The following is a 72,089-nucleotide window of genomic DNA, read 5'->3' as shown; positions in this document are numbered from 1 at the left end:
AATGAGACCTAATGAAACTGAAGAGCATCTGTATGGGAAAGAACACTGTCATTCATACAGAGCCGCTGCATACAGAATATCTTTGTGCTACTAAAGGAAAATAGTGATAAAATGACTCCAAATAACATTCTCTAATACTCATAGAACAGTGTCTCAATCTGGCATTTTCAGAGAAGATTTCTCCTGCAGGGGAACTAACATAGCTCATAACTAGACAATGTACTGGGACTGAGATACATTGCACCACTAATTAATAATTGAGATATCTTAATCAAACTCTTCTCAACTTACAATAGCTGAAAGTTATGGATGATATCAAGTACACATTTCCTAGGCATAACATGATTGGCACACATATGAATTCAATTAGACTGTGTCAAGATCCATTGGGCCAGCATAGGTCCAGGGCAAGTGGGATCCAAAATAGTATATGGGATATGAATTCCCATCACTAACCAAGAAGTTATCTCCAATTGACAATGACTTTCACAGAATAAAATAGTTATCTACAATGGAGTCTTACTGAATATATAAATCACACTTAAGAAGGCTAACAGAAAAATAAATGTACTGGTATTTTTGTCCCATATTGTTTTGTTTGGACATATTTTTACCTTACTAGCTTTTATCGTATAATCTGCTTTCAATTTTGTACTTTTATGGATTCTATTTTTATGAGTATGACTCTTTGTGTACAAGTGTTTCTTATGCCTCTTCATCTTTTTACATTACTATTGGTATTTCCCTATTTGTTAAGAAGGCATGGAATTGGATGGCTGAAGAGACAGGGTGGATGTGGAGAAGAAATTATGACAGAATATAGTATATAAATGTTTTTAATAAATTAAATAAATAAACTTATTTTAAAAGCTGGAAGAAGAAAAAAGAATAGGAGGCTGTACAATATGCTCAGAACAGATTGTAAAGAGAGGTGTTAGCTGCCGTCAGTGACAGCTTGGACCTTCCAATCTGAGTCCAATCAAAAATAAGATGTTAAGTGCAATAAATAAATGATCAAACTTTTAAAAATATATAAATGATCAGATGAATCAGCTATAGAAAAAATAATTGAAGTGAAGACATGCAGTTAAAAGACTTATGGAAAGTCAAGGCCTAGCAATATGAACTGTCCAAGAAGAATAAAACATTGAATGTAAAGGTAAGCTTTATGAACTTGTGGGATGACATAACTGCTTTTTTTTTGAAGCTTCCTGTAGAATATCCAAGGAAACAAAAAAAAAAAAAAAAGAAACTTGTATCAGCAATTGTCAAAATATGCACTTTTCATAAAATAGAGAAGTAGAAAACAAATTAATATCTACCAATTGACCAAAGCATCACAAATTTAAAAATATGTAAGTATAAATTTAATAAAAATATGAGCAAAAACATAATGAACAATACTTAAAAAGAAACTCAAAGAAGTAAAAAAAAAATCAATGTGTATAATACATTCCATATTTGTAAAGTAGATGCCTCACATTCCTATAGTGGCCTAAAACAATAAAATCATTTTAGACAAGTTCTGACATTTTTATAACACTATGCAAAATTAAACTAAAAATTTTCTGTAAATTTTAGAAAATGGCCAAGTTTACTATGTGATAGAAGAAAAATGTCCATTAATTTATTTTACCTATATTTACAGCAATATATACATAAATATAATGAGACAGTGGCAAAAAGACAGGAATATTTTAAGAGAATATAATAGGCTATTTGGAAATAGATTTCTACATACATGGGCAATAGGAGTTTCATAAGGTTCAATTTTCTTCAATAATAAATAAAATATCTTTATAATTCTAGAATATTTTATGTTCATATATAGAACAAACAAAAAACACAACACACATGTAAAATCAACTGAAAATAAATATGAGAACTAAATTTTTTAAAATTGATAGAAAACATATAATAGGTTGTTTTTATAAATTTGAACTAGGCCAAGTAGGTTGTCTATAACACACACATACATACACATCACACATACATGTGCACACACACACACACACACACACACACACAGAGTTTATTGTTTAAAATAGTAGAAATGTGAAAAGACACAGCATTAAAAATATAAAGCACATATCAAATAAATACATAACGATGTTTTAAACTATTTTACTTTAGCTAAATATATCATAAAATGTTCAGTGTTACTAGGAATTAGAAAAATGCAAATTAATGCAACTTTAAGAATTCATATTCCTTTGACACCAGGCAGAATGTCAAGGAACAAATGAATAATTGACAAAAAAAATGATTGAAGTGATGGGATAGGAACCCTCCGTTTTGGTGGAATTGTAAACTTGTACAATCACTATAAAAATCATTGTGAACAATTTTCCAAAATCTAATGAGGAATCGAATTCATGGCCCAGATATACCACTATTAGGCCCATAGGATTCAATATTCTATGCATCAAACACCTGTTCAGCCATATTTATTGCTGTTCTATTCACAATGGCAAAAGTGAAGAAAGAAGTGAAATTCCTTCAGTCTATGAATGAATGAAGTATATGTTGTAGTATGTATTATATAGATGAGTTTACAATGCGTGTTCATCTTTCAGGTGATCTAAATTAGGATCATAGTACACACATTGAGCAGCATACATCCACATATAATTCCTGGGGAGCAGATTACATCTTTTGGCCTTCTCAGGCACTAGAGTAACACAGACACATATAAACATATAATTAACAGCAATTGTGATATGTAATGAGTTTTTACTGTCTTATCAAGGCATTTAAAAAAATACCTTAGACTTCCTTTTGCTATATGACTACAAAAATATACATAAACGTTTTCACATTGAGGAACAATACTGAAGGATCAAAGGTAATCCTTTGAGGTGAGGTTTTTTTTTGTTTGTTTGTTTGTTTGTTTGTATTTTTTTTGGACTGACAGATCAACTGTTTTCCCATTTTATGCACAATAGTTGTCTTAGTCTATGTTACATGGAAAAATTGGTGTGAGAAAGGGAAGTATTTATGTGACTTACTCTTCCACATTAGGGTTTAATATCAAAGAATCTAGGATAGGAAGTCAAGCTTGGCAAGAGGCAATGGAGAAGCCATGGACTAGTGCTTCCTACTGACTTGCTCATCCTATTTTCTTTCCTGTTTTATTTCTAACTATAAAAGAAATATTTATCGCTTATAAAATTAAATAAAAAACAAGACAAACTCATCTAGACTGGGAATATACAGTAGGTAGAATACATGCTTAGAAAGTCCTATGTTTGATCCCTAGCACCACACAAGCCAGGTCTAGTACTACACCCCTGAATCCTAAACCTGGGAGGTGGAGGCAGGAGAACCAGGCATTCAAGGTCATCCTTGGCTATGTAGAGAGATCAAGGCCAGTTTGAAACATGCAAAACTGCATTTCAAAATTTTAAAACTTAATTCGTACTTCTACCACTGTAGTTTATAATTGATCCGATTTTTTAAAATTCTTTTTACAAATTGAGCCATCTCTCCAGCCCTATTTTCTTACATCACAAAATACTACTAGCCCAAGTATAGCACCACCAACAGTGAGCCAGGTTTTTCCCTATTAATCACTAACAAAAAAAAAAAAAAAATACCCTACAGTAGGATCTTACACAGATGTTTTCTGAATTGTGGTTTTTCTTTTTCTTCTGTCATAAAGCCATCATTTGTGTTGAGCTGACATAAAACTAGCTAGCCCAGAAGTAAACACAAGTAAGTTTAAAAGTAAAAAAAAAAAAAAAAAAAAAAAAAAAAAAAAAAAAAAAAAAAAAAAACAGACAGGCATCATATTTATTCAGATATAACGTTTCTGAATGAGTGGCCCTGTTGGAAAACACTAAAGAATTAATGATAAAGCTTGATATTTGTTACATTAAGAACATGAGGGGATGAGAGAATACTAGTTTTTGAAAGAATTTAAATCCTCATAAGGTTTCAGGTCTAAACAATAAACTTTGTAATCTAGAAAGTTTTACTTGATCTTTGTAGTCTCAGTTTTATTAGCAGTCAAATGAAAATTATAACATTTAACTTGTCATATTTCTATTATGTGTGAAGTACTATAGTTCTTTGTGTAGAAATTTATTCTAACAATTTTAGTGTATTAAAGTAGTAATATGTTGATTTTGATTAGATAGGAATTTGATAATATTTTTACCATGCAACCATTTAATGTTACATTTCTAGTTTCTATCTCATATAATAAAGTAGATGCAAGTTTAATTTACCCCAAGCTTCTTATTATTCTACATGAATAAAATTAATAAATAGTACACCTGACTTAATAAAATATACATGTGGAAAATTGAATGCTGTCCCCACAAAAGAAACATAGTGAAACATTACCAAAATGAAAACTTTACCATGCTGAGACAAATACAAATACTTAGTAATAAGAAAAGCAGAAATTTTGGGGCTAGAAATTAATTATTGAGTCAAGTGTCACATCTTTAGAGATAGCCACTAGGCCATGGTAAATTAATCTTTCTCTCCATGAGAAGAAATGAATGCTGCTTCTATTCATTTTTATTTCCTGTCAACTTTTCTGTATGCCTAGGGGGTCACTGACCAATTTTTGCCACATTGCCAAGGGCATCCTAGTATTTATAATGAGATTTAGTATTGAATACAGCTTCTGAGTTCCTGAAAGCACATAATTAAACACTTTAGTAAAATAATCCCTGACACACACTGGAGTTCATTCTCTTACCACTTCTTCCGAAAGATCATAAAAACTACTTCTATCAACAGAGATTTCCTGCTTTCTTTTAAAAACGAAGCGATTAATGGAAGCTAAAGCTATCTTATCATTTTTTTTTCAAAATGAGAATCTGCATGTGCTCTGGGAGAGATCATTTTATTGACTGTGAAGAAGGTAGAAAAAAATTCAATAATTGGGAAACTCCAACTGTGTAGTTAAATACATAAACAAAAAAATCCATTTGAAATATAAGGACACACTATTACACAAAAACTCACTCAAATAGGCAACAATGTACCTTTTATGTTACCTTTGATATGAAAGCAACAAAATGGATACATTTTCTTTGTTTTTTTCTTTTTAAATGAAATTTTCTCATGCTGACAAATAAATGTTTCCCCTCTTCATGTTGTTTCTTTTCTCTTAACACTATAAGTTTAAAAAGAGAGATACATGTATAGATTTTTAAAGGCATTTTGGCATAACACTATATGAATATATTTTTGTCAGTACTTAATTATTGTAGAAGTTTAATAGTATGCATTGAAATCTACTGGTTACCATAAGCATAAAGTACATGTAGAACAGAACAGAACATGGAAACAGAGTTTTCTTGGTGTGTATAGATTAAACATAATGATCTTTGAATACCAAAAATTGCCACAAGGCTATATTCTTAGCTCTTGGATTATTAATGATTTAAGATACAGTAGTGCCACAATTTGAGAAGGTGCTATACACTTATTTATTTTTCCTCAAGAGGACTGAGCCTTTCACTTTTTGGCCTGTTTCTCTTGAGCTTCATAAGGCCTGTGAATTGTTTCTGGGGTATTCAGAGCTATCTGGGGCTAGTATCCAGTTATCATTACAGAATATTATGTCTGTTCTTTTGTGACTGGATTACCTCACTCAGGATGATATTCTCTAGATGCATATATTTTCCGATCTCATAAAGTCATTGCTTCTAATAGCTGAGTAGTACTCCATTGTGTAAATATACCACAATTTTTGTATCCATTCATCTACTGAAGGACATATGGGTTCATTCCAGCTTCTGGCTATTAAAAATAGAGCAGCTATAAACACTGTGGTGCATGTGTCTTTATTGTATGTTGGAGCTTCTCTGGGGTATATGCCCAGAGGTGGAATAACTGGAACTTCAGGTAGGAATATGTCCAATCTTGTGAGGAACTGCCAGACTGATTTCCAGAGTGGTTGTACCAGCTTACAACCCCCCCCCAACAGTGGAAGAGTGTTGCTCTTTCTCTGCACCCTCGTCGGCATCTGCTGTTATCTGAGTTTTTTGATCTTAGCCATTCTGACTGGTATGAGATTGTATATCAGGGTTGTTTTGAATTGAATTTCCCTGATGACTAGGGATATCAAAAACTTCCTTAGATGCTTCTCAGCCATTCGATATTCCTCAATTGAGAATTCTTTGTTTAGCTCTGTACCCAATATTTTAAATAGGATTGTTTGATTCTCTGGTGTCTAGCTTTTTGAGTTCTTTGTATACGTTGGATATTAGACCTCTATCTGATGTGGGGTTGGTAAAGATCTTTTCCCAATCTGTTGGCTGCACTTTTGTTTTCTTGACTATGTCCTTAGCCTTACAGAAACTTTGAAATCTCATTATGTCCCATTTCTTGATCCTTGGTCTTAGAGAACAAGCTTTTGGTGCTCTGTTCAGGAAATTTTCCTGTGCCTATGTCTATGTGTTCTAAGGTTTGCCCTACTTTCTCTTCTAATAGTTTCAGTGTACCTGGTTTAATGTGGAGAACTTTGATCCACTTGCACTTGAGTTTTGTACAAGAAGATAAGAAAGGGTCTATTTTCATTCTTCTGCATGCTGAGTGCCAGTTGAGCCAACACCATTTGTTGAAGAGGCTGTCCTTTTTCCATTGAAAGTTTTCAGCTCCTTTGTCAAAAATGAAGTGACCATATATGTGAGGGATCATTTCTGGATCTTCTATTCTATTCCATTGATCCACATGCCTATCTCTTGATCAGTACCATTCAGTTTTTAACACAATTGCCTTGTAATATATCATGAGGTCTGGGATGGTGATTCCCCCAGATATTTTCATATTGTTGAGGATGGATTTTGACATTCTAGGTTTTTATTATTCCAGATGAATATGCAATTTTTTCTTTCCAACTCTATGAAGAGTTGAGTTGTAATATTGAAGGGGATTAGATTGACTCTGTATATTGCTTTTGGTAAGATGGCCATTTTTACAATGTTGATCCTTCCAATCCATGAGCATGGGAAATCTTTCCATTTTCTGAGATTTTCTTCAATTTTCTTCTTCAGAGATTTGAAGTTCTTGTCATCCTGTTCATGTTCTTAATGTATTATTACTTTGAACTTCAAATCACTCTCTAGATCTTCTCTGTCTCTATCTTTGTCTTTCTTTATCATACCACTTCTCACATGAGGTCAAAGAGAGACATCAATAATTTTTGTCTATTGTTTGGATGTTGCTGCCTAAGAATTTGAAATATGTATATCAGCCTCAGTGAGGAAGAGTTTAAGAAATAACATCAATAACAGGGACATATAATAAATGTAGGCATAGTTCTCAAAATGAGGAAGTTTTATAAATAATAGAAAGCAATAGTTATATGAAAGCAGTAAATTTATATGTGTTGTTTTTAATGAAGTCTACACTTTATTTTGCTTTCTTAATGTTTTCTTTTCCTTTTCATTGTTTATTAATATGTTTAAATAACCTACTATGATTTGAATAATTACTCACTTACAACTAGTAACATTTAAAATCTAATCAATCTTTTATATTAATAAGTGGAGTCATTGTGGAGATTGTTTTATGAAAGCAGAATATAACTGGGAATTATATCATTGTAAAAAAAGCTAAGGTATCTTGTTGTGTTTCCACCCTGCTAATATTCATCATCAACCATAAAGAAAAACTTCATAAAATGCCAAATCTCCTGTCACTTTGGACTTTTTCAAATTTTTTATAACTGTAATGAGTAAAATTCTGTTGTGACTTTTCCACTGTAATATTTTATTGCCCTAATATTTGAGAAATAATAACACCAAAATTAATTAGAATGTCTTCTTTGTATTATCTTAAGAAATTTGTGATATTGTCATCCAGTCTATAATATTTGTAATAGAATCAACTAATGAAATTGAGGGTCTCTGCTTGCTTTCTGATTTCTTTTTTGCAGTGTTTCTATTTATAAATCTACTTTTTTCAAGATTAATTTTGTTTGTCTCTTTGTTTATTTGTTTGTTTGGGCTATACATGCTTCCATGATTTTTAGCAATATTATATACAATATATTTTCCTCCTAGAACTTTTCTCAGAACTTCCCTGTCTCAGATCTCATATTTGCACTGTGTCTGTCTGTCTGACTCTCTGTCTGTCTATCTATCTATTGGTCTATCTATCAATGTATGTTGGGTCTATCTATCTATCTATCTGTCTATCTATCTGTCTATCTATCTATCAATGTATGTTGGGTTTTTTTATTGCTATCTCAAAAAAGCCACAAAAAGTAAAACCAAAACAAACAAGAAAAAATAACAAAATAAGAGAAAACTTTTCAAATATGAACAACAAACTAAAATAAACAAAACTCCATAAAATCTATGTTTGGGGCCAGCCCTGTAGTATGGTTGATATACCAAGTGATATTCCATTGAAAAATATTGATTTATTTTACTTTTCCAATAACTATCAATTGCAAATAACTTCTTGAGTATAGGTGAGATATTGCTTTCACATTTTCTTCTTAATGCTTTTTTTCCTGGTTTGAACTTGTATAAGTCTTGTGTATGCTATTACAGTCTCTGTACGTTCACATGTATAGTCCTTTTGTGTCTGTAAGACACTATTTTGTTGGATTTATTCAACACCTTTGGCTCTTACATTTTTCCAATCTCTTCTTATCCATTGATCCCATTGCCCTGAGTAAAGGAATTTGGTGAAAAAGTCCCATGTGCTAGCTAGTTTTATGTCAACTTGATGGGCTCTATAGTCATCAGAGAGGAGGAAACTTTAATTCAGAAAATGCATCTATAAGGCCACACAGTAGGCAAACCTACAGAGCATTATTTTTCTTTTTAATTCAATTTGTTTTCTTATTTACTCACTTTATATCCTGCTCATTGTCTTCCTCCTGATCAATCTTTACCACAATCTTTCTCTCATATCCTTCTCATCTGACAGGGTAGAGAGGCCCCTGATTACCTCCCCATCTCAGCACTCCATAGTCTCTGTGAGGATAGGTACATGTAGACTAAGCTGTATATCTGCTACATATGTGTAGGAAGAACTAGGTCTAGCCAGTCTATGTACTGTGTTAGTGGTTCAGAATTTGAAAGCCCCAAGGAGCCAGATTAGTTGACTTTATTGTCTTATTGTGAAGTTTCTATCACCTCATGAGTCTGCAATCCTTTATTCTAGTTTCCCTAAGAGAACCCATGCTCCATCTACTGTTTGGCTGTGGATGTTAGTATCTGTCTTAGTTAACATCCATGTGGAGCAACTCAGAGTACACCATGCTCATACCTTCAGGTATAACAAAGTATCAGTGATGGTGTTAAAGTTTGGTGCTTGCCCATGGTATGGGTCTCATGTTGGGCTGGATATTGGTTACTCATTCCTTCTGCTCCATTTCCCATGCCTATATTTTTTGTAGTTGAAAATTATTTTGTAGTTATTTTAGGTTGAAAGTTGTGTGTGTGTGTGTGTGTGTGTGTATGTGTGTGTGTGTGTGTGTGTGTGTCTGTGTGTGTGTGTTTCTCTTTTGCAGCTATGCCTCACAATATTTGGGTGCTGAGAATACCACACACAGAACAATTGGAGGAATTTATCAGAAGCTGCTATAGAGACATATCCCTGTGAACTAGCTCTCATAATATTCAAAGAAGCTATAAAATATGTTAAATGAGAACAGCAAGAAATGTCATCACAAATGTGGCAAAATGAGAAAACTTATTTATTGTTGATGATCATGTATATATATGCAGACATTATCGAAGTCAATATGGAAATTCATTCAAAACTGTACAACTACTAGACATGTTCTCAAAGGACACTATATCTTACTTCAGAGGTACGTTTTCAGTCATGATAATTGCTGTAGTATTAACAACAGACCAGAAATAGAAATCATCTAGAGGTTACCTGATGAATGGATAATGAAAATGTGGCACATGGACATTATGGACTATTATTCACCTGTGAAATTTGAAATTTGTAAATAAATTAGTGTATTTGGAAATAATTACTCTGAGTAATGTAACCATCTTTTTAGTGCTGTATAATCTTTCACAATGTACATTGTTTATTCCACCTATTAGGCATATATTTTATCATGTTTGATAAAGTATGTTGCTGACTTTGTGCTTTCCTTTGTCATGCTTACTTCTACCTTTGCTTTTTAACAAATTTAAGTGAGCAGTTGGTGCCCTGTTACTTTTAAGTTTCTATTTTCAATTACAGGCAACATCTCCCACTCACTAGTATTGACCTAACAACATTTCAAGACCAAAAAAAAAAATAATAATTTGTGCTGACATAGCTTGAGAGAAAGACAAGCACAAATGAATGGAAGTAAGAGAATGTTAAAGTACAATATAGGATCAGCTTCTGTTTTGTTTCCTAGTAGATGATATAGAGATCTGTATCACCAATAGCACTTAATTTATCCAAATTTGAGGGAATAGACATATGGCAGGTATATTTTAATTACTTCTATGTATATTATTATATTCTATATTCCTATATTTTTATTTATTCCCATCATACAGGTTGTAACCTCATTTGTTTTTTTTTCACTGAGGATCAATATACAATCCAAAAGATTATATAGCACTAAGAGAGAATTTTGCCTAAATGCAAAATTTCCTTTCTCTGGGGCATTCTTTATCCCTTATGCATCAAATGGTAGACCATTAAAGATGAAAAACAATAGCAGATTCCTAATGAGGAACATTATCAAGATCTAAATAAATTTATTTCTCATTGAATTGCTTTAAGTAATGTACTTCAGCTGTTCATTGGTGTGATTGTGTGTGTCTACATGTGTGTGTCTATGTGTGTGTCTGTGTGTCTGCAACTAGGTGTGTGTATTTTTGTGTATATGTCTATATCTGTATCTCTCTGGAATTGCTTGACTCAAGGTAACAAAAGTTTTCTAACTGGAAAAATTACCTGAGGCATCCTTCCTAAAAATATAAACATCTGGAATTTAAGCATGTAGAAAAAACACATATATTTTTAAAGAATTAAATATTTCTTGCATTTTATATGATTAATACAGGAGTTATAATGCTGCAATTAGTGGTCATACAATGACCACTGAGTCAGTAATTTTGGATTCATATTTTGGGAATACATAGACCACCAGGAGGTTTATAAAATAATTCATTGTAGGTTCATAGATGGGATCAGAAAAGAAAGGAAGGAAGGAAGGAAAGAAGGAAGGAAGGAAGGAAGGAAGAAAGGAAGGAAGGAAGGAAGGATGGAAAGAAGGAAGGAAGAAGGAATAGAGAGAGCTACTTTGTATTGAGAGCTTGTCCCGTAGACAAGGTGCAAAAAGAAAGAAAGGAAGAAAGGAAGGGGGAAGGAAGAAAAAGATCTAGTATATCAAAATATTCTCCCAGAGATAAGGTAAAACAGAAGAGCCCCAGTTGTTTCTTAATATGGCACTTCTCGATTGAGGCATGGAGAAAGGCCAATCAGGTCTTGGATCAGTCATTCAAACTGGCTCATACAACAAACAAGTTGTCAGATACCTCAGTAAATCAACTTGAAATAGGAAGACTTATAAGGAGGAGCCACAAGGGACAACCAAAAAGTTCTAACTCCACATGAAAAACTTTAGGTGCCCTAAAACCAACTAGTTTGGAATACCGTTCAATCAGCCATCATAGTTCCATCATAGTTGCATTTGCCTGCCACTCTGAGAAGTCTGCCTGGGACTGGATGCATAAATGAGCAGTACGAAGATTTACCTGAGCACCCCTGTCCTCTCTATGATTGGCCTTGATGCTTGGTCTAGAAGAGCCTTTCAGGATCTCAAAAGTGACCTGCCTCCCTGTGGGAGCCTTCAGGGAACCCACAATTAACTGGCTTGGAAATCTATTCAACAATCCATCCTAGTTGAATCTTCCCACCACCATAAATGGGTTTTCTGGGACACAGACTGCATAGTAGTGGGCACATGCAATACATCCTGAAAGTGGGGGCAGTCTGCCTGAGGCACAGCCAACCAAGTAGCAAACTGCAATAACAATTGTCGGGCCTATGACTCACTACAACTTCCTGAGAAGTCCTGTTGCCATCATGATCATCCAGCAAACATCAGAGAAAACTAGAGCTATAAAAGACAGCAGAGGAACACAAGCAACAAGGCCCATGGCAATATGGCACCATCAGAGCCCTGCTATTCTGTTACAACAAACTGTAAATACCCTAATGAAACTGAATCACAAGAGGCCCTTAAGTCCAATCTTATAAAGATGATAGCTACCTTTATTAGATAAAGAGTTCATGAATAAATCTATTAAAATACATCCAAGCAGGTATAGTCATTAAAAAGGAAATAAATTTAAAGCATACAAGAAAATGCAAACAAACAGGTGAAGGATACTAATGAAATTATCTAAGTCCTAAAATAAAAAATGGAAGCAATTAAGCTAGCAAAAACCAAGACAATTCTGGAGATGAAAAACATTAGAAAAAGAACAGGAAATGGAGACATAAGCATCAACAACAGAATAAAGGAATGGAAGAGAAAATTTCAGATGCAGAAGATATGGTAGAAGAAATTATTGTAACAGTAAAATAAAATGTAAATGTAAGACATTCATTTAACAAAACATCCTTGAATTGTAACATATTATTAAAAGACAAAACGTAAGACTAATAAGAGAAGAAGAAGAAGGAGGGGAGGAGAAGGAGAAGGAGACCTCAACACCCACTCTCACCAACGGACATGTTATTGAGAAAAAAAAAAATCAAAAAACAATGGATCTACACAGATCACCATGGGTTGAATATGGACTTCAACAGTACAAAAAATAAAATGCCTACATATTTACTAACTTCAGATACATATATCATAAATAATATAGCATAATATGCTGAATTATCTAATAACTGCTGAGTTTTGGTATATTTTATATGTTATTTAAAAACAAATCCAGTTTTCAAAATTTTGCTAAATTATTTGTTCTATATTTTCCAAATTTTGGCTACAAACAAATAGAACAAGTATTTTTCTTTACTTTTAGAAGATTAATGGCCAATACAAGTAAAAATGTATAATTTTTATTTGTTATTAATTCGTTTATTTTGTCTCTTATGAAATAATTATGTTTGAAAGTGACAAATTATTATAAAACACAATATTTTTATACTTAAAGTAGAAAGAAAACTCGTCTTGTAAATCACTTAATAAAACTTCTAATGGGTAAATACAAGTATTTTTTTTATAAACTGTCTTTTACCTTTTTTTCATCAAAGAGTAGTCTCTATCTGCTTTCCTCCTCCTATGTTGTCTTGCAAACTAATAGAATGGCTTCCTTCCAGGTCCCTCCTGTAGAAACACTCTCAATTTTTGTAGGATGATTTATTCCTGTCTCCAGAACTCAAGAAAATGCACATTTTTACCTTGGTAAGAACTTGAAGAGGAACCCTCAGAGTGTTTCATTATCACTTGTCAGTGCAAAGGGATTATAAGAGATTGCACATAAAAGATATCTGCCTTTTTAGCTTGACAATATCTCTCACCATTATAGGAATACTGGAAATTGAACTGCATTTCTTTATTGCTGGTAACTTAAGCAACCAGACTAACTTTATACTATACTCCATCTCTAGTGTGTATGGTCTCATCAAATTTAGTGAAGCAAATTCCTCCTGAATTATTGATTTATTATCAAAGAGTCCTACCAGTTATATCCTCATCAAATAATCAAAAATTTCTTGAGTGGAAAGATTATTTAAAGATTTTCAAATTAACTTTTATAATAAATGAGATTAAATTCAAAAATTTAATAAAGGCTTCTTGTTGTAGAAACAGAAACAGCTATTTAATTGTTGCCAATATGAGCAGAGTTAAGGAATTTCATGACATAGATAATTGATTATTTGTATTTAAACATATTAGTGAAATTGATATCAATATTTATGTGTGTTGATCTTTTGCAGTCTACTGTTACTAGATTGCATTGAGTTAGAGAGAGTAATCTGAGAATAGTTTTACATCAATGAAAACACTGAGAATCCATGGTAATCACATCAACATCATTAGGACTATAGAACATTTGCTGCTAGAACACATTGACTTTTGTAGTTCTACAATACGATTTTGGTCTAATTTATATTTGTCATTATAAATTTTTAATGCCTTTGATTCAGATTTCTTTGGCAGCCTGGTGAAGACTATGAAACTTTTAAGATTAGCATTAGAGATGTATATAATACTGGCTACAGTAAATTATTATACTTAATGACTGAATAACTACTAAAAGAAAATTATCCACGTATTTCAATTTGTTCGTGAAAAGTAAGGTATGAAGACTCATATTAATTGCTGAAGTATATAATTAAGATATACAAGATTTATAAATTATAATTATTAGTATAATGTATCAAATAATACATTTTTCTACCACTTGCATTAGTTATTTATTGTTTCTGCTCAAGTTTCATATTGCAATTAAGATACCACCCAGGGCAAGACACAGAAAATGTTAAAGACAAACAAAAATAAATGCAGTGATAGGCACTTGTTTCCTAAACCTTATAGCCAGGAAATGCACACTAAATTTTGCCTTTAAGTATTCCCCTGTTTGACCTTTCCTTAAAACCCACAGCAGAAGTCCACATTCTTAACAAATGTTTCACTTGAACTTACCTATAACCTTGGCTTAATGGGGCCCTTAAATCTCAGTTATAAAGCTGACTTATAACTGACAGTACCAAGCACAGTGGTGGCTCACCTTTAGTCACAGAATTGCAGAGACAGAGGCAGGTGGATTCCTGAGTTCAGTGACAGGTTGGACTACATAACTGTCTCAACATACCAATTACAAGGTTAGTGGTTCCAGAGAAAACCTGCCAGAGATCAGTGTGTTTCTTATAGAGCACTGGGAAGAGGAAGTGACCAAAAATGCATTACAGTCTTGGAGAAACAGTCAAAGCCATGTAACATTCTGGGATATAAATCCTGTAGCTTACCAAGTTAAGTTAAGGGGCACTGTAGTGTTAGTAGTGCTTGCCAAACTATGTGATGCCCTGGATGAGCTGAGCTAAGACTTCCATTTCTGCCTTCCTCAGAATTTAAAGCAAGGTATATATGTTTTTAAGATTAAAAAGTTACCATTGTCAGCTTTGTAGAAATTTTTTTCTGCTTAAGTCCAGACTTTATCCCCATCCCAGTCTATCCTCTTACTGACCCACATTCCATACCTCCTCTCCCTATCTCCATAAGGATCCCACCCCCCTACCTCTACCCCACCACACCTCCCTACTCCCTGAGGTCTCCAGTCTCTTGAGAGTTAGGTGCATCTATTCTGATTGGGTCTAGACCTGGAAGTCCTCTGATGTATATGTGTTTGGGGCCTCATATTAGCTAGTGTATGCTGCTTGGTTGGTGGCTCAATGTCTGAGAGACCTCGGGGGGTTTATCCTAGATGGAAATCAAAAATTCTTCCAGATGATGGGTGATAGTTTTATATATGTCAGGATAACCCCTGTTTTCCTTGATTCAAATCATAGAGCAAAATGACCATCCTTATTTGATAGTATATAAACTAAAGTGATCAGAGAAGTTGATAGAGAAAACATAGTAAATGTAATTGGAATAGGGGAGCAAGACAAAGTGATGGAGTACAGTTATGATCAAAGTTAATTTTTTATTCACTTGGACAAAAGAAAATTAAAGATTATTTGGGACAGTGTTATGCAATAACATAAATGCTAAATAATAGAGGCAAGGTTCAAATTAATGTAATAATAAACAAATATTGGAATGTATTTAAATTATTTCAGCATATAAATTTCTGATTTCTATTTCACTTAAAGAAAAGTAAAGTTATTTTATTTATTAATATTTCAAACTGTATAGATGTTTATGCAGTCATAAAGATTTCTATTAAAGTCTGTCCTGTTCCTGCAGTTACTCAGAACTCAAATAATATAAACAGAGATGCAAATATTTCTAATATTTGAACAAATTATAGAATTATATATATATATAATTATATATATCCTTATATATATAATATAATATATATATATATCCTTAGCCATCAGGCAAATGCAAATCAAAACAACCCTGAGATTCCACCTCACACCAGTCAGATCGGCCAAGATCCAAAACTCAGATGACAGCAGATGCTGGCAAGGTTGGGGAGAAAGAGGAACACTTCTCCACTGTTGGTGGGGTTGTAAACTGATACAACCACTCTGGAAATTAGTCTGGCGATTCCTCAGAAAATTGGACATAGTACTACCTGAAGATCCAGCAATTCCACTTCTGGGCATATATTTCAGAGACACTCCAATATACAACAAAGATACATGCACCACAATGTTCATAGCAGCTCTATTTATAATAGCCAGAAGCTGGAAAGAACCCAGATGTCCTTCAGTAGATGAATGGATACAAAAATTGTGGTACATTTACACAATGGAATACTACTCAGCCATCAGAAACAATGACTTAACCAAATTCATAAGAAAATGGCTGCATCTAGAGAATATCATCCTGAGTGAGATAACCCAGTCACAAAAGAACAGACATAATATGCAGTCACTGATAGTGGGATGCTAACCCCAGAGGCTCAGACTGCCCAGAAAAACAAAACAAAACAAAACAACAACAACAAAAAAAGTCATGCTCAACTCTTACACACTAAGAACATGTTGACTAATTCCAGGTTACACCCTGTTTTAAATGTACTTTTTGCTCATTGTAACTAGTAAGACCTTAATGCAGAGTATCAAACCTTAAAAAAAAAAGAAAAATAAAGCCAAGCACTGACACAATTATATTTTTATACATTTATGCAAAAATGTTTAAATTTTTTTCTTTTATCTTTGTTTTTTAAAATAAAGTTTAAAAAAAGAGAAAGAATAACATAGTTGGTTGAGAAAACTTGAATATAATATTAATTTTTCCCAACCAAATATTTATATTAGAAGCTAATAAATAACCATTTGTGGAAAAACTAAGGTTATTGAATAAATGCCACAGTGACTATGAATCTTAAGTTTCATTGTTTTATTTGTAAAATAATTTTTTAAATACTCTGTTAGTGATGACTATTTTCTGAATTAGAAGCCAGTAAACCATGGCCCATACGATAAACCTACAATTATCTTTTTAGAATTGATGAGCTAAAAATGACTATTTTTTTATTTTAAAAATGTAAATAAAAGGAAGAATGTGATGGCTTGTAAATATTTTATGGAATTCAAATGTCATACTACATACATAAACATTTTGCAGACATGATTTGTTTCTGTGTGTTTTGTAGTTGTTTTATGCTATAAAGTCTGAGCTGAAGAGACATGACACACAAATGGTAACTGACAAAACTGAGAAGATAAATATTCTGATTTTATACGTACATATTTTCAACACGTGTTGTGTGTTTTCAAAATTTCTAATGCTTAAGTTTGCTATTTCTTATTAAGAATTTATTATTTCACACATAGCATATTTCTAAATGGAACCTGTCATTCTCTTTACCCCTCTGAATACTGTATTGATTTTCTTACCTTCCTAAATTGCATTATTAATTATGTATTTTATTAAATCATTATTTGTCAAATTATTATGAGTATATAGTATATTCTACCTAATCTTCTGTCACCCTCAACAAATTCTATTAAGAGTTTGAATGCCATTTTTATAAAGTTTTAATTTAGTATTTTTAGTACTGAATTTAGTCAAACTGATTTGGAGTTAACTATAGGCACTTTGCTGAGCTTCCTTGACCTTATATGGTCAATGAGACTTTAATTGCCCAATTATATTACCTAAAAAACATGCTCTCTCTCTCTCTCTCTCTCTCTCTATATATATATATATATATATATATATATATATATATGTGTGTGTGTGTGTGTGTGTGTGTGTGTGTATGTGTGTGTGTGTGTGTGTGTGTGTGTGCGTGCGTGTATGTTGAACAATGTAGTCCCAGGTCCCAATTTTTTTCTTTCTTGTGCCTTTCATCCATAGCTAGTATTTTTTAGGAAGGGGGGGCAGCAAATTGTCGATTTGGCTAACACTTTCACATTGCTGTTTATCACCAAAGGAAGTCAGGACTGGAACTGAAGCTGGCCAGGAAGCAGGAGCTGAAGCATAGTCCATGGAAGGATGTCACTTATTGGCTTGCTTCCCCTGGCTTGCTCAGCTTGCTTTCTTATAGAACCCAGGTCTATCTGCCCAGGCATGGCGCCACCCACAATGGGCTGGGCCCTCCCCCCTTGATCACTAGTTGAGAAAATGCCTGACAGCTGGATCTCATGGAGGCATTTCCTCAACTGAGGCTCCTTTCTCTGTGATAACTCCAGCTTGTGTCAAGGTGACACAAAACCAGCCAGTACAGGATCCATTCAGACAATATATTCTAAATACTGATGGCCTGTTTCCAGGAAATGAAACATTGTACCAAAGAATAAAACAAAGGAAAACAAAAAGCACAAAATTAAAACAAAACAAAACCACAAGAAATACTTTGTGACATTCATATTCTTATATCTTTCTTGTTTGTTACCAAAGGCTATATCTCCCTTTCTCTCCCTCTCTCTTTTTCTCTCTCTCTCTCCCTCTCCCCCTTTGCCTCCCCTCTTTCTCTGAGAATCTCCCTATATCTCAATCTTCTTTCCAACTCACTTTGGCATAATGATCCAGCTTATACCAGTACTGAGGTTCAAAGCCAGGGCTTTGGAAAGTCAAGGTAAGTGTTCTACCAACTAAGCCAACAACTGGCCCTGAAAAGTAGTTCTTGACTCTTCATTTTCTCAGATGAAAGTAATATCATCGTTACAGTTGCTTTCAGATTCCTATAGCTAGTCTTTCATAAAGCTTCTTCTACTGTTCTGAGGGTTGCTATTTAAGTCTCTGAGCATATGTTCCACAAATTCATAGTGAATATTGACTATAATATGCTAGATATTTTTCATTGCAGGATACAGGAAGTAGATAAAAACAGTGTGTGTAACGTTCAAATTCATTGTGGTCCTAGAATAACCCATATTATTTTTATCATTGTTATATCTCATTGATTTCCCCATCACTAACATTATTTCTTAATGTCCCAATTCCATGGTATACTAGAGTGCAGTACTGATGTAAATATGTAAATATATCACTTCTTGATTTCTTTCATTAGACCCATAAAAAGATGGTAGCACAAAGGATAAGCTGAAAAGTATTTTTCTCCTGTGATTGAAAATGATTTTGCTTAAAGTTATTTGTTAATATTCTTTCTATATTTTGTTTTCTTCAGATGTTTCTCATTCTTCAAATATGTCTACAATTTTATCAATATAAAGAAGATACACATACTCTAACATTGAAATCATTATGTTTACTTAAAATAAATCTCATGATACTCCTACTAAGGAACTTCTGGTATAATAATAACTGACACTTTCTTAATATGCTATGATTAATATAAATCTAATAAATATATTATAATCACATACAAACATGGTGTATAAATACCTTCATACATGCAGTTTCCTCACTCATGCAGTTAAGAAATTAATTTGGACACAAACACAAACAAACTCTCTTTTTATTGCTGAAGCTTTGTAAGCCTTAAAGGCAGAATGTATCTTTTACTAGAGAATCTACTATCTGGGTACATGGCATAGTAACATGTTATACCATGCCCTATCTGAGAATATGGATAGTTCTCTTATTTTCAAATGTATACTAAAACTATAAAACTTAAACAATATTGTAATATTTATCCTTAGCCACTTCTTAGAAATAATTTAGCGGAAATTTTTGGCAAAATTTCCAAGGATTTGGTAGATAGTCAATAAAAAATGTTTTGTGTTATTGTCAATATAAATGTTTGTTCATATCTAGCCAAAATTATTTTAGTGTGACAGAATTGTGAATAATCAAGATCATTTTAATAATATAATAAATATTCTATATGTATTTGTTTAATGAAGAGTTTGAAGTTTACTCAAATAAAACCAAATAATGATTAACAATATATCTATATTTTTACTATACAGACAATTTATGACATTTAAAGAGGTTTTCCTTGGTAAAAATTATATCAGACTTAGTGAGACAAAAATTTAAATTTACATAAACATTGCCTAATAGGTGTGTATCAGCATGTTTTCCGTAAATAGTAATTACTTTTATAGTAAATTAATACAGCTACAATTGACATGTCCTGATGTTAACCAAAATGAAATCAGTTTAATTTAGATAATTCTGTTTTAGTTATGCTTATATATTTTATCTAGTTTTCAGTAACTGTATTTCTTTCAGCTCTAATTTCCCTAGCCACTTATCAAACAACATGTATACTTCCTTAAAATTCTAATTAACGTTTACTAAGCAATACTGTTTCACTTCCCTGTGTTGACATTTGATGGAGTATAAATTATTTTAAGCACTGGCACTAAAATTTAAAATTCTGCAAGAAAGAAATATGGCAGGCATTTGTATTTTCTGTTGATAAATTCAGGTTTTTACATATGGAAAATTATTCTTCACAGGGACAATAAGGAGAGAAAAGTGTAAGGTGATAGTAGTCTCAGCTAAATTGTATAAAATAACAAAAAGTGACATTAGAGTGCTTCTGCCACTTGCTTCCTTACTAATGAAGGATCAATTCTAAAACCAATTAACTAAATTAATGAGTATGTAAATAAAATACAAAATCTTAAGTAACAGAAGGTTGGTTTTACAATGAAAAAAATTAAAACTCTATTAAAAACAGTTGGAAATTATATGCTGCAGACCAACCTGTGGATCCATCTCATATACAGACACCAAACCCAGACGCTATTGCTGATGCCAAGAAGTGCCTGCTGACAGAAGCTGTCTCTGAAAGGTTCTGCCAAATCATAACAAACACAGATGGGGATGCTCAGAGCCAACCACTGAACTGAACCCAGGGTCACCAGTGGAGGAGTTAGAGAAAGGACTGAAGAAGCTGAAGGGTTTTGCAGCCCCATAAGAACAATACCAAAAAAACAGAGCTCCCAAGGACTAAATCAACAACCAAAGAGTACCTATGGAGTATGACTCTAGCTGCATATGTAGCAGAGGATGGCCCTGTTGGATTTCAACTGGAGGAGAGGCCCTTGGTCCTGGAAAGGCTGGATGCCCCTGTGTAGGGAAATGCCAGGGCAGGGAAATAGGAGTGGGTGAGTGGGTTGGGGAGCACCCTCATAGAAGCAGGGGATGAAAAGATGGTATATGGTTTTTCCAGAGGAAAAACCCGAGAAAAGGGATAACATTTAGGATGTAAATAAATAAAATATCCAATAAAGAAAAAGAAATGCAAAAAAAAAGAAGATGCTGTAAAGTTTAAGGCTGTTATTCATAATGAATATGAAAACTTTGAATTGTTTAGAAAAGTGATGGTTAGAGCAGATGGTCTTTCAGTAGAGTCGAAAAATTCACTTTGAGAAAGTTTCTGAAGTGTGCTTCATTGGAACAAAAAATAAGTTTCTGAAAGTAAGGTTTTAGAGCAGACCTGATGCTATAATTTTGTCATTCTGGTAGTCAGCAGGTTGAGTTTGGAGAAATATATAGTGAAGCCCAGCTTGGTATACATAACAAATTTATTTCAGGCCAGTATGGGATAAAAAGTAAGTCTCTATCTCAAAACTAATCAACCGGCCACATACATACATACATACATACATGCATGCATACATATATACTACCTTGCTTTGAATTTTGGCAAAATTTTATGTATAGGCATGAAGGCAGTATAAATCTAGTGTATACTTGGCTTCTTAAAAATATGCAGACAGCATATTTATAAATATATATATATATATATATATATATATATATATATATATATATAATGAACTAAGATAATATGATAAAGTGGAAAATGTTGTATGTAGGAAATAGAAAGAGAAAGATAGATATAGTGACTATCCAGTCCACTGTGTAATGAGATGTACAAAGACCAATTTCATAATTTCTATGCATATACACAAACACACACACAAACATATACACACAGGGAAACAGACAGATGGATAGAGAGAGATACAAAGAGACAAAGAAAGACAGAGTCAGACAGAAACAGTCTGAGAGAGAGAGAGAGAGAGAGAGAGAGAGAGAGAGAGAGAGAGAAATGAATGCATTTTCATCAATTACAGCATTCTCTCCAATAGATCTAGAGACTATAGTGCAAAAATCTATTAAGGAACAACTGTTATTAGCTGCAGTTAGTCATTAATTGGTTAACAAAATCTGGGCAAATATTCCTTTTTAGTAGTCAGCATTGAGTCCACATGAATGCTTATATCTCTGTGTTATTTTGCACAAAATAGAAATAGCATCAAGTCTATCTACTAATCTATAATTTAATTTTAGGAGGCAAATTATCTTTTTTTATGCTAAATATCTCTATCAACCAGAAAGAAATGCTCAAGGAAGATGCAAGGATATTGGAAAAGAGAAGGAAGATGACAGCTCAGGAGAAAAAGTAGGTGATGAGAATCCCAGGAATAAGAGCAGGAGTGGCAAGCAGGTTTTATGAAAGGAGTTCACATATATGACCTTAGTATAATGACATACTAAGGATATTTATGATTCCAGGATTACCAAATTACCAATAATATATGGAAAAACATACCTATGCAAACATTCTCCAAAACAACTGAACACAAAGTTAGAAATATTTTAAACAAAACAGTAAAAATTATGGTAACAGAGTTCCCAAAGGTTGAAAAACTGGTGAGAAGGGGATCTGAGCAGTGAAGGAACAGAGGCATCTCTGCCTAGTGCACAGGGAAAGTGCGCCACTGCCCTTCCAGATCCAGGGACCAGGAAGCCAGCATTGGGACCTCTGCTCCCACTGGCGACTTTGATGAGAAGAACAGGGGTATGACCATCTGCCACCTGGACCAGTGGAGATCCAGGGACACAGACCAGGTACAAGGGAAAGGCAAGATCATATCACTGACAACAAGATGGCAAACAGAAAGCGAAAGAACATATCCAAAGGAAACCAAGACAACCTGGCAACACCAGTACCCAGCACTCCCATCACAGCAAACATTGGAATGCCAAACACTCCAGAAAAAGAAGACGCAGACCTAATATCATACCCGAAGACAATGATAGAGATCCTTAATCAAAAATGGGAGGAAAAGCCAAAAGAATCAGAAGCTTTTAAAGAGGAAACAAGAAAAACACTCAAAGAACTCAAAGAACTAGAGGAAAACATAACAAAAGAGATGAAGGAATGGAAGAAGGAATTTAAAACGGAAATTGATACAATAAAGAAAACACGAAAAGAGATAACACTAGACAGAACACCTAAAAAAGAAATCAGGAGTCACAGAAGCAAGCATTTCCAAGAAACAACAAAAGATGGAGGAGCGGATTTCGGGGGGGGGGGGCAGAAGATAACATTGTAAACATAGACAAAACAGCCAGAGAAGATGCAAAAAACAAAAGCTCCTTACCCAAAATGTCCAGGAGATCCAAGACAAAAAGAGAAGACCGAACCTAAGGATAATAGGAATAGAAGAGGGAGAAGAGTATCACTAAGAGGCACAGTAAATATCTTCAACAAAATCATAGAAGAAAACTTCCCTACCCTTAAGAATGAGATGACAACAAGCATAAAAGCAGCCTTCAGAACTCCAAATAGGTTGGACCAGAAAAGAAATTCCTCCCGACACATAATAGTCAAAACACCATGTACCCAAAGCAAAGAAAGAATACTAAAAGCAGTAAGGGAAAAAGGTCAGGTAACATATAAAGGCAGAACAATCAGAATGCCACCCGATTTCTTAACAGAGACTATGAAAGCTAGAAGAGCCTGGATAGACATCATGCAGACTCTAAGAGACCACAAGTGCCAGCCCAAGCTGCTATACCCAGCAAAACTATCAGTCACCATAGAAGGAGAGATGAAGATATTTTAAGACAAATCTAAGACCACAAACCCAGCACTACAACGAATTATAGGTGGAAAACCCAATACAATGACGGGAACTACATCCTAGTAAAAATAAGTAAATTGTAAGCAAGAAAACAAAAAGAAGAAAGAGACACAGACACTATTAAACCTACAAAAGCAATAATAGCAGGAAACAGCAACCACTATTCCTTGAAATTTATTAACATAAATGGACTCAACTCCCCAATAAAGAGATATAGGGTATCAGAATGGATACATAAACAAAATCCAGCATTTTGCTGCATACAGGAAACTCATCTCAGAGACAAAGACAGACACTATCTCAGAGTAAAAGGTTGGGAAAAAACTTCCAAGCAAACAGTCCCAAGAAGCAAGCTGGACTGGCTATTGTAATAGCGAATAAAGTAAATTTCCAACCAAAAGTTATCAAAAAAGATAAGGAAGGACACTTTTTACTCATCACAGGGGAAATCTGTCAGGAGGAACTCTCAATCCTTAACATATATGCTCCAAATACAAAAGCCCCCACATTCATAAAAGAAACCCTAATAAAGCTCAAAAAATAAATTTCACCCCACACCATAATAGTGGGAGACTTTATTACCCCCCTCTTACCAATGGACAGATCATGGAAACAGAAACTGAAAAATGACACTGTAGAACTAGCAGAGAATATGAACCAACTGGAATTAATAGATATCTACAGAACATATCATCCTAAAGAAAAAGAATACACCTTCTTCTCAGCACCCCATGGCACCTTCTCGAAAATTGACCACATAATTGGACACAGAACGAGCCTCAGATGAATAAGAAATTTGAAATACTCTCATGCACCCTCTCAGATCATCATGGTCTACGGCTGGTCTTTAAGAACAACAATGACAACAAAAAGCCCACATACACATGGAAACTAAATAACACTCTGTTAAACGATAGCAGGGTCAAAGAAGAAATAAAGAAATTAAGGATGCTCTAGAATTCAATGAAAATGAAAACACAACATACCCAAAACTATGGGATGCAATGAAAGCAGTACTGAGAGGAAAACTCATAGCCCTGAGCTCTTAAAAAAAAAAAAAAAAAAACTGGAGAGAGCATATGTCAGCAACTTGACAGCACAGCTAAAAGCTCTAGAACAAAAGGAAGCAGATACACCCAAGAAGAGTAGATGGCAAGAAATAATCAAAATTAGGGCAGAAATAGACCAAATAGAAACAAAAAGAAGATCAATAGAATCAACAAAACCAAGAGCTGGTTCTTTGATAAAATCAACAAGATCGATAAACCCCTAGCCAGACTAACTAGAGGGCAAAGAGTATACAAATTAACAAAATCAGAAAAGAAAGTGGAGACATAACAACTGAAATTGAGGAAATTCAAGAAATCATCAGATCCTACTACAAAAGCCTATACTCCACAAAGTTGGAAAATCTGGAGGAAGTGGATGAATTCTTAGAGAGATACAAGATCCAAAAATTAAACCAGTACCAGGTAAACCATCTAAATAATCCCATAACACCTAAAGAAATGGAAGAAGTCATCAAAAGGCTCCCAACCAAAAAAAGCCATGTCCAGTCAGGTTCAGTACAGAATTTTATTAGACATTTATTGCAGACATAACACTAATACTCTCCAAACTATTCCACAAGATAGAATCAGATGGAATACTAACTAACTCATTTTTTGAGGCTACAATAACCCTCATTCCTAAACCACACAAAGACCCTACAAGGAAAGAGAACTTCAGATCAATCTCACTTATGAGCATTGATGCAAAAATGCTGAACAAAATCCTTCCAAACCGAATCCAAGAACACATCAAAACGATCATTCATCATGACCAAGTAGGCTTCATCCCTGGGATGCAGGTATGGTTTAATATAAGGAAATCCATCAATGTAATCCACCATATAAATAAACTCAAAGAGCAAAATCACATGGTCATCTCACTAGATGCTGAGAAATTATTTGACAAAATTCAACACCCCTTCATTTTCAAAGTCCTGGAAAGAACAGGAATCTAAAGGCCCATACCTAAACATAATAAAAGCATTATACAGCAAACCAATACCCAACATCAAACTTAACGGTGGGGAACTTGAAGCAATCCCACTCAAATCAGGGACTCGACAAGGCTGCCCACTCTTCCCCTACCTATTCAACAGAGTAGTGAAAATCCTGACAGAAGTAATTAGACAGCAATATATATATATATATACATACAATATATATACATACATACATATATATATCAAAAGAATATAAATTGGAAAGGAAGAAGTAAAAATATAACTATTTGAAGATTACATGATAGTATAAGTAAGTGACTCCAAAAATTCCACCAGGAAACTTCTACAGCTAATAAACAAGTTCAGCAAAGTAACTGGATATAAAATTAACTCAAACAAATAAGTAGCCTTCCTATACTCAAAAGACAACCATACAGAGAAAGAAATTAGGGAAAAGATACCCTTCACAATAGTCACAAACTACATGAAATATGTTGGTGTAACTCTAACTAAGCAAGTAAAGAACCTGTATGAAAAGAGATACCAATTTCGGAAGAAGGAAATCGAGGACACTCTCAGAAGATGGAAAGATCTCTCATGCTCATGGATTGGAAGGATCAACATTGTAAAAATGGCCATTTTACCAAAAGCAATATACAAATTCCATGCAATCCCCATCAAAATCCCAACCCAATGCTTCATAGAGCTGTTAAGAACAATGTGCAAATTCATCTGGAATAATAAGAAACCAAGAATAGCAAAATCTATTCTCAAGAATAAAAAGATCCAGAAATGAACCCACACACCTTTGTTCATTTGATCTTTGACAAAGGAGCTAAAAACATTCAATGAAAAAAGGACAGCCTCTTCAACAAATGGTGCTGGTTCAACTGGCAGAGAGTATGCAGAAGAATGAAAATTGTTCCCTTCTTATTTTATTGTAGAAATCTAAAGTCCAAGTGGATAATATATCTCCACATATAATCAGGTACAATGAAACTAATAAAACAGAAAGTAGGGAAGACCTTAGAGCAGTAGGCACAGGGGAAATTTTCCTGAACGGAACACCAATTACTTATGCTTTTACATCAAGAATTGACAAATGGGACTTCATGAAATTGTAACGTTTCTTTAAGGCTAAGAACTCTGTCAAAAGTACAAAACAGCAACCAACATATTGGGAAAGATCTTTAACAATCCTATATATGATAGATTTCTAGTATCCAATATATACAAAGAACTCAAGAAGTTAGACTCTAGAGAATCAAAGAATCCTACTTTAAAAAAAAGGGGGGGGGGGTACAGAGCCACACAAAGACTTCTCGGTGGAGGAATATCAAATGTCTGAGAAGCACCTAAACAACTGTTCAACATACCTAATCATTAAGAAAATGCAAATCAAAACAACCCTGAGATTCCACCTCACACCAGTCATAATAGCTAAGATCAAAAACTCAGGTGACAGCAGATGCTGGCAAGGATGTGGAAAAAGAGGAACACTCTTCCACTGTTGGTGAAATTGTAAACAGGTACAACCATTCTGGAAATCAGTCTAGCATTTCCTCAGAAAATTAGATGTATTTGATACCTGAGGACCCAGCTGTACCACTTGTGGGCATATACTCAAATGTAGCTCTAATATCGAACAAAGACATATGTTTAACAATGTTAATAGCAGCTTTATTTATGATAGGCAGAAGCTGTAAAGTACCTAGGTGTCATTCAACAGAAGAATGGATACAGACATTGGAGTACATATACACAATGGAGTACTACTCAGCTATTAAAAACAAGTTCATGAAATTCCTACGCAAATTCATGGAACTTGAAGCTATCATCCTGAGTGAGGTCACCCAATCACAAAAGAATACACATGGTATGCACTCATTTATAAGCAGATACTAGCCACCAGTGCGCACGCACACACACACACACACACACACACACACACACACACACACACAGCATGGAATACCCAAGAAACCATACACAGATGTACTCAATGATAAGTGGTTACTAGCCCCAGAAAGCTTAGAATACTCATTACCCAAGAACCAATTCACAGACATTATTAAGCTTAAAAAGAAGGAAGGCAAAATGGGGATGCCTTAGTCCTTTTTAGAAAAGAGAACAAACCTCATGGGAGGAAATGCAGGGTAAAATAGAACAGGGATTGAAGATAACATCACTCAGAAGCTGCCCCTGCTAGAGATCCACCACATATGCAATCATCAAATACAAGCACTATAGCTTGGTCCCCAAAAGTACTTAATGGCAGGAACCAGAACTCAGGGATTCCAATGAGTTTGCTAAAGAAAGGACCTAAGGAGCTGAAAGGGGTTGCAACCGCATGGGAAGATAACACTACCAACCAACCAAACCCTCCAACACTTCCATTGAGTAAAACACCAACCCTTTTTTCACACTTTGATAAACCTACTGATCTAGTTGCATATGTAGCTGAAGATAGCAGTGTCTGGCATCAATGTGAGAAGAGACTTCTGTTCCTTAGAAGGCACGTTTTCCCAATGCAAGGGAATGGCAAGGCAATGGGGTGGAGAGGGGGATTAGAAGAGAATGCACCTTTGTGAAGACAACTGGAGGGGAAAGGGTTATGGGAACAGGGCAGGGTAAAGGGATAATACCTCAAATGTAAATACAGAGTATCTAATTTAAAAAAAAAGAAAAAATGTGATATGGCCAATGCTTTTACATTCTAATATTAAATAAAATTGTGCATGTATATTGATGGGTATAGACCTATTTATAACACCAATATTATTTTATATGAAATGAGTTAAATCAGACCCAGGAAAACAAAATATGCATATTTTCCTTATTTGTGATTTCTACCTCAACATCTTTAATAATTTTACCTGTGGTAGATAGTGAACTGGATATTCAATGCTGATTATAGAAACTTCTGTACAATCTTGTCCAATTTCCTCTAAGAGACTAATACCTAACTGCAGCTGTGTCTGAAATTTTAAAAAGTCATTGCATTGCTATATAAAACAGTTACTCTGGGATGATACTAAAAACATATGTTAGTGAATTCATAAAATCAGGTTCATTTTCACATTTTATTTCACATGAAATGACTCTTGACCAGAGGCAGTATTGTGTAGAACATCATGATGATTGATAAGATATTATGTAAAGCCACGGACAGTAGTTTTTGAAGTACAGAACAGAGAGATGAAAATTTTGTGTTAGGAATAATTGTTTAATTTCAATAAAAACAAAAGTTTGCTTCTTCTGTGAGAGAACAAAATCCTCATTTTCATGCACAATAGTCCTAAAATTATTTGAAATTATCTTGCAAGATAATTAGTTTGTGTATGTAAAAATGTGGCTACTTTTCTTGAACCTAGCTTCTTGAATATTTGAAGCAAATTAACATGCCTATTACAAATTGATTATCTTCAATAAGTCTACTTTAATCACATTAAAATTGTAGAATAATAATGTTAAAAATCATACAGAACTTCTATGATGATTTAATGAAATAAAATACTATTGTAGTATAAAGATTGCTCAGTGGTTAGGTGTTTTTGGTACAAGTGGAAAGAACTTAGTTTGAGTCCCCAGAATTCATGTAAAAACTGAATGTAGTCAAATGTGTAAGATATATCTTTACTCCCAGTGCCCTTATGTCAAAATAGGAATCAAAGAATCAAAAATTACTGGATTGTGAGAGCTAAATTAACCATGTACCTATAATTCAAGAACGTGAGTATGTCTCAAATAAGATGAATGAGGGAATGAATTAGCCCTCAAAGTTGTCTAATCCACACAGTACTCTTTGGTATGCTTGTGACTCAAATTCACATAAGTACACACACACACACACACACACACACAAACACACACACATACACACACACACACATGCACACACATGCAAACACACATGTGTACATACACACATATGCACACTGACTACATAAATGAACAGCCCAGAAAGTTATCCACAATGGTTCAAATGTGCAATAAGTAGTAGCACTTTTATATTTGGATTAACCAACTACCATCTAATTACACTTAAGTTCTGTTCAATGGGAGCAAATTTATGCTTAGTGATGTAAATTTAGTCTCTAATTATATCCATTGTTACTGGGTCCATAGTCCCTGTAACTGCCAGTGTCCTCGACTAGTAGATTTTGTAGCTGCATTCTAAATATATAACAAATATCTATTTTTGTTTTTTGTTGGTGCTGATGTTTGTTTGTTTGTTTGCATTTGTGTTATTTTGTTTTTGTTTTGAGACAGAGTCTTTCTTTGTAGCCCTGGCTATCCTGGCACTCACTCTGTATATCATGCTAGCCTTGAACTCACAGATATCTGCCTGACTCTGCCTCATAAGTTCTGGCTTTAAAGATGTGTGCCACCATTTCCTTGCCAAATATATATTCTTATGTCCACAGAAATGTAGCTATCCCCCTTAATTAATGGATGTTCCTTTTTTGTAGAAGACGAAGGACATTACAAAAATTCATGTCTAGTCAAAACTTAGAAAAGTGACTATGTGGAATACAATTTTATATGATACATATGAAATAAAACATCTAAATTAACGTTCAGGAAACAACATAGAAGAGATGTAAACAGATTGCAAGGTCCAAATGACAGGGATGTCAGTTGAAATATAGTTGTTTCAATATGTGACAGGCATGTTATCTTTATGATATCTTAAAAATATTGTTGTCTAAACAAGAGCCACCTAATTGCATCACCAGTTCGAATATTAGTACTGATAGAGGAAATTAATCTAAATAAAGATCTGCAGACAATCTCACATGAAGAGCTTAAAGTATTTATTTGCTGCCAAGAGATTATGGACCAGTCTTCTCCCATGACAAACCCAATAATAGGTTATCCTATAACCAAACACAAACACACACACACACACACACACACACACACACACAGAGATACAATACACAAACATTACACACACACCAATAAATGGACTTAGTAGGCTATATTTATACATACTTATTAATACATCTGTGCCCAGAAATAATAGTTAAGGTGAAATTTGTTAGTATGAGATGGAGTGGGAGAACATAAAAAAAAAAAAAAAAAAAAAAGGTGGATTTGGATGAAGGAGAGAGATAGGAAATATGCAAATACTGCACTTAAGGATACAATTCTCAACATTCTACATACCTTATGAATGAGATACTGCTTTTAGCTTGTTTCTCCTTTTCAATAATAATTTTATAAGTAACAAATATGAATACTATAGAGTCTTCCTTCAGAATCAAGTACAATAAATATAATATCTACCTCTTTATTATAATCAGAAAAAACATGTTTTCTCTAAAATATTTGTTTTTGGTAGTCCAGATCACCACATATATGTGCATGAACTGACCCTTTAATAGAATCTGTGTATGTTTAACTTCATACATAAATAAGTAGTAGTCTACCTTCTTTGACTTATGATTTTCTTATTATAATTGCTATAAACATACTTGTTCTCATGAAAATTTAGAAAACTCTTAAATACTTAGAATGTCTTTATACTAAGAAAATGGCTAGAGCAAAGAAAGAAAGGAGATACAGAAACTTTTCCAGCAAGAAAATAATAATAATAATAATAATAATAATAACTTATTATTATATCCTAGATTCATTATTTAAGAACAATCTTTGACTTTATATTTAGCTATATATAATATTATAAATATTATAAAATATTCACTCAAATTTAAAACATTCTAGGCATCTATTTTTATGTCATGATATAATGTGCTTGATGGAACTTATTTGATAATGTAACAATTTGGCAAAGTTTTAATTTCAGAAAAATGCAATGTAATTCTATTATATTTTTTCCATTTTACAGTAAAATAAATAATAATTTCTTGTCTTTAAATAGTGGGTAGTTGAATTAGGGGAAAGCTGGAAGAAACTGAGGAGAAGTGTAATCTTGTAGGAGGATCAGCAGTCTCGATTAACCTGGACCCCTGGGATCTCAAAGACACTGAGCATACATCAAAGCAGAATACATCAGCTAATATAAGAGTCCCTACACATATACAGCAGAGCACTGTGAGGTCTGGGTTCAGTCAAATAAGATACAACTAACCCTCAAGAGTCTAGAAGCCTTAGGGAGTGGGGAGGTATGGATATCCTCTAGGAGACAGGGCTATGTGGAAGGAAGTACACGATGTGGAACAGTCGGTGAGTAGACTGGGAAGGAGATAAAATGTGGAATGTAAAAAAATATTAAATCAAAATATAGCAGAATTATTTGTATATATGGAGCCAGAATAAAATAATAAATAAAACAGCTATAATTGCCTTGGGAATCTACATTATAAATGTTGCTAATTTCATAAAAACAAAGATACTGTTCTTTATAAAGCATCAGTCAATACTATGGTTAGAAACACAACACAGGGCCAGTGTATTATATGTCAGCATTTCACAATCACTCATCTAGTAGAGCTATTTATAAAATTTTTAAAGGTTTATATACCTGAAATATACTACTATGATACACTTATAACTTTACAAATTATTTTGGTTAGATATTTGTGATACTTCATACTGAAGAACAGACAATTTCATAATTCAAGAACACAGAAAAACAGTATGGGGCACAGCTTGTCCACTTATTGCTGAGCAACCAGAGAAGTTGCAGGAGTACTCTCCCTCTGAGCCAATTAGGGAGAAACCACCAGGTAATCTCAGGGCTCGGGTAGCATGGTGCAACCAGGGTAAGACAGGTTGGGCACAAAGCCAGAGCTGACCCAGTGCCATCAGGACCCACGGGCTGCCTGTAGATTGATAAGCAACCAGTGGATCTCCAGAAGCACAGTCCTCCCTGAGAACACAGATTGCTGAGAACCAAGAGGAGGCACAGGATCACTCTAACTACAAAGCCCACAGGTGAGTCGATACTTCCTCTCCAATGACTATCAGAGAGAGGCCACCAGAAACTCTCTGGAAACATGTAATGATTTCCTGCCTGGGAAAGGACTGTTCTGGCCCAAAGCCAGTGCTGGCCCATTGCCATTCGAACTCACATCCTACCCACAGAGAGCTGAACACTCAGGAACAATCTCTCTCCTGAGCACACAGGCTCTCAGACACACAAGAGAGATGAGCTCCAAACAGACACAACAAGACCACCTAGCATTACAAACAGCAAAATGTCAAGAGGCAAAAGTGAGAACCTAAGAAGCTGAAACAAAGACAACTTGGCAAAATCAGAACCGAGTTCTTTTACCACAGCAAATAGTAGATATACCAACACATCAAGAAAACAAGATTTGGACTTAAAATCACACTTCACCATGATGATGGAGGCTCGAGAAGTGCATGATTAACTCCCTAAAAGAATAACAAGAGGACCAGGAGAACACAGGTAAACAAGTAGAAGCTCTTAAAGAGGAAACACACACACAAAAAAATCATTTAAAGAGCTACAAGAAAACACAACCAAACAGGTGAAGGAATTGAATACAGAAATCAGAAAAAAAAAAAAAAAGAACTCACAAAAAAGACAATCTTGGAAATAGAAAACCTAGGAAAGAGATCAGGAGTCATAGAAGCAAGCATCACCAAAAGAGTACAAGAGACAGAAGAGAAAATCTCACGGGCAGAAGTCAGTACAGTTCAAGAGATAGGAAAAGAGAGGGATCCAAGAGGAGTCACTGAAGTGCCAATCAGAGGATGCACAGCTCACTTATGTGTTAGCCTTTTGTTTATTATGGTAATTATGCTTAGATTATTGGTCGGAAACCTGTACCTGATGTTGATATGTACTCAATTGTTGGTGTATACATTTTTTTTTTTCTGATTGTAAGGGGTACTTTATGCAGAGTTAATTCCTGAGTCAGCATAAGAAATTGAATCCTGTATGTGCAGAGGGTATTGCTCTATTTGGAATGTTGGGAAGGTGGGAGGGGTGTTGATAGAAACAAAAACTACTTTATAAGCAAATAATTTTATGTACTAATATTCTTGAAGGTTGTGGGGGTTGTTTGTTTTCCAACATTTATTAACAAATAGGGACTCTGAGAAGTCCTTTCATTAAAAGCATTGTTTAGCTTTGTTTAAAAAAAAAAAAAAAAAAAAAAAAAAAAAAAAAAAAAAAAAAAAAAAAAACTTGAAAACCAAAACCGAGAACATGTCAAAACATTCATTCACATTTTCAAGTAGACTTCAATCCAAATTCACTACCTCTTGGGTTTTGATAATGAATTAAGGAGATAACCCTTATAGAAAAGTGATTTGCTGTCATCAGAACTCAGGATCTGCCTATCGAAGGCTGAGCTCACAGATCAGCTGCACAGGTTCTTTTACACCTGAACCAGCGGTGACCCTGGGGCACAAGCCTGGGAAGATCACACTGGGAGTTCTTAGAGCACAAAGGGCCTGGTGCTTTCTGGAAAAAGGTCCTTTCCTGCCCAGAGTGTAGGCTGGGTTTCTGGCATCAGGACAGGATCTGCCCACAAGAGGCTGAGCTCCCAGGTCAGCTGCACAGGTGCTTTTCCACCTGGACAAAGGGTGAGCCTGATGAATCGGCCCGAAAAATGTCCATCGAGGGAACATAGGGAGTTCTCAGAGCTCAGGGAGCATGGTACTCTCTGGAAAAGGGTCTTTTTTGACTTAGAGAAAGAGTGAGGTTTCTATCATCAGGACTCAGGACCTGTGGGCAGAGAGGGCTGAGTGCCCAGAACAGCCTCGCAAGAACTCTCACACCTGAGCCCACAAATACAGAACTGTGTAACTGCCATCAGAATCCACTGCTTGCTCACAAAGAGCCATACATTCAGAGCAATCTCCCTCTAAGACCATGGGCCTTCAGACCAACAGGAGAGGCAAGCACCAGTCAGAAACAAAAAGATCACCAACAATCACTGACAACAAGAAGGCAAGAGGAAAGCACAAGAAACCAAGCAATGGAAACCAAGAAAATCTGACAACAACAGAACCCAGTTCTTCTACCACAGTAAGTAGTATATTTCCAAACACTCCAAAAAAAAAACAAGCTTTAGACTTAAAACCATAGTTCATGATGATGATGGAGATCATTGAGAAGCACATGAAAAAGTCCGTTAAAAATTACAGAAGAACCAGGAGAAATCCCTCAAAGAACTAGAGGAACACACAGACAAACAGGTGAAGGAATTAAAAATGGAAATAGATACAATATAAATTACAAAAGGAGACAACCATGGAGATAATAAATATAAGAAAGAAATCAGAAACCATAGGTAGAAGCATTGCCAACAGATTACAAGAGATGAAAGAAAGGATGTCAGGGACAGAAGACAACATGGAAAACAGAAAAAACAGTCAGAGAAGATGCAAAAACCAAAAGCCTTTATAAGCCAAAATGTCCAGGAGATCCAGGACACAATGAGAAGGGTAAACCTAAGGATAATAGGTGTAAAACAGTCATAAAGACTGAACAACTGTGACCTGGAACAGAACTTAGGAACTTCTGTTTCCACCCAGAGGCGACTTCAGGACACAGAGCTGAGCCTGGCCCATCCGCCACCAGGAAAGGCTGCTCATAGAGGCTGAGCATTAAGTGGGTGAGAGACCTGGGCTGCCAGGGAGCAGAGAGATCTCTGTAGAGTGCACACGGAAAGTGCACCCCCCTGCCTTGCCCTGCCCCACCCTCTCTGATCCAGAGACCAGGAATAGAACTTTGGAACTTCTGTTCCCACCCTGTGACTCTGAGGCATAGAACAGGGCTCGACCCATCTGCCACATGGACCAGTGGAGATCCAGGGAAACAGACCAGATACAAGGGAAAGGCAAGAACATATCACTGACAACAAAATGGCAAGAGGAAAGAGAAAGAGTATATCCCAAGGAAACCAAGACAACCTGGCAACACCAGAACCCAACTCTCCCATAACAGAAAACATCAGAATCCCAAACACTCCAGAAAAGGAAGACACAGACATGAAATCATACCTCAAGATGCTGATAGAGATACTTAAACAAAAACGGGAGGAAAAGCAAAAAAATTCAGAAGCTTTTAAGGAGGAAACAAGAAAAACACTCAAAGAACTCAAAGAACTAGAGCAAAACAGAATCAAAGAGATGAAGGAATGGAAGAGGGAATTTAAAACGGAAATTGACACAATAGAGAAAACACAAAAAGAGATAACCCTAGAGGCAAAACACCTAAAAAAGAAAACAGGAATCACAGAAGCAAGCATTTCCAATAGATTACAAGAGATGGAAGAGAGAATCTCGGGGGCAGAAGACAACATTGTAAACATAGACAAAACAGCCAGAGAAGATGCAAAAAACAAAAAGCTCCTAAACCAAAATGTCCAGGAAATCTAGGACACAATGAGAAGACCGAACCTAAGGATAATAGCAATAGAAGAGGGAGAAGAGTATCAACTAAGAGGCACAGTAAATATCTTCAACAAAATCGTAGAAGAAAACTTCCCTACCCTCAAGAATGAGATGACCATGAGCATAAAAAAAAAGCCTTCAGAAATCCAAATAGGTTGGAACAGAAAAGAAATACCTCCCGACACATAATAGTAAAAACATCAAGTGTCCAAAGCAAAGAAAGAATACTAAAAGCAGTAAGGGAAAAAGGTCAGGTAACATATAAAGGCAGGCCAATCAGACTCACACCCGATTTCTCAACAGAGACAATGAAAGCTAGAAGAGCCTGGACAGACATCATGCACACCCTAAGAGAGCACAAGTGCCAGCCCAAGCTGCTATACTCAGCAAAACTATCAATCACCATCGATGGAGAGATGAAGATATTTCAAGACAAATCAAAATTTACACAATATCTGACCACAAACCCAGCACTACAACGAATTATAGGTGGAAAACCCAATACAATGAGGGAAAATACAGCCTAGTAAAAACAAGAAAACTCCTAAACAAGAAAACTAAAATAAGAAAAAGACACAGACACAACTCAATCCACAAAGGCAATAATGACAGGAAACAGAAACAACTATTCCTTGATATTTATTAACATAAATGGACTCAACTCCCCAATAAAGAGACATAGGCTATCAGACTGGATACATAAACAAAATCCAGCATTTTGCTGCTTACAGGAAACTCATCTCAGAGACAAAGACAGACACTATCTCAGAGTTAAAGGGTGGGAAAAAACTTCCAAGCAAACAGCTCCAAGAAGAAAGCTGGAGTGGCTATTCTAATATCGAATAAAGTAAATTTCCAACCAAAAGTTATCAAAAAGGATAAGGAAGGACACTTTTTATTCATTACTGGGGAAACCGGTCAGGAGAAACTCTCAATCCTTAACATATATGCTCCAAATAAAAAATCACCCACATTCATATAAGAAATCCTACTAAAGCTCAAAAAATATATTTCACCATACACAACAATAGTGGGAGACTTTAATACCCCACTCTCACCAATGGACAGATCATGGAAACAGAAACTGAACAAAGACACTGCAAAACTAGCAGAGACTTTGAACCAACTATAATTAATAGATATATACAGAACATATTACCCTAAAGTAAAAGAATACACCTTCTTCTCACCACCCCATGGCACCTTTTCGAAAATTGAACACATAATTGGACACAGAGCAAGCCTCAATCGATATAAGAAGATTGAAATTCTCCCATGCATCCTCTCAGATCACCGTGGTCTAAGGCTGGTCTTTCACAACAACAAAGACAACAAAAAGCCCACATACACATGGAAACTAAACAACGCTCTGTTAAATGATAGCAGGGTCAAAGAAGAAATAAAAAAAAGGAATTAAGGATTTTCTAGAATTCAACGAAAACAAAAACACAACATACCGAAACCTATGGGATGCAATGAAAGCCGTACTGAGAGGAAAACTCATAGCCCTAAGTGCTTCCAAAAAGAAACTGGAGAGAGCTTAATTACATCAGCAACCTGACAGCACAGCTAAAAGCCCTAGGACAGAAGGAAGGATTTATACCTAAAAAGAGTAGACAACAAGAAATAATCAAAATTAGGGCAGAAATAGACCAAATAGAATCAAGAAGAACCATTGAAAAAATCAACAAAACCAAGAGTTGGTTCTTTGAGAAAATCAACAAAATTGATAAACCCCTAGCAAGACTATCTAGAGGCCAAAGAGAGAGTATACAAATTAACAACATCAGAAAGGAAAGCGGGAACATAACAACTGAAACTGAGGAAATTCAAGAAATCATCAGATCCTGCTACAAAAACTTATACTCCACAAAATTGGAAAATCTGGAGGAAATGGATGAATTCCTAGACAGATACAAAGTCCCAAAGTTGAACCAGGACCAAGTAAAACATCTAAATAACCTTATAACACCTAAACAATAGAAAAAGACATCAAAAGTCTCCCAACCAAAAAAAGCCAAGATCCAGACGGGTTCAGTGCAGAATTTTATCAGACATTTATTGGGGATATAACACCAATACTCTCCAAACTATTCCAAAACAGAGAATCAGATGGAATACTACCTAACTCATTTTTTGAGGCTACAATAACCCTCATACCTAAACCACACAAAGACCCTACAAAAAAAGAGAACTTCAGACCAATCTCATTTATGAACATTGATGCAAAAATACTCAACAAAATTATGCAAACCAAATCCAAGAACACATTAAAACGATCATTCATCATGACCAAGTAGGCTTCATCCCTGGGATGCAGGGATGGTTTAAAATAAGGAAATCCATCAATGTAATCCACCATATAAACAAACTCAAAGATCAAAATCACATGTTCATCTCACTAGATGCTGAGAAAGCATTTGACAAAATTAAACACCCCTTCATCTTAAAAGTCCTGGAAAGAACAGGAATCCAAGATCCATACCTAAACATAATAAAAGCATTATACAGCAAACCAACAGCCAATATCAAACTTAATGGCGAGAAACTTGAAGCAATTCCACTAAAATCAGGGACTTGACAAGGCTGCCCACTTTCCCCCTACCTATTCAACATATTACTGGAAGTCCTGGCTTTAGCAATTAGACAACAAAAGGAGATCAAGGGGATACAAATCGGAAAGGAATAGATAAAAACATCACTCTTTGCCGATGACATTTTAGTGTACTTGAGTGACGCCAAAAATTCAACCAGAGAACTTCTACAGCTGATAAACAAGTTCAGCAAAGTGGCCAGATACAAAATTAACTCTAACAAATCAGTAGCCTTCCTATTCTCAAAGGACAAACACGTGGAGACAGAAATTAGGGAAAAGGTACCCTTCACAATCGTCACAAAAACTATGAAATACCTTGGTGTGACTCTAACTAAGCAAGTGAAAGACCTGTACGGCAAGAACTTCAAACCTCTAAAGAAAGAAATTGAGGAGGATCTCAGAAAATGGAAAGATCTCCCATGCTCATAGATTTGAAAGATCAACATCTAAAAATGGCCATCCTACCAAAAGCAATCTACAGATTCAATGCAATCCCCATAAAAATTCCAACCCAGTTCTTCATGGAACTGGAAAGGTCAATGTGCAATTTCATATGGAATAACAAAAGACCTAGAAAGCTAAATCCATCCTCAACAACAAAAAAACTTCTGCGGGAATCACTATCCCTGCCCTCAAGCTATATTACAAGGCAATTGTGCTGAAAACTGTATGGTACTGGTACAGAAATAGGCATGTGGATAAATGGAATAGAATAGAAGATCCAGAAATGAGCCCTCATGTATATGGTCACCTGATTTTTGACAAAGGAGCAGTAAACATTCAATGGAAAAAGGACAGCCTATTCAACAAATTGTGCTGGTCCAACTGGCACTCAGCATGCAAAAGAATGAAAATAGACCCTTTCTTATCTCCTTGTACAAAGCTCAAGTGTAAGTGGATCAAAGATCTCCACATTAAACCAGATACACTGAAACTATTAGATGAGAAAGTAGGGAAAACCTTAGAACACATAGGCACAGGAGAAAATTTTCTGAACAAAACTCCAATGGCTCAAGCTCTAAGGTCAAAGATTAACAAATGGGACTTAATGAGATTGCAAAGTTTCTATAAGGCTAAGGACATTTTCAAAAAAACAAAACGGCAACCAACAGAATAGGAAAAGATCTTTACTAACACCACATCAGATAGAGGCCTAATATCCAAGGTATACAAGGAACTCAAAAAGCTAGACACCAGAGAATCAAATAACCCTATTAAAAAATGGGGTACAGAGCTAAGCAAAGCGTTCTCAATTGAGGAACACCGAATGGCCAAGAAATATCTGAGGAAGTGCTAAACATCCTTAGCCATCAGCGAAATGCAAATCAAAAAACCCTGAGATTCCACCTCACAGCAGTCAGATTGGCCAAGATCCAAAACTCAGATGACAGCAGATGCTGGCGAGGCTGCGGATAAAGAGGAACACTTCTCCACTGTTAGTGGGGTTGCAAACTAATACAACCACTCTGGAAATCTGTCTGGCGATATCTCAGAAAATTGGATAAAGTACTACCTGAAGACCCAGCTATTCCACTTCTGGGCATATACCCCAGAGACACTTTAATACACAACAAAGATATATGCACCACAATGTTCATAGCGGCTCTATTTATAATAGCCAGAAGCTGGAAAGAACCCGGATGTCCTTCAGAAGATGAATGGATACAAAAATTTTGGTACATTTACACAATGGAATACTACTCAGCCACCAGAAACAATGACTTAACCAAATTCTTAAGAAAATGGCTGCATCTAGAGAATATCATCCTGAGTGAGATAACCCAGTCACAAAAGAACAGACATAATATGCAGTCTCTGATATTGGGATGCTAACCCCAGAGGCTCACAGATTTATGAAGTCCAAGAAATAAAGAAAACAAACAAAAAAAAAAAAAAAAAAATATATATATATATATATATATATATATATATATATATATATATATATATATATATATTTATTTATATATATTCAAAACAAGAAGACTTTGACTATTTCCATGGTGCTTTTTTTTTTGCATGTACTTTAAGCTCATGGTAACTATTGGATTTTCAATGCATACTGTCAAGCCCTTGAAAAAATCAAGTACTGACTAAAAAATATATTCACATAGTTTTATGTAAAAATTATTTTAATATCTGAAAAAATAGTACTGACAAAAATGTATAATTTTAAGCAAAAAATGTTTAAAATCTGTACATTTATTTTTGTTTTGTAAAATAAAGTCTTTTAAAAAAATAGGTGTAAAACAGAGCAAAGACTGTCAAGTAAAAGGCACAGTAAATATCTTCAACAAAATTATAGAAGAATACTTACCTAACCTAAGGAAAGTAATCATCATGAACATACAAGAAGCCTACAGAACGTCAAATAGATTGGACCAGAAAAGAAATTCTTCCTACACATAACAGTCAAAACACCAAATGTTCAAATCAAAGAAACAATACTAAAAGCAGTTTGGAAAAAAAGACATGTAACATATAAATGGTGACCAATCGTAATTACTCCAGACTTTTCAACTGAGACAATGAAAGCTAGAAGATCCTGAGCAGACATTATACATACCCTAAGATAACATAATGCTAGCCCAGGTTACTATATCCAGTAAAACTCTCAATTACCATAAACGGAGATACCAAGATATTCCAGGACAAAACCAAATTTACAAAATATCTGACCAAAAATCCAGCCCTACAAAGCAAAGGATAATAGATGAAAAACTCAACACAGAGAGGCAGGGGCAAGCTACACCCTAGGAAAAGAAAGAAAATAACTATGAAAGAACAACAAAATAACAGGAAACAACAATCATTATTCCTTAATACCTGTTAAGATCAATGAACTCAATTCCCCAATAAAGAGATATAGACGATAAGACTGGATATATAAACAGGATCCATCATTTTGCTGCATGCAAGAAACGCATCTCAGAGAGAAAGACAAACACTACCTCAGAGTAAAAAGGGAAAAAAAAAAAAAAACTTCCAATCAAATGGCCCTAAGAAACAAGCTGGAGTAGCCATTCTGTTACCAAATAAAATAGGTTTTTCAACCAAATGTTATTTTTTAAAAAAGATAAGGAAAACCACTTTTACACAACACAGGAAAAACTACCCCGATGAATTCTGAAACCTGAACATCTATGCTCCCAATACAAGAACACCCACGTTCATAAAAGAAACCCCACTAAATCTCAAAATATATATTGAATCAGAAATTATAATAGTGGATAACTTCAGTACCCCACTCTCATCAATGGACAGATCATGAAAGCAGAAACCAGAGACAGAGCACAACTAGCAGAGATTATAAACCAAGTGGAATTAACAGACAACTACAGAATATTTAATACTAAAACAAAGGAATATACTTTTCTCTCAGCCCCTCACTGCATCTTTTCCAAAACTGAACACAGAGTCACACAGCAAGCTTCAACATATACAAGAATATTGAAATACTCCCATGCATCCTATCAAATCACCAGGAATTAAGGCTGGTCTATAATATCTACAAACACAACAAATATCCCACATATACATGAAGGCTGCACAATGCACTACTCAACTATAAGATGGTCAAGGAAGAAATAAAGAAAGAAATTAAGAATTTTTTTAAAATAATTTAATGAAAATGAAAGAACAACATACGCAAACCTATGGGGTGCAAGGAGAACAGTACTAACATGAAAACTAATAGCTCTGAATGCCTAAAAAGAAAATAGGAGAGAGCACAAAATAGAAGCTTCACAGCACAGATGAAAGCTGTAGAACAAAAAGATTCAGATACACCCAAGAGATTTAGACAGCTGGAAATAATCAAACTCAAAGCAGAAATCAACCAAGTAGAAAAAAAAAAAAAAAAAAAAAAGAACCATACAAAGAATTGGCAAAACCAGGAAATGGTTCTTTGAGAAAATCAACAAGATCAACAAACGTTTATCCAGACTAACTAGAAGGCACAGAAAGAGTATCCAAATTAACAAAATCAGAAATGAAAGTGGAGACATAACAACAGAAACTAAGGAAATTCAAAAAATCATCAGATCCTACTGTAAAAGCCTATACTCAATGAAACTGGAAAATCTGCAGGAAATGGAAAAATTTCTAGACAGCTATCAAATACCAAATTAAATCAGGATCACATAAACCATCTAAACAATCCCAGGGTACCTAAAGAAATAGATGCAGTCATCAAAAGCCCCCCCCCCCCTAAAAAAAAACCAGCACCAGATGGCAGAATTTTTAAGACCTTCCTAGAAGATCTAATACCAATACTCTCCAAATTATTACACAAAATAGAGACAGAAAGAACTGTACCCAACTAATTCTTTGAAGCCAAAGTTAAACTCATTACTAAACCACACAAAGACCCTACGAGGAAAGAGACCTTCAGACAAATATCCCTCATGAAAATTGATGCAAAAATACTCAATAAAATTTTTGCAAACCTAATTCAGGAACAAATCAAAATTATCATTCATTATGATCAAGAAGGCTTCATCCCTGGGATGCAAGGATGTGTCAATATAAGGAAATCTATCAAGGACATCCATCATATAAACAAACTCAAAGAAAAAATACACATGATCATCTCACTAGATGTTGAGAAATCATTTGACAAAATTAAACATCCCTTCCTGTTAAAACATCTTGGAAAGAGCAGGAATCCAAGGACCATACCTAAAAATAGTAAAAACAATATACAGCAAACCAGTTGCCAACATCAAACTAAATGGTGAGAAACATGAAACAATCACGCTCAAATCAAGGACTACACAAGGCTGCCCACTCTCCACTTACCTATTCAACATAGTACTGGAAGTCCTGGCTAGAAAAATTAGACAACCAAGGAAGTCAAATTAATGCAAATTGGAAAGGAAGTAGTCAAAATGACACTGTTTGTGGATGACATGATAGTATACTTAAGTGACCCCAAAAATTCTACCACAGAACATTACAGCTCATAAACAAATTCAACATAGTGACTGGATGTAAAATTAACTTAAACAAATCAGTAGTCTTCCCCTACTCAAAGGATAAACATGCTGAGAAAGAAATTAGGGGAAAGATACCATTTACAATATTCACAAACAATATGAAATACTTTGGTTTGACCCTAACTAAGCAATGAAAGATCTGTATAACAGGAACTTCAAATCTCGCACGAAGGAAATTGGGCATATACCCAAAAGATGATTCAACACATAAGGACTGATGCTCCACCATTTTCATAGCAGCCTTATTTATAATAGCCAAAAGTTGGAAAGGACCCTGATGTCCTTTTGTGGAGGAATGGATACAGAAATTGTGGTACATTTACACAATGAAGTATTACTCAGCTATTAGAAGCAATCACTACAAAATTTTTAGGCAAATGGATGCAACAAGAGTGTATAATCCTGAATGAGGCAACCCAGTCACAAAAGAATGGACATTATATGCAGTCACTGATAATTCATAAAATACTCTGAAATAATTCAGAGCTCCACAAAGCTCTCAATACCTAAGAGACAACTCTCAGACAATTTGAAGCTCACAAAGAAGGAAGGGCAAAATGTAGAAGCCTCAGTCCTTCTTAGAAAAAAGTAATAATAAGGGTATATCACCCTTTCAGAGTGTGGTATCCCTAGGCCTCAAATCATTAATAATTCAAGAGCTAAGAATGCAGCCTTGTGGCAATCTTTGGTATTTAAAAATAATCATGTTTAATCTTTACACACAAAGAAAACTTCGACAATTTACATGTTACATTTTTGTTTTATATGTACTTTATGCTCATTGTAACTAGTAAGTTTTCAATGCATATTATCAAACCCTTAAAAAAATCAAGTACTGACAAAATATATTCATATAGTTTTATGCAAAAATCTTTAAAATCTGTACTTTTATCTTTGTTTATTAAAATAAAGTTGTTTAATTTAAAAAAGGGAAAGAGGTGATTTGCAATGTTCAAAATGTTTATCAAATTTTAAAATTCCTAAATAATTAATAAAAAGAAAATTGAATATTGTACTTTTAGCAGTCACTATTTGGAGTAATTCTTCATGTATTAGTGGACCTTCTGAAATTTCACTCATTTATGTTGACATATCTTTTGGTGTTGTGATTATGCAGGACTTGTTCAGGCAACCCTATTTTACTGTTTCAAATTTATAACAGCAGCTTCCCTGTCATATCTGGGGGGAAAAAACCTTTTTTTTGTAGCAGACATTCTTGTCCTCTCTATATACCAGCTCCTTATGTTGATCTAGAACTTGATAGAGTATTATACATGAGAAATATAAAAGCTTTGGTTTTCAAATAGTGTTTCATATTTAAAATCACTAATGAGGCCAGGAAATTCAAAGGTTAAGAATATAGAAACTATAAGGGAATGGAATGTTATGTGTCTTCAGTGTTCAAATATAGAAAACACTGAGAGTTGAAATAAATCACATGAAAGGTACCAATGATGTCGGAGAGAAATAAGGAAAGTAATAACCTTATACTTAAATAGAGTACTTCAATACAATTAGTCATCCTACTCTGTTGAATTAATTAAGACAGAAAGCTGAAAAGTTCTTATTAGGTGTTGTAGAATGTAGGTCATGAATGATTTTTACGAAAGTTCTCTCTTGTAAAATATTAAGAATCAAATGCAAATGAAGACTGTTCAAAATATAATAGAATAGGATGACAAAATTTGAAGAGATCAGGCTCTTTATGTCATATTTTAAGGGAAACTAGATAAATGGTGTAGCACTTATCACAATGGGAAATGTGTGGTTCATAAAGGAATTTCATTTTTTAGGATGGTGGACATGACAAAAAATGTCAAATACAGATAGATATATAATATGTAGACCTAGACAAAGCAGGAGAAATGGCAGTGGGACTAGTACTGAGAAAAATAATATCAATATTCCATAACATACAGACTTATTTTTTCTTATTTCTGATGAAGGTAGACAGTTCAGTACTACCTTATATTCTTATTGAAAGATGCATATTATAAATTTTTCTCTTTTTTTTAGTAGATACTCTATATTTACATTTGAGATGTTATACCTTTACCCCGCCCTGCTCCCATTTCTCCTCCCCCTCCAGTTGCCTTTACAAAGGTGCACTCCCTTCTGATCCCCCTCTCCACCCAATTGCCTTGTCATTACCCTACATTGAGAAAACGTGCCCTCTCTGGAACAAAAGCCTTTTCTCACATGGATGCCAGAAACTGCTATCTTCATCTACATACTCAACTGAATCAACAGGTCTCTAATTTGACATTGACAGTACATACTTTGTCTCATTGATAATAGGATGAATTCAGTGTATAAGTATTGTTGTGTTGTAGCATCTGTCAATAACCTAATCTCTTCAAGTGAAAAACTCACCTTTTTTTACTATTATGTCTTATAACTGTCAACTATTCTATTCAAAATTAAATCATTTATTTTGCCTAAAACAATGAAAGGCAATACTGATATTTAAGCATGAGAGGTAGAAACAAAGTTAACTGAAAGAAAGATATTAGAGTCTGTCTTAGCTAATGTTTAACTGCTGGTTACAGATACCATGACCTGGGAAAGTCTTGTTGAACAACATTTTATTGAGGCTGGCTTATGGGTTAAGAAATTCAAGGCAGGAGTAGCATGGCAGCATACAGGCAGGCACAGTGCAGGAGGAGCTGAGCATTCTATATCTTCAACTGAAAGCTGCTAATATAATACTGACTTCCAGGCAGCTAGGGTTATTGTCTTAAGCCCATACCCACAATGAATTCCTAATCCAACATGGTCATACCTCTTAATAGTGCTACTCCTTGGACCAAGCATATACAAACCATGACAAAGCCAAAGCATACAATACACTGAAAGGGTTAGTCTTTGCTGTGTTCTGTTGCCTCAATTATATGACTTAACATGAAATCTTATCAGCTAAATCACTGTGAATTGAAAATCATGAGAGTTACACACTTCTTCAATTTATTAGGATAATTTTTTAAAAAACTTATGATTTGACTATTTTTGATTTGTTATTATATTTCATAATTTACATTTTACATAGTATACCCTTTCCCAGTTTTCCCTCCAGAAACCCCCTTTTCTGGAACCCCTCCCCATGCTTCTATGAAGGTTCTCTCCCACCCAACTACCAACTTCCTCCCACCTCCCTATCCTGGTATTTTCTTACACAGGGGCATTGAACATTTACAGGACCAAAGGCCTCTCCTCTTATTGATGCTCATCAAGGCCATCCTCTGCTACATATGTGACTAGAGCCATGGGTCGCTCATGGGTATTCTTTGGATGGTTGTTTAGTTCCTGGGAGCTCTGGAGACTGTCTGGTTAGTTGATATTGTTGTTCTTCTCATGGGGTTGCAAATTCCTTCTGCTCCTACAAACCTTTCACTAACTCCTACTTTGGAGATCCCTTTCTCAGTCCAATGGTTGGCTGGAATCATCTGCCTCTGTATTTTTCAGGCTCTGACAGGAGACAGCTATATCAGGCTCCATTCAGCATGTACTTCTTAGCATCTGCCTTAGTGCCTGGGTTTGGTGTCTGTATATAGGATGGATACCCATGTGGATCAGTCTCTGGATTGCCCTTCTTTAAGTATCTGCTCCACACTTTATCTCTGTATTTCATCCAGTGAGTATTTTGTTCCCCTTTCTAAGAAGGACTAAAGCTTCCAAACTTTGGTCTTCCTTCTTCTTGAGCTTCATGAGGTCTATGAATTTTATCTTGGGTACTCCTGGCTTTTGGGCTAATATTCACTTTGCAGTGAGTGCATACCATGTATGATCTTCTGTGACTGGGTTACCTCACTCAGAATGATAGCTTCTAGTCCCAATCACTTGCATAAGAATTTCATGAACCCACTATTTTTAATAGCTGTATAGTACACCATTGCGTAAAAGTACCACATTTTCTATATCCATTCCTCTGTTTAAAATCATCGGGGTTCTTTCCAGCTTCTGGCTATTATAAGTAAAGCTGCTATAAACATGTGTCCTTGTGTTATGTTGGAGCATCTTGTGTTTATATACCCAGGAGTGGTAAAGCGGTGTCCTCAGGTAGTACTATGTCCAATTTTGAGAGAGCCCAACAGACTGATTTTCAGAGTGGTTGTACCAGCTTGCAATCCCACCAACAATTGCAGAATGTTCCACTTTCTCCACATCCTCTTTAGTATCAGCTATCACCTGAGTTTTTGATCTTAGGCATTCTGACTGGTGAGAGGTGAAATCTTAGGGTTGTTTTGATTTGCACTAGGGATGTTTGAACATTTTTTAGGTGCTTCTAAGCCATTCGGTGTTCCTCAATTGAGACTTATTTGTTTAGCTCTATACCCTGTTTTTAATAGGGTTATTTTATTCTCTGGAGTCTAACTTCTAGAGATCTTTGTATATATTGGATAATAACTCTCGATCAGCTATTTTAAATACTGAGTATTTTCTTCTTCTGTATCTCTTCAGAAAGATAAAATAATCTGATCACTTATTTAAAAAAGCAATAAATAAATGTCTCAAAATATAAATTCAGCTTTTACAAGCTTCAAATAATAAGGTAATATCTTTGAGAATGACTCAGTTAATATTACACTTTCATGATAAAATAAAATGTAAGGGGTTTAAATTTCTCACAAATATAGATTGATTTAATTTCAAAGATCAAATTAGTTTACTATACAGTACTGCTTCAGAGTAAAAGAATAAATGTATTCTCTCTTTTACTGAAAGGGTCTCATAAGAAATTTAAATATGATAGCCCTGATGAAGTCTGCAATTTGGCTAGTGCCAGGTTTTATTGCCTCTATAAAATACATGTCCTTTAGCAAAGGAAATTGTTAAGTAATGTATCTTATTGTTATTTTATGTGAGCTATTTGGTTTTTTAATATTTTCTAGTGGGTATTTTTTACATTAAAAGGTATTAATATGTAAATATTCAAAAGACAAAAATAATAATTAATATATCAGTCTTATTAAAGTCATTCAGTATAAAGCATAATCAGAAAATGAACCTTGAATTTGAAGTGTACTTGGACTATCTACTGGAATGAGTTTCTTAGTATTTTGCTTGTTCATGAAAAATTGTGCTTATATAATTTGTTTACTTTAATTCAAAATCTGATATTCTATTTTAATTGCAAATTGTCTTGTGTAATATTGAAAATCAGGGAAGTACAAGTTACTGCATAATCTATAGAAACTTTATGCTTTGTGTTTTTAAAAGCAACAGTTTACCTTAAATTTTTTATTTCATAAATTATTTCTTTGAATGAACCGGACATGCCTGAATTGCAATACAAATGTTATAAGCACAAACTGATGTTTTTCTTCAGTATGTATGAGAAAACTGCAAGAAATGAGTTGTCCACTCCCACAAACATGCATACTCTCAAGAGACCAGTGGTTTATTAATTGCATATTTTTATAGGACATGATTTATGGCATACAAAGAACAAAGATATCCATTTATAATGAATGTAATAGACTGACTCCAAAGTGATTTACTTAATTGATCTAAAAGAGGTTTGATTCATGATTAAGCAGAGGACAAATAAATCTTCATTTAAAGCTTTGGGTGGACTTAAGTTCAATATATTGTCAGGGAAGCAATTCCTAAATGAAAAACAATCAAAGGAAAACACTTTATCACTTAGATATCTTCAGCATTAAAAACATAGAGTTAATGGTGAGGTGGTAGTGGTTGTATGGGTGTTGTGGAAAATAATCTAAATAGTGGAGGATAGAATAGGGGATTTGCAGAGGGAAACCAGGAAAGAAGTTATCATTTGAAATGTAAATAAATAAAATATCCAATAAGAAAGGAAAGTAGAATTAAATTATGTTGAAAATTATTTCATAATTGTGATGAGAAGAATGGCGAGGCTTGAAAGAAAAGAAATAAGCATCGGAAACACCTGTGCTGTGATTGTTTACTTTTAAAATCTAAGCACATGCCTTTAATTAAAAGCTGGATTGCAGAACTCCCTGAATATCGTACCTGATATAGAAGTAGTAGCAGTGTGGACTTTTTATTTCTTCATTTCCATTTCTGTTCACTTCTTTGTCAGACATTTGTACCAAGGGTCATGTAATAAATGGTTCTTTACAGAAAATACATCATAGATCACCTAAATTGCAATACTCAATAATATTCAAATTCAATGAGTCTGTCTTTTCCTCTGTAGATAAAATAACAATTTCTGTGACAATATCTGTCTGCAGAGATCAACACATTTGGAGATTAGCAGAAATGTCTCTTAATTCTTTACTTTTTTGTAAGTTTTATTTTTTTGTGCACTGTGCTTTACATAATATTGCAGACTATTTCACATAATGACTATGTGAACTGTTATACTTGGTTGGTGTGGTTCACAGAAGAGTCCTATGTTATTTCTTGATGACATACTTGTTCTGTTTGGAGGAAGGGTGCAATCCTAGAATTAAGCCCTAGATCTGTATGCTTGTGAGTGGACTTCATGCAATGGGAAATAGGTAAAATATATGTAGTCTTGCCTTTGTCTTCACAGATGCATTCTCTTGCGTAGAACATTTGCTCTTGATAGATATCATCAACATTGTCAGACAGAAAATGTTTTCTTTTTATTTCACATAAATTCATACACAAAATAAATTAGTTCTTTCCTCAATCTTATTACTTTTAAAGAGATATAAGGAAAAGAGAGAAAATAACTTTCATATTAATTCATTAAGTTTCTGGGTCTACATCTTGATATTATCAAGAAAATGAGTAAAAGAAATAGATGATATTTGGTATTTGACTAGCACTATTATTTATTAGCTTTTGTACCAAGTAATAAAAATGTTTTATATGTTATCAATGAGATTAATTGATCAATGAGTCTAATATTTGCCAAAGAAAGTTTCTTGGGTAACCTGTTAACTTTATGATATAAATCAGGCACCAGAATAAACACCAGCTTCACCTTCAGTATTGTCATCGAGTAATCAATTTTTCTAATCCAATTTCCTCTTTTGTAAGACCCAACTCTTTCACATTTTACTGGAACTAGATAACACATGAAACATATTCTATGCGGTGTTTGATGAATAACAGCTGTAAGAGAGAGCTGTGATCTCACTGTTATTACAATAGACACAGTTCAGTTATGTGAGATTTATCAAACGGCATTTTCCTGGCAATGAAGGATAGGGGAAATCTGAGTTAGGCATCTGTGTGTCATTTACATGCTATTCTATACAGGACTAAAAGACTGTGGAACATACATTAAGCAGAACTCACAATAACTATTTTCAACACAACTATCACAATTAAAACAATGCTGCATTGAGAATAATATAACAAGAAAGAGTATAACAAGAAAGGAAGAAATGGAGAAATTCTTCTATCTCTGCACAAAACACAACACGGCTTCAAAGTATCTGTCACTAGCAATATTTGTGTTTTCCAATCATACACCATTTCAGTTGTCATTATATACTTTCTCCGTACTTTCCTGGACTTAAGAAGCATGTATTTTTATGCATGATCCGTAAGTGTTTGATACCACTTGATATTTAGAATAAATAAAACATTCAATACACATTTTTAAAAGCCATATGCAGAAAAGACATTGTTAACTGATGTCTGACTTTCAAACACAACCTTGATATAGATCATGAAAATAAGCAACTTGAAGCATCTGCTGCTGCAAGGAATAAAATGGCAAGATCCAGATGGAAGCCATGAGTGATGCTCATTAGCTTATATCATCAGTTCTCTGTGAAGTACCAAAAATAGTTGTGGAAATGAAGTTGAAAGTAGTAGTTGATGACATTGGGTGTAAGGAGGACAAGACAGAACTTGGCCTATTAATCTGACTATGTGTCTTTGTTATTTTTAAAATCTGAATGATTGAGTGGCATACCCAAGTTTGCTTATGTATCACAAACCTAGCAACTAGGAACTTTTGTACCTCTGTTTAACCTGATCTCAAATGCCACTGTAAATTTCAGCTGTCTTCTTATTTCCTGATTATTCCCATTATTTAAGAATATAGAAGGAGTTTATTCATTTGAAAATTTCACAATCTTTCTCCACTGAACACCCATAGTCATTACCGTCCAGTAGACCCTCATCAATTATCAGCATGTTTCTGTATATTAGCACTAGAAAATCATCAGTTACCCAAAGTGTCATTTGTTTAATGTTTTGAAAAATAAATGCATAATATATAAAAATTGTTACACTAATTTAAAAAATTGAAATGATTGATATAAGTATTTCTTAGTATGTACACAGACCATTGAGTTTTACTGGTGAAGAAACATTCTCTGAAGGGTATATGTGATCTAGTATTTAAAATTTGTGAGGTGTATCTTTTTTATATCTATTCAACACAAGTTATAAGCAAAATAGTAAGCACAGTTTTACTTCCAATGTAAAAAACAATGTTTTAAAAGCTAAATTTGTTTCTGTCTTATTTTTTCTGTTTTGTTTGTAAGCTTATGAACAATTTAAAAATACAATTATGCCATCTGCTGGTCAGTTCATTGAGTCAAAACATATATGAAGGTCTGTCTTCAAAAAAAAAAAAAAAAAATGCCTAGCCCAAACTTCAAAGAAACCATCAAAAAAATGGAACTATTTCAATTTTTATATTTTTAAGACTTTTGTGAAATGTAAACTTTAATTATTAACATATTCAACTTAAGTGAGATGTTTGGATTATAGTATTTTTTTCCTGTTTATTAAATTTATTTACCTATTGTTTTTATACAATGATATTAACACTTCCTCTTCTCCTAGTACCCAACTCTGCTGCATGGTCATCCCTCAATTCCTCTTTCCCCTGCTTTTTTGAGAGGCAGAAGTCCACCTCTGGCTGTCAAACTCCATATACACATCAGGACACTGTGAGAGTAAGCCCATACTCTCCCACTGAGACCAGACAAGGCTGTCCATTTAAACCCAAGACCCACATGCAGGCATGACCCATGCTCAGGGATAGCTCCTGCTCCATCTGTTGAGGGACCCACATGAAGATCAAGCTGCTAGTCTGCTACATATGTGCATGGGTGCAGGGAGGGCCTAGATGTAGCCTGTGCTCCCTCTTTGGTTGGTGATTCAGTCTCTGGGTGTTCACAAGGTTCTAAGTGAGTTGCAACTGTTTTACTTCCTCTTAAATTTCTTTGTGTAACTCTATCAAAAAAAAAAGGCCTGTAGGACAATAACTTCAAGTCTCTGGAGCAACAAGTTAAAGGAGATATCACAAGATGGTTTAAAAAAAAAAAAAAAAAAAACTTGGTCATGGATTGTTAAGATTAACAGAGTGAAAATGGTCATTTTACTAGAAATAATCTACAAAATCAATGCACCCCACCATCACAATTTCAACACAAATCTTCACAGACCTTGAAAGGGCAATTATCAACTTCATGTGAAAAAAAAATGAAAACAAGCAAAAAGAAAAAAAAAATAGCTATGACCATCCTAGACAATACATTCTACAATCATATGTTATTTGATACAGTAAACATTCAGAATGTGTTCTTTTTTGTGAAATATTGAGAACAAATATCTATGCCTAGTTCAGGTAACAACTGAGAATATTACTGATGTTTGTGGTAAGTTAAACAATTGACATAACACTCCAGGCAAATGTAGTAGCTTAACTCCATTTTAAATGTATTGTCTAACTCAAAAGAAGAAAATACCATTAATAATGAAGCTATGTTAAGAAAATACCTTTAATTATAGTAGGGATGTTTTTCTCTTTCAACTCTAACCTTTAAGTATGAAAAAAAAATCGTCTATAATTATAACATACAATCAATTTGCTAATGGTGTATTTCAAATACTTATAATTATGAGATTTTAGTAGTGAAGACATGAACAAACATTTGTTCACTTTAGATGGGATACAAGCAGACTGAAACAATTCCATTCAAAACTAGGTTAGGGAGTCAGTGAGTTTATTTGAGGTTACATACAGATATACAAATGAGGGATGCTTTATAGGACCATTGATGACTCAAAAGCAGCTGCATCACGGAAAAGCTTTCCCAGCATTCATGACAAATCACTAAGTAACATCACAGAAACTCCCTCCAAGATAGTCAGGCAGTTTGGGTAGTCAAAGTCTCTATTCTTCAGCAATTATTGCTGATATTGTTTCCTTGGAATGGAGCCTTGTGAGTCATTTAAATTTCAGGAGTTTCCTATGAATCATAAACTCCCTTTTTTCTCCATTTTTTTTCTTTTCTTTTATAATTTATTACACCTTTTCACCGATAATACACAAATTTTGTATCTACAAAAAAGCCAACCAGATAGTCCTGACTTGCTTCTTGCAAAGCTCCATTTGCTACAGACTGGAAGTGCTGCTTTATTTTTGAAAAGCTGAGTAACTTTTATAACCAGATTCTGGAAAGAAAGTTTGTGAATTCCAGATTAATTTTTTTTTCAGTATGTGAACATCTATCAATGTAATCCACTATACAAACAAAATCAAGGAGAAAAATCATATGATGATTACATGCTGAAAAATGCTTTGACACAATACAAGGCTCCTTCATGTTAAAAGTATTGGAGATTTGTAATTTAAGATCCATACCTGTACTAGTCAGGTTTCTATTCCTGAACAAAATATCATGAATAAGAAGCAAATTGGGAAGTAAAGGTTTTATTCAGCTTACACTTCCACATTGATATTCCTCACCAAAGGAAATCAGGACTGGAACACAAGCATGTCTGGAAGGAAGAGCTGATGCAGAGGCCATGGAGGGATGTTACTTACTGCCTTGCTTCTCATGGTTTTCTCAGCCTGATTTCTTGTGGGAAGCCACCACATCCGCCATCACAAGATGGCGCCCAGCCCGAAGGGAGGGTGGCCAGTTTTGACATAAACAACCTAAGTGCGCATGCACACCTGCCTGTTTTGCTGACTCCGAGTATGCTAATTAGGGCACACAGAATGCACCAATCAGGTGGCGACACAGTCCTCCTAAATATATATAAGGAGGGCTGGTTTCTGGGCTCGGGGTCTTTCACCACTGCAATCAAACCCGCAATAAACGCCTGTAGAAGGATCCTGTTGTTGTGCGGCTTCCTTGCCGGCGAGATAGGCGATCACTACAATTTCTTATAGAAACCAGTCCAGGAATGGCACCACTCACAATAGGCCCCCACACATTTGATCACTAATAGAGCAAAATGATTTAAGACTGGATCTTATGATTAAATTTCTTTAAGGGAGTCTTTGTTCTCTGTGATAACTACAGATTATGTCAAATTAATACACAAGAGCAGCCAGTACAATTGACCCCTGTCTAGCTGACACAAAAACCCATCATTACTAAGCCTCACCCTTACTTTCTTAACCATGCTCCAGATCTAAATAACTCTCAAATTCCCCTATTTATTACAAAATATTTACATATTAAAATTTCGATCAATTTAAATAACGAATCTCTCATATTTTTTCTTTTTTTTTTCTTACAACTTTGTTTGAAGAAGAGAGATACATGTACAGATTTTTTAAAGCATTTTGGCAATTCTTTTAGACGTTTGATAGCATTCATTGAAATCCCACTAGTTACCATAAGCATAAAGTATATGTAGAAAATAATGTAACATGGAAACAGTAAGTGTTTTCTTGATGTGTATAGAATAAACATAATGATCTTTGGATAACAAAAATTGCCACAAGGCTATTTTCCTAGCTCTTGGATTACAAAAGATTCAAGGACTGGGTATACCACACTCTGAGAGGGTGCTATACACATATTTTTTCCTAAGAAGGACTGAGGCTTTCACTATTTGGCCTTTGTTATTCTTGAACTTCATATGGCCTGCGAGTTGTTTCTGGGGTATTCAGAGCTTTCTGGGGCTAGTATCAAATATCAGTGAATGCATGTTATGTCTGCTCTTTTGTGACTCAGGACGATATTCTCTAAATGCATCCATTTTCCTAGGGATTTCATAAAGTCATTTTTTCTAATAGCTGGGTAGTACTCCATTGTGTAAATATAATATTGTATCCATTTATCTACTGAAGGACATCTGGGTTCTTTTCAACTTGTACCTATTATAAATAAGGCTACTGTAAACATTGTGGTGCATGTGTCTTTATTGTATGTTGGAGAAGTTCTGAGTTATATTCCCAGAAGAGGAATAACTGAGTCTTCAGGTAGTACTATGTCCAATTTTCTGAGAAACTGCTAGATTGATTTCCAGAGTAGTGGTACCAGCATACAACCACGCCAACACTAGAGAAGTTTTCCTCTTTCTTAGCATCCTCCCCAGCATCTGCTGTACTCTGAGATTTTGTTCTTAGCCATTATTACTGGTGTGAGGCAGAATCACAGCATTCTTTTGATTTGCATTTCCCTGATGAGTAGGGATGTCCAGCGCTTCCTTAGATGCTTCTCAGCCATTCATTATTCCTCAGTTGAGTTCTTTTTTTTTTTTTTTTTTTTTTTTTTTTTTTTTTTTTTTTGTTTAGCTCTATACTCCATTTTTAATAGGATTGTTTGATTCTCTGGAGCCTAAATTCTTGAGTTCTTTGTATATTTTGGATATTAGACCTCTATAAGATGTGTGTGTGTGTGATAAAGATATTTTCCCAATCTGTTAGCTGCCATTTTGTTTTTGTTGACAGTGTCCTCAGCCTTAAAGAAACTTTGCAATCTCATTAAGTCCCATTCCTTGATCCTTGGGCGTAGAGCACAAGCCATGGGTGTTCTGTTCAGAAAAATTTCTCCTGAGCCTATATGTCTAAGGTTTTCCCCACTTACTCTTCTGATAGTTTCAGTGTACCTGGTTTAATGTGGAGATCTTTAGTCCACTTGTACTTGAGCTTTGTACAAGGAGATAAGAAAGGGTCTATTTTCATTCTTCTGCATGCTGAGTGCCAGATGAGCCAACATCATTTGTTGAAGAGGCTGTCCTTTTTTCATTGAATGTTTATAACACCTTTGTCAAAAATCAAGTGACCAAACGTGTGAGGGTTTATTACTGGATCTTCTATTCTGTTCCATTTATCAACCTGCCTATCTCTGTACCAGTACCATGAAATTTTTAAGACAATTGCCTTGTAATATAGCTTGAGGTCAAGGATGGTGATTCCCCCAGATATTTTCTTGTTGTTGAGTATGGATTTCATTATTCCTGGACTATTGTTATTACAGATGAAATTGCACATTGCTCTTTCCAACTCTATGAAGAATTGACTTGGAATTTTGATCGGGATAACATTCAATCAGTAAATTGCTTTTGGTAAGAGGGCCATTTTTACAATGTCAATCCTTCCAATCCATGAAATTCATAGATTTTTCCATTTTCTGAGATCTTCCTCGATATCCTTCTTTGGAGATATGAAGTTCTTGTCATGCAGGTCTTTACTTGCTTAGTTAGAGTCACACCAAGGTATTTCATATTGTTTATGACTATTGTGAAGGGTATATTTTCCCTAATTTCTTTCTCCACAGCTTTCTTCTTTGAGTAGAGGAAGGAAACTTATTTGTTTGAGTTAATTTTATATCCAACCACTTTGCTGAACTAGTTTATCAACTGTAGAAGTTGTCTAGTGAAATTTTTGTGGTCACTTAAGTATACTATCATGTCTTCTGCAAACAGTGATGTTTTACTTCTTCCTCTCCAATTTGTATCCCTTTAATTTCCTTTTCTGTCTAATTGCTATGGCCAGGACTTCCAGGTATATGTTGAATAAGTACGGCAAGAGTGGGCAGCCTTATCTAGTTCCTGATTTTAGTGGGATTGCTTCAAGTTTCTCACCATTAAGTTTGATGTTGGCTGTTCGTTTGCTGTATATTTCTTTTATTATGTTTAGATATGTGCCTTGGATTCCTGTTCTTTCTAAGACATTTAAAATGAAGGTGTGTTAAATATTGTCAAATGCTTTCTCAGCATCTAGTGAGATGGCCCTGTTTATTTATTTATTTATTTATTTAGTTTCTTTACATGATGGATTACATTGATGAACTTCAGTATATTAAATGATCCTTTCATCACAGGGATGAAGCCTACTTGATCATGGTAAATGATCGTTTTGATGTGCTCTTGAATCCAGTTTGCAAGTATTTTGTTAAGTATTTTTGCATCAGTGTCACATAAGTGAGATTGGTCTGAAGTTCTCTTTCCTTGTAGGGTCTTTCTGTGATTTACAAACAAGGTTTATTGTGGCCTTGAAAAATGATTGATGTAGTGTTCCATCTGACACTATTTTGTGGAATAGGTTAAAAAGTATTGATATTAGGTAGTCAATAAATGTCTGATAGAATTCTGCACTGAACCTTTCTAGACCTAGGCTTTTTTTGGATGGGAGGTTTTGAGGACTGCTTCTATTTCTTTAGGTCTCATGGGATTATTTAGATGGTATAACTGGTCCTGGTTTTACTTTAGTATCTTGTATCTGTCAAGGGAATCAACCATTTCCTCCAGATTTTCCAACTTTTTTGAATATAAGCTTTTGTAGTAGGATCTGATGATTTCTTGAATTTCCTTAGTTTCAGTCATTATTTCTCCACTTTCCTTTCTGATTTTGTTAATTGGATACTCTCTGTTTGCCCTCTAGTTAGTCTGGCTAAGCGTTAATCAATCTGATAATTTTCTCAAAGTACCAGCTCTTGGTTTTGTTGATTATGTGAATGGTTCTTTTTCTTTCTATTTGGTCAATTTCTTCTCTGAGTTTGATTATATCTTGCTGTCTACTCCTTTTGGGTGTATCTGCTTCCTTTTGTTCTAGAGCTTTCAATTGTGCTGTCAAGTTGCTAATCTATGCTCTCTCAAGTTTGTTTTTGGAAGCACTCAAAGCTATGAGTTTTCCTCTCAGTACTGTTTTCATTGCATCCCAGAGTTTTGGGTATTTTGTGTTTTAATTTTCATTAAATTCTAGAAAGTCCTTAATTTCATTCTTCATGTTTTCTTAGACCATGCAGCAATTTAATAGAGCATTTTTTTAGTTTCCCTGTGTATGTGGGCCTTTTGTTTTCTTTGTTGTTGTTAAAGATCAACCTTAGGGGGAGACCTAGGCTGCCAGAGAGCAGAGGGATCTCTGTGGAGTGCACACGGAAAGTGCACCCCCTGCCTTGACCTGCCCTGCACTGCCTGATACAGTGACCAGGAACAGAACTTAGGAACTTCTGTTTCCACCCAGCAACGACTTCAGGACGCAGAGCAGAGTCTGGCCCATCTGCCACCTGGAAAGGCGGCTCATAGAGGCTAAGCAACTGGTGGGTGGGAGACCTGGGCTGCCAGGCAGCAGAGAGATCTCTGCAGAGTGCACAAGGAAAGTGCACCCCCTGCCTTGACCTGCCCAGCCTAGCCTGATCCAGTGAACAGGAACAGAACTTTGAACTTCTGTTTCTGCCCTGCGGCGACTTCAGGACGCAGAGCAGAGCCTGGCCCATCTGCCACCTGGAACGGCAGCTCATAAAGGCTGAACAACTGGTGAGTGGGAGACCTAGCCTGCCGGGGAGCGGAGGAATCTCTGCGGAGTACACAGGGAAAGTGCACCCCCTGCCTTGACCTGCCCTGCCCTGCCTGATCCAGCGACCTGGAACAAAACTTTGGAACTTCTGTTTCCACCCAGCAACTCTGAGGCATAGAACAGGGCTCAACCCATCTGCCACCTGGACCACTGGAGACCCAGGGACACAGACCAGATACAAGGGAAAGGCAAGAACATATCACTGACAACAAAATGGCAAGAGGTAAGAGAAAGAGTATATCCCAAGGAAACCAAGAAAACCTGGCAACACCAGAACGAAGCTCTCCCATAACAGCAAACATTGGAATTCCAAACACTCCATAAAAATAAGACACAGACCTGAAATCGTTCCTCAAGATGCTGATAGAGATAATTAAACAAGAACGGGAGGAAAAGCAAAAAGATTCAGAAGCTTTTAAAGAGGAAACAAAAAAAAAAAAAAAAACTCAAAGAACTGCAGGAAAACACTAACAAAGAGATGAAGGAATGGAAGAGAGAACTTAAAACAGAAATTGACACAATAAAGAAAACACTAAAAGAGATAACCCTAGAGGTAGAACGCCTAAAAAAGAAATCAGGAGTCACAGAAGCAAGCATTTCCAATAGATTACAAGGATGGAAGAGAGAATCTCGGGGGCAGAAGACAACATTGTAAACATAGACAAAACAGCCAGAGAAGAAGCAAAAAACAAAAAGCTCCTAACCCAAAATGTAAGAAAATCCAGGACACAATGAGAAGACCGAACCTAAGGATAATAGGAATAGAAGAGCGAGAAGAGTATCAACTAAGAGGCACAGTAAATATCTTCAACAAAATCGTAGAAAAAAACTTCCCTACCCTCAAGAATGAGATGACCACGAGCACAAAAGAAGCCTTCAAAACTCCAAATAGGTTGGACCAGAAAAGAAATACCTCCCGACACATAATAGTAAAAACATCAAGTGCCCAAAGCAAAGAAAGAATACTAAAGCTGTAAGGAAAAAAGATCAGGTAACATATAAAGGCAGGCCAATCAGACTCACACCCGATTTCTCAACAGAGACAATGAAATATAGAAGAGCCTGGACAGACATCATGCACACCCAAAGAGACCACAAGTGCCAGCCCAAGCTGCTATACTCAGCAAAACTATCAATCACCATCGATGGAGAGATGAAGATATTTCATGACAAATCTAAATTTACACAATATCTGACCACAAACCCAGCACTACAATGAATTATAGGTCGAAAACCCAATACAATGATGGAAAATACAGCCTAGTAAAAACAAGAAAAGTCCTAAACAAGAAAAAGACACAGACACAATTCAATCCACAAAGGCAATAATGGCAGGAAACAGAAACAACTATTCCTTGATATCTATTAACATAAATGGACTCAACTCCCCAATAAAGAGACATAGGTTATCAGACTGGATACATAAACAAAATCCAGCCTTTTGCTGCATACAGGAAACTCATCTCAGAGACAAAGACAGAGTAAAAGGGTGGGAAAAAAAACTTCCAAGCAAACAGCTCCAAGAAGCAAGCTGGAGTGGCTATTCTAATATCTAATAAAGTAAATTTCCAACCAAAAGTTATCAAAAAAGATAAGGAAGGACACTTTTTACTCATTACTGGGGAAATCTGTCAGGAAAAACTCTCAATCCTTAACATATGTGCTCCAAATAAAAAAGCGCCCACATTCATAAAAGAAACACTACTAAAGCTCAAAAAAATACATTTCACACCACACAATAATAGTGGAAAACTTTAATAACCCACTCTCACCAATGTACAAATCATGGAAACAGAAACTGAACAAGGACACTGCAAAACTAGCAGAGACTTTGAACCAACAAGAATTAATAGATATATATAGAACATATTATCCTAAAGTAAAAGAATACACCTTCTTCTCTCCACCCCATGGCAACTTCTCGAAAATTGACCACATAATTGGACACAGAGCGAGCCTCAATCGATATAAGAAGATTGAAATGCTCCCATGCATCCTCTCAGATCACCATGGTCTACGGCTGGTCTTTAACAACAACAAAGACAAAAAAAATACTCATACACATGGAAACTAAACAAAGCTCTGTTAAATGATATCAGGGTCAAAGAAGAAATAAAAAAAAGGAATTAAGGATTTTTTAGAATTCAATGAAAACAAAAACACAACATATCCAAACCTATGGGATGCAGTGAAAGCCGTACTGAGAGGAAAACTCATAGCCCTAAGTGCTTCCAAAAAGAAAATGGAGAGACCTTACATCAGCAACCTGACAGCACAGCTAAAAGCCCTAGAACAAAAGGAATCAGATATACCCAAAAAGAGTAGACAGCAATAAATAATATAAATTAGGGCAGAAATACACCAAATAGAATCAAAAAGAATCATTGAAAATATCAACAAAACCAAGAGTTGGTTCTTTGAGAAAATCAACAAGATTGATAAACCCCTAGCCAGACTAGAGGGCAAAGAGAGAGTATACAAATTAACAAAATCATAAAGGAAAGTGGGGACATAATAACTGAAACTGAGCAAATTCAAGAAATCATCAGATCCTACTGTAAAATCTTATACTCCACAAAATTGGAAAATCTGGAGGAAATGGTCATTTTCCTAGACAGATACAAGATCCCAACGTTAAACCAGGACCAAGTAAACCATCTAAATAACCCTATTACACCTAAAGAAAGAGAAGTCATCAAAAGTCTACATACCAAAAAAAGCCAAGATACAGATGGGTTCAGTGCAGATTTTTATCAGACATTTATTGGGGATATAACACCAATACGCTCCAAACTATTCCAAAAGATAGAATCAGATGGAATACTACCTAACTCATTTTTTGAGGCTACAATAACACTAAACCACACAAAGACTGTACATGAAAAAGAACTTCAGACCAATCTCACTTATGAAAATTGATGCAAATATACACAACAAACTCCTTGCAAATCGAATCCAAGAACACATCAAAACGATCATTCATCATGACCAAGTAGGCTTCATCCCTGGGATGCAGGGATGGTTTAATATAAGGAAATCCATCAACGTAATCCACCATATAAATAAACTCAAAGAGCAAAATCACATAGTCATCTCACTAGATGCTGAGAAAGCATTTGACACAATTCAACACCCCTTCATGTTAAAAGTCCTGGAAAGAACAGGAATCCAAGGTCCATAATTAAACATAATAAAAGCAATATACAGCAAACCAACAGCCAACATCAAACTTAATAGCGAGAAACTTGAAGCAATCCCACTAAAAGCAGGGACTCGACAAGGCTGCCCACTCTCCCCCTACCTATTCAACATAGTACTGGAAGTCCTGGCTGGAGCAATTAGACAGCAAAAGGAGATCAAGGGGATACAAATTGGAAAGGAAGACATAAAAACAACACTCCTGATGACATGATAGTGTACTTGAGTGACCCCCAAAATTCCACAAGAGAACTCCTACAGCTGATAAACAAGTTCAGCAAAGTGGCTGGATACAAAATTAACTCGAACAAATCAGTAGCCTTCCTATATTCAAAGGACAAACATGTGGAGAAAGAAATTAGGGAAAAGGTACCCTTTACAATTGTCACAAAAACTTGAAATACCTTGGTGTGACTCTAACTAAGCAAGTGAAGGACCTGTATGACAAGAACTTCAAACCTCTAAAGAAAGAAATTGAGGAGGATCTCAGAAAATGGAAAGATCTCCCATGCTCATGGATTGGAAAGATCAACATCTTAAAAACGGCCATCCTACCAAAAGCAATCTACAGAATCAATGCAATCCCCATCAAAATTCCAATCCACTTATTCAAGGAATTGAAAAGATCAATGTGCAATTTCATATGGAATAACAAAAGACCTAGAATAGCAAAATCCATCCTCAACAACAAAAAAACATATGCGGGAATCACTATCCCTGACCTCAAGCTATATTACAAGGCAATTGTGCTGAAAACTGCATGGTACTGGTACAGAAATAGGCATGTGGATCAATTGAATAGAATAGAATATCCAGACATGAGCCTTCATGTATATGGTCACCTGATTTGTGACAAAGGAGCCATAAACATTCAATGGAAAAAAGGACAGCCTCTTCAACATATGGTGCTGGTCCAATTGGCACTCAGCATGCAAAAGAATGAAAATAGACCCTTTCTTATCTCCTTGTAAAAGCTCAAGTGTAAGTGGATCAAAGATCTCCACTATAAACCAGATACACTGAAAATATTAGATGAGAAAGTAAGGAAAACCTTAGAACACATAGACACAGGAGAAAACTTCCTGAACAAAACACAAATGGCTCCAGCTCTAAGGTCAAAGATTAACAAATGAGACTTAATGAGATTGCAAAGTTTCTGTAAGACTAAGGACATTTTCAATAAAACAAAATGGCAACAAACAGAATGGGAAAAGATCTTTACCAACACCACATCAGATAGAGGCCTAATATCCAAGGTATACAAGGAACTCAAAAAGCTAGACACCAGAGAATCAAATAACTCTATTAAAAAATGGGGTACAGAGATAAACAAAACATTTTCAGTTGAGGAACACCGAATGGCCAAGAAACATCTGAGGAAGTGCTTGACATCCTTTGCCATCAGGGAAATGCAAATCAAAACAACCCTGAGGTTCCACCTCACACCAGTCAGATTGGCCAAGATCCAAAACTCAGATGACAGCAGATGCTGGCGAGGCTGAGGAGAAAGAGGAACACTTCTCCACTGTTGGTGGGGTTGCAAACTAATACAACCACTCTGGAAATCAATCTGGCGATACCTCAGAAAATTGGATATATACTACCTGAAGACCCAGCTATTCCACTTCTGGACATATACGCCAGTGACACTTTAATACACAACAAAGATATATGCACCTCAATGTTCATAGCAGCTCTATTTATAATAACCAGAAGCTGGAAAGAACCCAGATTTCTTTCAGATGATGAATGGATACAAATATTGTGGTACATTTACACAATGAAATACTACTCAGCCACCAGAAACAATGACTTAACCAAATTCTTAAGAAAATGGCTGCATCTAGAGAAGATCATCCTGAGTGAGATAACCCAGTCACAAAAGAACAGACATAATATGCAGTCACTGATATTGGGATGCTAACCCCAGAGGCTTGCACTCCCCCAGAAACAACTCACAGACTGTATGAAGTCCAAGAAATAAAGAAAACAAAACAAAAAAAAAATATTTACAAAACAAGAAGACTTTGACTATTTCCATGTTGCGTTTTGTTTTGCATGTACTTTACGCTCATTTTAACTATTAGGATTTCAATGCATACTGTCAAGCCTTTGAAAAAATCAAGTACTGACTAAAACATATATTCCTATAGTTTTATGTAAAAATTATTTTAAAATCTGAAAAAAACAGTACTGACAAAAATGTATAATTTTAAGCAAAAAAAAATGTTTAAAATCTGTACATTTATCTTTGTTTTGTAAAATAAAGTTGTTAAAAAATAGGGAAATAGAAAAAAAAAAAAAAGATCAACCTTAGACCTTGGTGATCTGAAACAATGCATGGGATTATTTCAATCTTCCTATACCTATTGAGGCTTGTTTTGTGACCAATTATATGATCAGTTTTGGAGAAGGTGCCGTAAGGTGCTGAGGAGGTTATTCTTTTCTTTTAGAATGAAATGTTCTGTAGATGTCTGTTAATTCCAATTGGTTCATAATCTCTGCTAGGTTCACTGTGTCCTTGTTCAAATTTGCTTCCATGATCTGTCCATAGATGAGAGTGGGGTGTTGAGGTCTCTCACTATTATTGTGTAGAGTGCAATGTATTTTTTGAGATTTAGTAGGGCTTATGTTATTAATATGAGTGCTCTTCTATTTGGAGCATATATGTTAAGGATTGAGAGTTCCTCCTGACAATTTTTCCTTGTAATGAGTAAAAAGTGTGTGTCATTTATTTTTTTTTTTTTTTGATAACTCTTGGTTGAAAATCTACTTTATTCTATATTTGAATGGCTACTCCAGTGTGTTTCTTGGTGCTCTTTGCTTCAAAGATTTGTTCCCAACCTTTTACTCTGAGATAGTGTCTGTCTTTGTCTCTGAGATGAGTTTCCTGTGTGCAGCAAAATGATGGATACTTTTCATGTATCCAGTCTGATAGCCTATGTCATTTTATTGGGGAATTGAGTCCATTTATGTTAACAGATATTAACGAATATTGATTGCTCTTTCCTGTTGTTTTTGCTTTTAGAGTTAGAATTGTGTCTGTGTGTCTTTCTTCTTTTGGTTTTCTTGCTTAGTTATTTTCTTATTTTTACTAGGATGTAGTTTCCCTCCTTGTATTTGGTTTTCTACCTATAATTTGTTGTAGTGCTGGGTTTGTAGACAAATATTGTGTAAATTTAGTTTTGTCCTCAAATATCTTGTTCTCTCCAGCCGTGGTGATTGAGAGTTTTGCTGGTTATAGCAGCTTGGGCTGACACTTGTGTTCTCTTAGGGTCTGCATGATGTCTGTCCAGGATCTTCTAGCTTTCATAGTCTCTCTTGAGAAGTCATGTGTAATTCTGTTTGGTCTACCTTTCTATCTTACATGACCTTTTTATCTTACTGCTTTTAGTATTCTTTCTTTGCTTTTGGCACTTGGCGTTTTGACTATTATGTGTCGGGATGAATTTCTTTTCTGGTCCACTCTATTTGGCGTTCTGTAGGCTTCTTTTGTGCTCATGGTCATATCTCATTATTAAAAATAGGGAATTTTCTTCTACGATTTTGTTGAAGATATGTACTGTGCCCCTTAGTTGATATTCTTTGCCCTTTTCTATTTCTATTATCCTTAGGTTTGGTCTTCTCATTGTGTCCTGGATCTCCTGGACATTTCGGGTTAGGAGTTTTTTGGCTTTTGCATCTTCTCTGTTTTGTCTATGTTTTCAATGTTGTCTTTGGCCCGTGAGATTCTCTCTTTCATCTCTTGTATTCTGTTGGACATGCTTGTATCTGTGACTCCTGATTTCTTTTTTAGGTTTTCTCCCTCTAGAGTTGTCTCTTTAGTGTTTTCTTTATTGTTTCCATTTCTATTTTAAATTCTTTCTTTAATTCCTTCATCTCTTCGGTTCTGTTTTCCTGTATTTCTTTGATTTCTTGAAGTGTTTTGTGTGTGTGTGTGTGTGTGTGTGTGTGTGTTTCCTCTTTAAAGGTTTCTATTTATTTATGCTTTTCCTCTTGTTTGTTTTTGTTGTTGATGATGTTTTTATTTAAGTGAGTTATGCACTTTCTTCTCAAAGATCTCCAGCATCATCATGAGGTATGATTTCATTTCTTAATCTTCTTTTTCTGGAGTGTTTGGCATTCATCTGCTTGCTGTGAAGGGAGAGCTGGGTTCTGATCTTGTCAGTTTGTCTTGGTTTCTATTGTGTAAGTTATTTTGCTTTCCTCTTGCCATCTTGTTGTCTGCAATTATAGGTGGTCTTCTTTTCAGTGATTGGTTCCTGTCTCTCTGGTTTACCGGGCCTGTGTCCCTCAATCTCTGCTGTTTTTGGTTTCAAATTGCTTGAACATTTGGTCTGCTTGTGATGGCTTTCTGGTCAGATAATAAGTCCCTATTCCAGGGTTCCTGCTCCCCTAAAACAATGACACAGGAGGTGCTTTCTGAGTGCTTGGCCCAGACCTCTCTTTCCTGGCTACTTACACCACAGTCTCAACAGGCCTGCTTCCCTGGATCTCTGCTGTTCCCAGTGGCAAATGCCCTGAGAGTTTGGTCGGCATGTAAGGGCCTTCAGGGTGGAAACCGAGTCCCTATGGCAGAGTTCCTGCTTCCCTGAACCAACTGGGGGAGGGCTGTGCTTTCTGTGCGCCAGAGCTAGCCCACTCTGAGCTCTGGCTACTCACAATGCGGCGCAATCTTGCCAGGCCTGTGTCCCTGGATTTCCTCTGTTCCAGGTGGCAAAATTCTTGAAGTTCTTTTCAAACAGATATTTTACTTGCTTGGTTAAAGTCACAACATAATATTTTCTATAGTTTGTGACTATTGAGAAGGGTGTCATTTCCTTAATTTTTTTTTCTCAGCCTGCTTTTCCTTTAATTTGATCAGGAATACTAATTTGTTTGAGTTAATTTTATATCCAGCCACTTAGCTGAAGTTGTTTATCACGTTTAAAATTCTTTGTTGGCAGTTTTCGGGTCACATAATTATGCTATCATATCATCTGCCAATAGTTAAATTTTAAATTGTCACTTTTCAATTTTTATTGCTTTGATTTTTTTTGTTTGTTTAATTGCTCTGACTAGGACTATGTTGTGACTATATAGAAAGAAAGTGGACCACGTTGTCTGGTGTATGATTTTAATAAAAGTGCTTCATATTTCCATTTAGTTTTCTTTGGCCTACTGGTTTGATATATATTACCTTACTGTTTTTTAATGGACCTTGAACTACTGATTTTTTTTCAAGACTTTTATTATGAAGGGGTGATGAATTTTGACAAATATTTTCTTAGCATCTTATGAGATGATCTTGTGTTTTTTTTTTTCTTTGAGTTTACTTATATAGTAGATTAGACTTATGGATTTCTGCACATTAAACCATTCCTGACCATCTTGATATATGCTTGGATTCAGTTTTTGATAATTTTAGTGAGTAAGTTTGCATCATTATTCATAATGAAAATTGGTCTGTCAGTTTTATAAAGACTGAGGGTCTGCCCACAAGATGTTGGGCACTTGGAAGAACTAAAGGAAGGTCCTCATTCCTGCATGATTCCATGTCTTCTCCCCACTGTCTACCCCAGGAACGGATGCCAGAAACTCTCACAGAACAGGTGGAAGTGTTGCCTGGGAGTACATACTTTCAGCCCAAGTCTAGACCCAGCCCAGGTTCAACAGGACAGGCAGCCTGCCCTCTGGACACGGAGTCCACAAAAGAGGCACAGGAGGGTTATCTATCCTGAACATAGGCAAGAGTCCACGTTCTCTCCTCACTGTCTATCCCAAAAGAGGTCACTGGAAACTCTCAGGTTGAAGGTGGTAGTTCTACCTTAACACAGACATTTCTGGACCAAGGGTAGAGAAGGCCCAGTTGCATAACAACTGGGAATTGGCATCAGAATTCACAGCCTGCCCAGAGAGCCAAACACCCAGGAACAATCTCTCTCTAGAGACCACAGGCCCTCACAGGCAAAGGAGAAACAAGCTCCAGTAAGAGACAAGATCACCTAGCACGGCAACAAGATGGCAAAAGGCAAGCACAAGACTCTAAGAAAAGGAAACCAAGAGAACCTGAAAACATCATAACCGAGCTCTCCCATGAAGACAAATAGTGATTATCTCAACTCACCAAAAACACAAGATTTAGACTTAAAATCATACTTCATGATGATGATGGAGATCCTTGAGAAGCAGATAAATAACACACTTAAAGAAATACAAGAAATTCAGGAGAACACACACAAAAGCTCCCAACTAAAAGGCCCAGAAGATATCTTCAAAAAATTATAGAAACTTTCCTAACCTAAAGAAAGAGATGGCAACTAACATACAAGAAGCCTACAGACTAAAAGATAGATTGGACAAGAAAACTAATAACAATTGTTCAAAACAAAGAAATAATACTAATAGCAATAAGGGAAAACAGACAAGTAACATATAGAGGCAGACCGATCAAAATTATACCAGACTTTTAAACAGAGACTATGAAAATTAGAAGATTTATGGACTGACGTCATAAAGAACCTAAGAGAACACAAATGCCAGCCCAGGTTACTATATCCAGCAAAACTCTCAATTACTATAGATGGAGAAACCAAGCTATTCCAGGACAAAAGCAAATTTACACAATATCTGTCCGCAAATCCAGTCCCACAACAGATAATAGATGGAAAACTATACCACAAAGAGAAAAACTTCATCCTAGGAAAAGTAAGAAACTAATCCCCTGGCAACAAACACAAAAGAAGAAAAACACACAAACATAATTCTACCTCAAACAAAAAAATAGCAGGAAACAACAACCACTATTCTTTCTTGGCTCTCAACATCAATGGACTCAATTCCAAATTTAAAAAAGATGGACTATCAGACTGGATATGTAAACAGGATCCAGCATTTTGCTGCATACAGATAACTCATCTTAGCATCAAAGACAGGCCCTACTCCAAAAGTAAAAAGTTAGGAAAAATATTCTAAGCAAATGGTTTTAAGAAAAAAAGTTGGAGTAGCTATGCTAATATTGAATTAAGGAGATTTTCAACGAAAATCACCATTAAAAAATGGAAAGACACTTTTACTCATCAACAGAAAAATCTACCTAGATGAATTCTCAATACTGAACATCTAAACAGAAACTTAACAGAGACATCTATTCTCCAAATACAAGGGTCCCACATTCATAAAAGTAACTCTGATAAGCTCAAAGCATATATTGCACCACGCACAATAATAGTTCCACTCTCACCAATGGACAGATCATCTAAACAGAAACTTAACAGAGACACGGTAAAACTAACAGAAATTATTAAACAAATGGATTTACCAGATATCTATATAATATTTTTCCTAAAACAAAAGAGTACACCTTCTTCTCAGCCCCTCACAGTACCTTCTCTAATGTTCATGTTAGAGTTGGTCACAAATCCGGCCTCAACAGATACAAGAACATAGAAACAATCACTTGCATCCTATCATATCACCATGGATTAAGTCTTTTCTTCAATAAAACAAAAACAATGAAAAGCCCATATACACATGAAAGCTAAACAATGATCTGCTCAATGATAGCTTGGTAAAGGGAGATATAAAGAAAGAAATCAAAGATTTTTTTTTATATAATTAAAAAAAAAAAAAAAAACGAAGTTACAACATACCCAAACTTATGGGACACAATGAAAGCATTGATAAGAGAAAAGCTCAGAGCTCAGAAAGTCACCAAAAAGAATCTGGAGAGAGCATCCACTAACAGATTGATAGCACATCTGAAAACTCTAGAATACCAAGAAGATACACCCAAGAGGAGTAAATCATAGGAAATTATCAAACTCAAATCTGAAATCAAACAAATAGAAACAAAAAGAACTATACAAAGAATCAACATAATCAAGACTGGTTATTTGACAAAATCAACAAGATTGATAAGCCCTTAGCCATACTAACTAGAGGGCACAGAGAGAGTATCCAAATTAACAAAATAAAAAAAAAAATGAAAGAAGAGACATAACAACAGAATTTGAGGAAATTCAAGAAATCATCAGATCCTACTACAAAAGCCTACACTCTACAAAACTTGCAAATCTAGAGGAAATGGACAGTTTTCTAGACAGATACCAGATACCAAAGTAAAATCAGGATGAAATCAACCACCTAAACAGTCCCATAACCCCTAAAGAAATAGAAGCAAACATCAAAAGCTTCCCAATAAGAACAACAACAAAGCCCAGGCCCAGATGGGTTTAGTGCAAAATTCTATCACACCTTCATAGAAGACATAATACAAATACTCTCCAAACTATTCTACAAAATGAAAACAGACAAAATTCTGAAACTTGCTATGTAGATCAGAGTGTCTTCAAACTGAGAGAGCTCTGCCTATTATTGCTTACCTTGTGGGATGAAATCTGTATGAAATCTTTTTGTATCTGTATGGAAGCTTTGTCTTCCTGAATGTGTGTATATTATGTATATGTCTGATGCCTTCAGAAACCAGAAGAAGGCATTGCATTTTTATCAAGTAGAATTGAGAGTAGTTGTCATCCATGATGTGGATTCTGGGTCATCTTTAAACACAGCCTGTACACTTAACCACTAAACCATTACTTTGACACTTATTTCATTTATGTCGGAGAAAAGTTTTCTTTCTCCTACAATTATGGCAGGTAGTTATGGTGGGATATGGTTTTGGTGGTATCTATTTTCTATATAAAAATTTTAAGTACCTTGCCACAAGCCCTTCTGCCTGTTAACATTTCCACTGAAAAAGTAGCTATTCTTCTAAGAAGGTTTTTCACATGTAACTTTCAATATTTTTCTTTCTTCTGTATATCTAGGGATTTTACTATAATATTGTCACCTGTAGTCCACCAAAAGAGCAAAAAAGAGCCAAGATTAATAGATTTTGTGGGGGTAGGCTCCAAGTGGGAGTGCCAGAAATGAAAGAGCTCTCAAAAGAGAAGTGAGTATGTTTTTGTGGGCTGTGCAAGCCAGATATCCAAGATCCAACTACTGGAGCATCTGCAGCACTAGTGGCAGAGGTGGCAGTTGCATAAACCTAGCGAGCCTGGCTGATCCAAGGTTCTGAGATGAATGCTTTGGGAGAGAGAACACTTCCCCAAATGTTGAAGCTCAGTAATACAGTAAATCTCAGATGATTCTGTTAAATAACTTGTGTGCTTTATTCCATGTGTACAGGGACTATCTAAAAATTGAGGAATAGAGTGGTATTTAGGTGTAGGCGTTTCCTATTGGCTCACTTGAGATGTTAGACTCTATTTACATAGAGAAAAACTACAGGTGTTTACTCTAACTACAGGTGTTTTCTCTATGTGATGTGATTTCTAGGGTCCTCTAAGTAGGTTGTTGTAAGTTTTTCTATGAAGTTTTCTAATAGGATTACAAATTTTTCACTTGTATCTTCTTTCCATATTGTGTTTCCTTCTGGATTTTGATCTCTACCTTGAATTTACTTTTCAAATCCTGAATTGTCTTTATTATTCATTTTTGTTTGTATATTCTTAAACATAAATCAGTTTATTTTTCCTCTTATTTAATTCAGGTGTCTGTTCATGGACTTTTAAAACTCCTTAAGTTCTTTTATTTTACTTTAATTTTCTTTTAAATTCTTGGTCCATGCAATCACCTAAGAAATAT

Source organism: Micromys minutus (assembly GCF_963924665.1).
Source record: "Micromys minutus genome assembly, chromosome: X".
Taxonomy (NCBI): domain Eukaryota; kingdom Metazoa; phylum Chordata; class Mammalia; order Rodentia; family Muridae; genus Micromys; species Micromys minutus.
Note: the sequence above shows the minus strand (reverse complement) of the source record.